This window comes from Pezoporus flaviventris, unplaced genomic scaffold, assembly GCF_033815535.1.
Source record: "Pezoporus flaviventris isolate CSIRO_AGI_PZ_B2104156 unplaced genomic scaffold, CSIRO_AGI_Pfla_v1 ptg000002l, whole genome shotgun sequence".
Taxonomy (NCBI): domain Eukaryota; kingdom Metazoa; phylum Chordata; class Aves; order Psittaciformes; family Psittacidae; genus Pezoporus; species Pezoporus flaviventris.
Window position 1 is genome coordinate 38,939,478 of NW_026892550.1, and position 72,089 is coordinate 39,011,566.

The window sequence follows — 72,089 nt, forward strand, 5'->3', positions numbered from 1 at the left end:
TAACTGGGATAACAAGAACCTGATGAAGTTCAACAAGGACTAATGTCTTGCACCTGGGTAAACATAGTCCAAGAGTGCAGCACAGACTGGGATCTACTTGTCTAGGGAACAGTTCTATGGAAAGTGGCCTGGGGATTCTGGTGGACAAGCAGCTCCATGTGAGTGAATAGTGTGCAGCTGTGGCAAAGAAAGCCAACAGGATGCTGTTAGCATCAACATGAACAAGGGCATCACCCGCAGAGTGCTGCTCTGTGCTTGTCAGGCCATACTTGAAACACTGTGTTCAGTTTTGGTCCCCACTATTCAAAAAAGATGTGGACAGGCTGGAAAGGGTGCAGAGGGAGCCATAAAAATGATAAAAGGACTGGGAAGCCTGTAGTATGAGGAGAGGCCAAGACAGCCAAGTTTGTTCAGCCTTAAGAGAAGAAGCCTCAGGGGAGATCATGTTGCATCATTTAAAGGGTGGCTGCACAGAAGATGGGGACTTCCTTTTTACAAGGAATCACATGGAAAAGACAGGGGTAATGGGCACAAGTTACTCTGTGGGAGATTCCAACTGGATACAAGAGGAAAATTTTTCACCACGAGAACAATCAGCCATTGTAATCATCTCTCCAGGGAAATGGTGGATTCCTCAACACTGGGCACTTTTAAAATTCAGCTGGACAGAGGCCTGGGACATCTAGTCTAGGTCATGCTTTGCCTGAAAGGTTGGACCAGATGATCTTTGAGGCCTCCTTCGAACCTGCTATTCTATGAAAAATTTCTGTTGTTTGAAGGGACAACCAGACACATTCATGCAAAAGACATCAACTGGAAATAATTGCTTAGACTCCCTCCCTTCCTCAAGAAGTCCCTGCAAGACAGTTGGAGATGGGAAAATACTCTGCACAGCAAGCAGAATGCAACACTACGCTGCCTTTATACCCACAGTTTTGACTGGCATCTGCGGCTATTCTCCTTTCCCCTCCCTGCGATGCACCTTGAGCCACCTGACCTGCAAGGACACCAGCCCTGCGCCTGCGGTAACTATTTCTCTTTTTAAATTCAGTCCTGGGCTGCCCAGTCAACCTGACCGAGCACCGCCAAGGGAGAACGCGGCACCGGGAGGGGCCCTGGCTGCTGCCTTACACAGCCCGAGCCCGGCCCCCTGCTCAGCGACGTGTCAAGCCGTCAGCTCCAGGGTAAGAATCGCGGCCCGAGGCAGGCCGGACCCGAAAGCGAGGGGACAGCACGGGACTCCACCTCAGCCACTACCCCCGGGCGAGGACCCTCCCCGCTACGGCCCCTCCGCCCGCCGTCTGCGGCCCCGCCCCGGGGCTGGCGCTGCGGCGCAGCTTGGGCCCAATAGCGGCTGGGACGCTAACAGCGTGGGCGGGGTGGTGGGGTCTGCGCCTGCCCCTGCCCGCCGGTGGCTGCTCCCGGCTCGGGGTGCTGATTAAATACAGCCGGGGCGGTGGAGTAGGGGATCGAGATGGCGCTGGCGGCGGGGAGGCGGCGGCAGCAGGACTTGGAGAACGTGAGTGCGGGCCTGTGTGGTGGGCGGGAGCGGGGCCGGGCGGTGGTTCCGCCTGGGTGACCGGCCAGGCTGCTGTTAGTGGTGGGCGCTGATATGAGGGCGCCTCGCTTTACGCTTCGTCTCTTCCTTCACGTCTTTCCGCTGTTGTCTGTGTCAGGCTTTGTCGTCCTCTTCCGGTCGAGGCGTCTCGTAGATGGCCGCTTCGGAAGTCAGGAGGTGCCGGGGACCCTCCCTGGCTGGGCCGAGCTGCACTCACCCGTCCGAACCTGTAGTACCCCAGTAACTTGGGTGTGCGGCTGTTCTTAATGGTGGTTATTAATTTAATCAAGGCCGTTCCTGTGGATTTAGTTCTTCTGGGTTACCTTCTTCAGCTGACAAGTCCTGTAAGCGTTATCTTTGGTTTATGTGCTGTGAGCACCGCGTGTCAATGATTGTCTACGGCGCCACCAACAAACTGACGAGCAATGTTTCTCTGTAGTCCCACCCCGTGCGGGAAGCCGGGGCGGGCAGGGTTTGCTGCCCCTGGCTCTGCCTGTGCCTGCTTCCTGCCCTTCTGGTGCTGGTGGTCACATGCTGGGAGTGGACCAGGGAGCCAAGAGACTGAAGCCTTAACCCATGCCTGTGGTGACATCATTGCCTAATAGAAAGGCCTGTTCGGTTTTGGGTTTTGTGGTTTAGGTTTTGTTGGTGGAGGTTTGTTTGTTTGGTTTGTTTGTTTTGGGTTTTTTTGCTGTTTGTTTTTTTTAAGGTGTTTTGATGCATCTTAACAATGAAACCTCTGTTTTTCCCAATTAGGACACTTACTAAATTTGTCTTAATGCCAGATTACCTGTGTGGAATCATCATTTGCTTTAGTTCCCTTCCTCCCCACATTGCCTGTAATACCTACTTAGAGAAATTATGTCATATGTCAGAGCTTCTGAATGCTGGTTGTATTTCAGGATGCAAAGATGGACTATAGCTGGTCTAGCAGTAAGTAACATCATCAAACATGTTCTAATAATGCTCTATCTGTGAGGGAGTGTGGTGATCTGGCATAGTATTGCAGAAATGCTGAGCTCACCTGTTCCCCTGAGACAAAGGATACTGGCCTACTGTCATTGTCTTTGGGAGGTGTTAGCTGTTAACTGTGCAATTAATCCTGTGATAGGAAAGAATGAGGCAAGATGTCGCGACTGCTGGAGTGCTTGTCCCGCACTCTTGCTTTTGAAGCTTAAAATTATCCCTGACCCCTGAAAATGGGAGATGAGGAATAGAGGGCATCTATGTGCTCTTTATTTTGGATTTTATGTCGGTGACATAAGAGAAATGCCTTTCGTAAACATTAGTCCTGCAGTAAGAGGTCCTCTTAGCATGCAGGTATTTCAGCAAGGGTTGTTTGCACTTAAAGACCAGGCTAATTAAAAGGCATCAGATGGATGAGGGAGGCCTGTTTACGCTCCTCTATGATTGGGCAAGTGTGGCATTCACAGTACTAAAATAAAAATTATTGCTGACTGAAATTAGCCTTGATGTTCCTTCACTGTAGCTAGCTGTCTGTAGGTGAAATAATATTGGGGAGCCAATCTACAATTGTCCTAGTTAATATGAAGTATAAACCTAGGTCTAATCCTAGAACTTCTTATTGTGTTAGTGCTTAGAAGAATGATATGCCTCATGTCCCTTGAGGCTTATGCTGCTTTCTGCTATGGCAAGGACAAGTTCTCAGTTTAAAACCAGTAAATAACCCAGTGAATCTGGCATGTCTCTCTGAACAGTAAGGACTCTGGAGTGGGATGGAGTCTGCCCTTTTTTATTTCTTTCTGGGCTATGGTTGGGCATCACTCAGGAGAAGAGCAGTCAAAACTTGATTGGGAATCATAGAGTCTTGAATTTATCTTGAAGCAAGCAAATGGTAGCATAGGGCATGACAAGATGCTAAGAGGGGAACTTGTTTCCCTTACTATGTCACTGAATGGGGTTTGAGCATTCATAGTGACTGTGTATTTTCAGCTTAAGGTGGATTGAATGACTTTGCCCTGGACCGGAAGGAGCAGATGTGTAGCAGTGGGGCAAGTTCCTTATCCACAAGGAAAGGGTTTTCCTTCCACCCATACTTAGTTATACTTTTTTTTTAATGAAAGTTACTTCTGGAAACTTACACAGCCACAACATCTTGCTGATTTGTGAAATCAAAGCCCCAGTGCATGGCACTAACATGACAAGTAAGGGCTGCACATGCTTTCTAGTGAAAGCAGAGAATGTCTTGCTTAGCACTTGGTAACATCACCTTCCCTCTGAACTGCTGCTGCTTTCTTTCCTCAGTTCAGTTTCAGCTACTGCTGTGCAGGCATTTTGACATGCCAGTAGTGTCAGTGGCTGAATCACTTGAAACTATACTGGTACACTGCAGCTTTGTTACTGCTTCTAACTGTAGTTGGACAGAAGTAAGAATAACAAGGATTTTTGTAGTACCTGTATAAAGCATATGAGAGTCTTATGATTGTCACTTTTCCCATCTTTTCACATAAACTTACTTCTACTTAAGGCATATCTCAGGAGTGATGCTGAAATGCTTTTAATATACTTTAAAGACTAAGGTTCCTGAAGGCCCAGAGTAATGTTGGGGAGTAAATTAATGTCAGGTTCCTCAGGGACTGAGCTAGCACATAAAGTTATGATGAGCCTAGAATTTAAGAGCTTGTCTGAAGATACTAACCTAGGTAAGTTTTGGGCTGGTTTTTTTTTTTGGTGAGTTGTTTTTTTTTTTTGTGGGATTTCCCCCACCCCTGAAAGCTTGATTTGTTAACAGGAAATTGCTAAAATTTTGTACTTTTAGAGCTTACCTGTTGCTATTACTCATTGCCCTTCCTTTATGTTCCAGGGCTCCCTGGAAATAACACAGAGTTTGGAAGATGATCCACTACTGGATGCACCACTTATATCATCTCATACATTGCATTCCCAACTAAGGCCAAGATTTCATGCTATCCCAGCAGTTCTGCTTGCCAATTTTCTGTTGCTAATACATGTAAGTCTTAAGCATGGTTTCCTTATGAAAACTTGGTGTCACTATTCCGAATTCTTACCATTCATATAGACGGAGTTCTCCTGAGATTTGCATATGTTGTTCTTCCAAACCAGTGAAGCCCTATTTGCCAATGAATTTTGTTAGTGTATGTGTTTATATGCTACATACTGTGTTCTTATTCTGATTGCTTGTCAACACTATGTGCTATGATGCATCTTGTTAGGAAGAAAAGACTTTTAAGTAGCATGCTGTTGGAAATCTACTTGCAGTATTACTGCTGTAGAAGTGCTTAGACTAGTTATAGAGGGCTAAGAATTTTGGTGCCATGCCTCCTTGAGGCTGAGCTTGATTCGGGGGGAAGGTGTAAGATGTTTCTTATGATAACTAAACAAGTAATGTTGGATTTATTACAGGGGTTTTGCAGAGTAGTGAATGGAGAGAGAAAGGAATCCAAATGTTACTTCCTGATCTGACTTCTGGGGATTCTGGGTAAAAGGCACAGATAAAGTAGAAATCTTGTACCTCACAGTAGGAAGGCCTTCTTGAAGCTGATGGGCAGAAGCAGATTCCTGCTTAGTGTGTTTATCCTTGGTAAACTGAGAAGGCTTATTGCTGGCTTTGTATGTGGAAACCAAGCATGAAAGAAGGTTGAAGAGATCTGATGATAGGATCTAACTGAAATGGTACTTGCATGGCACTTACGAACATGATTTATTGGTGGACTTGGCAGTGTTAGATAAACAGTTTCTTATCTTAAGGGTGTTTTCCAACCTAAATGATTCTGTAATGCTGCTAACACTAAAGGTAGTATATGTATAAAGCCAGAGTGCACAAGACATGTATATATGTATTGCTAGCTGTTTCAGAGATTCATTTGCTCTCAAGCAAAAAAAGCCATGCCCAGTGCTCTGCAAGACATGCTCTGCAAGACGTACTCTGCCAGAGCTTTAAAAGCACATAGCAACCTCTAAGGTCTCTTTTTGACCAGCTGCATTAAACTGTTCAAACAATATACCATAGCTTTCTAATTTTTGAAGTAAATGTTTTGTTTGCATCTCAGAGGATCTTAATATTACTACTGTCAAGTAGGCTTAGGAAAGACTTCTGCTGTTCTGCTGAATAAACTTCCAAAATTCCCAGTGGAAACTCTGTATCCAGTCTCACTGCTTTCCCATTCCTCTAGGAGGTGCCATTAGGATGGCACTTGGTCTGCATTAGAAGGTAGATTCTGCTATGGTAGTAAGACGTTTTTCCACCTAGCCTTAGGTCCTTATTATCTACTAACATCATGGATGTAGCCAAATGTCAGTCACCCAGATCCCTGGAAACTGCTGTTTCTTCTGTCCTCACCACTTCCTCTCCTCTCCAAATGGAGAGAAGTGAGGGGAGGTGAAGAGAGAGAAAATTGCTGAGGCCTCTGTCAACACATACTTCTCCAGGTGAAGTGTTGTTGCAGTCGCTGAACATGCTGCAATGGCCAGTTGGTCCTTGGAGCAAAATGGGGAAGTAACATTTTCTGTTGGTGAAATATAACATTATAATTGCCACATAAAATAGTACCATTTGTTGATGGAAAGATGGATGGGGGAAAAATAAGCTTATAGAATTTCTTACCTGGCTGCTTCTGTGAACATCCACAAGCCTTGTGGGATGTGGAGACACCAGGTTAGCTTCTGATTGACAGTCTACCAAAGGGATGAGTATCCTGGAGAAGTTAAACCACCATAGTGTTATGTGGTACTGTTGTAATTAATCTCTAAAGTAATTTATATATAAACTTGGAGCATTTCTTCTCCACCCTACTGTACCAAGAAATGGAATTAGTTGGCAATGTAGCTGGTTTGGTGCAGCTGCCTGGTTACATACAATTCTGAGCTATGTATAGGATATGCTGGAGTGTGATAGGGTGGGGGTTTTGAGTGGCTTTTCTTTTGCCAAGCCTTGCTTATCTGCAGGCTTCTAGCTCCTATCAGGAGAGTCTGGAGAGCAATATGAAGTGTATGGGTTAGAAAATTCCTTTATATTAACCCTGCCTTTCCTTAATCTTCTCTGTGTATGCACATACACAAAACTGAATTTAAATGTGACTTTTTATCTAAATACTTTTTTTATATTGAAATCCTTTATACTGGAGTAAAGCGCATGCTGTTGGACTTTTCCAAAATGTAAGCAAAATCATATTTTTAACAAATGCCACTCTTAATCCCAGCTACGTGTTTCCTCTGTACACATATGCTGCTGTAGCAGATTAGCAGAGCTACAGTGCTAGGCCATTCCTGCTTGCATTGACTTAATGTAGCCATTTTCTGTCTTTAAATAGATTCCAAACAGCTGGAGGGAGTAGAACTGGATGTGTTAACTGTTCTAAAATAGCAAACCAAATAGTAAATGGACTAAAAATGTGGGTTAGCTGGATTATTTTTAGCTTTGTAAGAAAAGGAGGTGGTAAAATAATAGATTAAATAAATGCTTTGAGAAACCACCCTTTTATTTGACTTAATCTAGCAATTTAACCAATCTCAATTTGGGATTTAATTTGTATTTGAAGTAATGGTCTTATCGATAATATAGGACACTTTTTTTTTTTAATTCCCTTCATGCCTTCTGTGTCTGTCCTCTATAGTGCTTCCCTTGGGTATTGGTGATTCTGTGAGTTATTCCCCCTTCTTTCTTCCCTTCCCAGTTGCACGACTCTGTTCACAACCACAGCAAGCTAAGGGCAGTTTGTATTGAGAGTTATTAAGGGTTCTGAAAGGTTAATTTATGTGAATAAAGTTGCTTGAGAAGTAACAAAAAAATGAAAAATGAGTTCAAGAGGGTGGTGGGCTCTTTGTTTCCTTACTTAATTCTGTGGATACATAAGATAGCAAATGAAAATTGGATGCCTTCCTCCATCTTTAGTCTTGATGTGTTTGGTGCTTTTTTTTAAGCTAAGTATACTATAAGTATTAGACTTTTGCAGGCTTGAGGCAAATTGATTTTGTTGTATTTAGAAGTTCTTGATTTACTTCTGTTTTAGTAAGAGTTGTTTTTGTTCTCGGTTCTGTTTTTAAAATATTTCAATTCTGTAGAATGAAGCAGGATGAGAAAGTATCATTCTTATTTACTGAAATGAAAACAGTACTTTGTATGATAAAGTTCTATAAAGACTAAACAAACCCTGTGTTTATACATATATCCCAGATAACATGCACCCAGGACTCTTCCAGTTGGCCAAAAAATTGCTGATGCTGAAAATTTAGAGCAAAGTTTAGAAAACAGAACAAGTTATGGCATAATGACACTAGTCTGAAGCGATAAGTGTATATACGCAATTTGACTATAATCCTTCTAACAAATTCTGAGCAAAATGGGGGGGGGGGAGGTAGTAAATACACTAAAGAGATTGCCAACTGGCAAAGATGCCTACCCAGTATTAATAATTAGCTTTAAATTGCTATAATGTTTCACTTTTTTCTAATGTCAGAATGTAGTGATTATCTTCAATGGGTCCAGTTAAGTGTTGACATTCACTTATGTCAATTTAAAGAAACCTAGACTAAACCAAGAAAATGAGGCTGACTTGCAAAGCAATAAGAAGTGTAACTGAGTCTAAAAAGATGTGGGTTTTTTTTTGGTTTCTTGGGGTTTTTTGTTTTTTTTTGGTTTTTTTTTTTTGAGGAAGTATTCCCCTCAAAGTGAAACAGCATAGAAAAGACGATCTAGAAATATAAGTTCACTGTGAATGGGAGACTTGAGGAACAGTAAAATTGCTTTAGAGGAAATTCTGGGAAGAGTGGTAATTCTCAGCTCTCTTTTGCGGGAAACTGGTTACCATCCTGGAAGGCAATCTTGCTACTTGGCAGTTTCGGTCACCAGTATGTTCCCAGAACGACTTGTAGTGGTTGTAGTAATTGTCTAATGTTTTGTATATTATTTCAACTCTAATAAAATTAATTTAGTAATGTATGATGAATAAATTACATAAGCCTGTCTTTATGTATATATTTTTTATGTATATGTAGTCAAATGTTGACTTTCAGTGGTTTTTCTCTCTTCCAGGTTGCTTTTGTTGTTCTAGCATTTTTAGCAGCCATGTTTTGTTCTTACCCCAATCCAAATCAGGATAAATGCCCTGGAAACTATACTCACCCACTTAAAGTGCAGACTGTCATCATCATTGCAAAAGTAATTCTGTGGACTCTGCATGTTTTTTTTGAACGATACATCCAGCACCATCACAGTAAAGTCAGAAGCAGAGGTTACTTCTCAATATACCGATCCACAAGATGCCTAAAAAGGCTTCCACTGCTGATACACTCCACAGGTAAAGTGAATTTGTTTTCCTGTTTTATTGTTTTGTTTTTTTTTTTATTCTAAGCTTTAAACTATGATACAAGAAAAGACTGAACAGTTTGTTTATAAATCCTCATAGGCAGGTTTTTAAAAGCTCATAATATATAATATGCATTTATATAGGGTATTTTAATCAGGTGGACTTCTTGGCTAGCCTTTCTGGCCTGCCAGATGCATGTTGTAAAGAGCTCTTCTAGTGGAAAAATGAAGTTGAGTAAAACAGCTCGGCATTTGCATCTAGTCTTCAGGCATAAAATGTTCAGCCAGCCAGGTCTGTGTTTGGCTGCCAGTGATCTCAATTTGTGTACTCATATTTGTGTACTCAATTTGTGTACACATATCTAGCTGGATATGTGGGAAGAGTGCTAGTCCTTCCAGGAAGTGTGCTACTTGCTTCAAGCTCATCAGTTCATGTAGAAACAGATGAATTGCCTGTTGTTCAACAGCTGTCTGAAATCAGCAAAATAAGCAATTTGCTGATCTTCAGTGGGGCTGTGTGTAATATTCATCTCTACTTCTGACTGCTTTTTTTTTTTTCCCTCCAACTTTCTATGGAGAAAGGATGGTGTATAAGAGTGGTTTAGCACTGTATATTGTATATTGCGAGTGAAGCCAGAATAAGTGGTGGTACAAGTAACTGGTTGTAGGTTTTCTAACAAACTACCTCAGCAAATATAACTTGAAGGGATTTTTTTTCACATATAAATAGCGGTGGAAAAGGGAACAGTGGTGGCTTTTACAACATTTTTGCCTCTTATAACCCCACCTCTCTCCTGTGGATTTTCTGAATAACTGGAGTAGAAATTTTCTCACGAGAATTGATAAGTTACCTAGTCCTGCTTTATATAAACCTTAGCTTGCTTTCTGCCCAGTCACTAAAAGAGCTACTCAAATGTGCAAAACTTCAGGCTCTGGCCACTAGATAGAGCTCTGAAGATAAAGATGTGTTTGGAGTGCAGTAACAAAGTCAGGCTACAGCTGGCGCTTAAGCTTGTTTCAAAAGGGTAAAAGGGCTACTTCAGTCTAATGCTATTTAGTCTGGAATACTTAGCCCTGTTTGCAGTCTTGGGTGGAGCCCACTGCTCCCCTATCAGACAAATTCTGGGCATGTGTCAACAGTTTAGGTGCAATCAGTTGTGTGCTGTAGACTTTTGATGTAGATCATCTGTAGTTCAGAAGGTGCCTGCCACGCTAATTGCAGCTGATGACACTTCCATCCTGGCAGTTCAGTTATATAATGCAGCATGAAACAGGGCTGTGCAGTTCCCTGGCTACATCAGTGGTCTTAATACAAGTGTCTGGATAAAGCACCAAGTGTATTAACAGAAAAGAAGAGAACCTGTCACACTTGGTATCAAGATAAGAGATTGTGTAAAGAATTAAAAACGTTTTAGGTCTGTAACTCAACACTCTGTGTTCCTTGACCAATTGTTCTCATTTCAGCTAAACTTTCAGTAACTTGTAAGTATTAAAATAGCTAGGCAACTAGAAACCTATGTAAGTATCTCCCTGTGAAATGAAAGTGTTTGCATTTTCGCTCTGCTACCCTCACTTAAATACACTCGAGCCTCCCCCACCTGAAGGAAAACATGCTCTGATTTTGAACTGACTGATCTAAGCTATTAGGAATTGAAAGAAACAAATAGTTTCCAAGCAGTTTTGGGAATGGGTAGCAGAAAGGTTAGAAACTCTTTAAGCCCATACATGTGTATGAGGTATTTTGAGTGCATTTTTTCCACTTGTTTTTTAAGTCAGGAAACCTATAGGAAAACTTGTAATTCTCTACCACTACAAACAAATTCTGAAACAAAACCTCATTTTGCTGCCAGCAGTTGTAAGCTTGCATCACCTATGTTAGGAAACTTCCCAAAGAGGCAGGTATGATATGAAATGAAAAGCATTATGGAGATGTTGCAGGCTAATTCAGACACTGGGAATGAGAGAGCACTAAGTTACTTTCAACAGCTAATGACATTGTTACAACTGTAAAATATTACATTTGTTTTCTAGGTAATACAGCCCTGCTTTTGATTCTGTCAATGCAGCATTCCTTTCCTGACCACAGTAAAGTGTACCTGTATCTTATCCTGGGAGTCCTGGGCCTGGAACTGATTAGCTCACTGACATGCTTAGTGATTTACACAGGTGAGAGAGGCAATTTTTGCCTTCTTGAATGAGACTTACTGTAGCTGCTACTCCACTGTTCTGTTTGCCCTCACAGTAGCTCACTTGGGATACCCCAGGGCATTTTACTGCAACTACAAATGCAGAATGATTCTGTGCTTGTAGAAGGAAAAGTAAGGTAAATCCAAAACAAATGGGAAGGTTTTCAGTCTTGATTTGATTTCCAAGTGCTCCTAAGTAAAGGTTCCATGTTACCTTGAAGCTGTTGATCCAGTGAAGTGGCTATAAAAGTATAATTTTTGCAAAAGCGTTCTGTAAACAGGCTTATCTGTTTAGCAGTGTGTTCTCAAATGCATTCAGCACAAGCTCTGATACATTAAGAGCTATCTGGCTTAATCAGAACTGCTTCTTGGATTTACATGTGGGACTTGCATAGTTGATAATGTGATTGTGCTTTACTCTCCAGTGTTTTCTTCCTTCCCTGATCCCACACAATTCCTCATTGTCACTAAAATGGAATTTCCCTCTACTGAATATTTAAGAAAAAACTGAAAATTAAAAATTGTGGCTTTTGGAATCTGTGCTAATACTGAAATAAGGTACTGCTTCATGAAACTGGGGCATCGCTTTGTACTTCACTGTTGGCTTGTAAGGTTATCTGTTCTTAGATTTGGTGTGAACTTGCCAAGAGTTGGTAAACCTCTTTCCATTAAACTACTGAAGAACTATCTGAAGTTCATTAATAAATGTTTGAACCAGGTAGCTTCCTCTGATCCTATCTTAATGCAAGCCGTAAACCCAAATAATTTTCAACTCTAATGCAAATACCTAGGTTGGGAAAAAAAAGCTAAACACTGGAAAGGTACAAGACACTAAAAAATTCAATATTTTTGGTTACCTGAAGAAAAACGGAGATGTTTACTGTGCAGTCCATGTCTATTTAAGTTATACGCAGTTTCTGCTCTTGAGTTAGTTTATAGTGCTGCTTCCTGATTTACAGGCGCAAACAGGGAGATGATGCCTTAGCTAAGTGGCCTTGGTATCGGTGGTTTCTCTGAGGTAGGGTAGGGAGAGCAAAACTAATGGGCAAAACTTATAGCTTGCTCCTGACTTTTATTCAAATAGTAGGATGGAGAGTGGAAATGCCTCCTTCAGGACTGCATGAAGCTTAAAAAGTAAAAGCCATTTCTGTGATGATGAGATATTTGTCTTAACCTGATTCTTGTGATTTCATAATTGGTAATCTAGGATGCAGTTTTCTTTTGGCGAAGGAAACTTTGCTATCTTCTTAGTAATCTAATGATGCACAAAGAAATGCTGATAAGTAGCTTCGTCATCTAGGGAAAAAAATCTAATAACTCTTCTGCAACAGTAATTGAAATCAAAATGCAACAAGAAATAAGGTCTGGGCTCTAAACTACATCTTCCTCTTACAACTGTGCAGAAGTCTGAATGCTGTAGGCTTTTCTGACTTTCCTTTGAATGGACCAGCGTGGCTCAAGTAGACTGTCCTCTAGAGGAATAAAGGCAATGATGAGGGATCACAAGCATGGCAGTCCTAGAGAACTATTCCAAGAATGCTGGAGATCATCTCTTCTTTGCATAAGCATACTTACTTTCCTGGGAAACTCAGGAAATAAGAGATAAACTGCAGAACTTTAATAGAACCTCAGGAATTCCAGTGAAATGCATTTTTTTTTATTCTTTTTTTCTTCTTCACCCCTGAGGGCTCTTGGAGCTCAAAGAGCTACACTATGTACCTGTTATGCTGGCAGGAAAGGTTAGGTTAAGGTTTGAGCCTTGAATTCCTTAAGAGCTCTCTGTCTTTCTGGTTACTTGTCACCAGAAGGGTCTTGTTTCCTAGCTTGTACTGTGCCAGTTCCTGTGACCATCAGATTCTTTAACCAGCTTATACTAGGAAGTGGTGCAATGTAATGCTTTATTTTCCAGTTTGAGGCTTGGAGGATCTAATGAGCCCTGGAGTTAAGGGGAAGAAGGGGTAGAGCTGCATTAATAGGAAGGAGTAAGGCAGTTCCTTTTTGAAAACAGCTGCCTTATTCCTCATCAGCCTCAAAAGAACAGTGTGAAGCTTCATTCTCTAAATTCTATTGTGCAAAACTAGGGTGAACTCTTACCCTCAATATGAGGCCTTCCAGTCATGCTAGGCTGCCCTTTCCAGTAGGTAGTGTAACTTGTTTTCCATCCATTGCTTACCATGCTGAGTTAAGCTCAGAGACTGCATTTGTGTCTTCTGTGTGCAGTGGTAGGTTGTCTTAGGTTTTTAAGTTTTTAAGCATCAAGCTAAAGCTATACCAAAGAAAACAAATTTATTTGGCCAGTTTTGAAAATAGCTGGAGAATTTGTAGTGGTGACACGGGTGCTCTTTTCTCTGAGCTGAGTATGTGCCTGGATGGAAAAGCATGAAGCTTCTTCAGTAGGATAGTTTTCAGAGCAGTCCTCTGCCCAGGGTTGGTGTGCCCCAATCCAAGGCAAGCACTTAGATACCATTGTTAAGATAGTATCAGCTAATGTTGCTTAACAACAATGGGCAGAGTAAGGTCACTTTGCACTAGGAATTCTTTCTTGTGTTAGTATGTTACTCCTCAGTTTTGGAGGGAAGGTAGCACCAGTTCATAGACTCCTCCCCCCCCCAGTGGAATTATTAGTTAACTAACAGCATGAGGTGTAAATTCTTACCTGTAGAAGGTTGATGTATCTTATGAATTGTATGCTGCCTAATGTCCTGTGAAGTACTACTGCCTTTTAAAAAAAATATTTCCGTTCAGCAGTGTGTGTATATATAGCTGTAGGATGCAGAGGCAGGGATTCAGAAATATACAGGGAGTTGCTATGATTGACTTATAACAGGCTTGACATATATAAATTGCTCAAGTGAGGTAAATGTGCATGGAATGAAGTATGATACAGACAGCTCTAAATGTCAGCTTACTATTCTAAGTTTGTTATTGATAGGACAGGGAGTCAGGCTTTAAAAGGTTTACTAAATATATGTATTTAATGACTTTCTTACATACTTCTAATATCACTTGAATAAAAGACTAACATTCCCACAAACAACTCATGTTGGGAATTCCACATCCATTCCTTCATGGCTTTATTTGTCGAGGAATACTATCATAGAAATAACTAACCTTTGAGCCTAACTTGTAGTTAACCTCTGGAGGGTCTTAGCATTGTTTTAGCAGGGTGGCCTGTAGTAAACCCCATCATATTATTGACTTGTAAGGACAGTCTTACTCTGCTGCAATAGTGTGGATTTCTCATGGAGCTGGACTGTAATTAGATGTATTTCTTCACAAGCAGCCTGACCTGCAGAGTCCTGAAATACGTACTCCAGATCTTTCAGTACATTTCCTGAATCAGAATCTTATGTTGGATGGTTTCAAATGTTTTCAGCTTCCTTCCAGAAATAATGCAAAGGGTATCTACAGCTTCTCTTGCCCCTACCCATTCACATTCCACATCAGTTTAAATTGAGTCTTAAACTTCTGATAGCCAGCACTGCAAGGTTCACAGTGTGAAGCTGAACTGAGCCCCTCCAGCTTTCTGTAACAAGTCTGCCCTAGTTTTAGCGCCGGCAGACAAGCTGTGCTTCATTAGAGGCACTCTGGTTAAAATGGTATTTATCAAAGAGTTTAACTTAAATTCTGACCTAGATATTGGTATCTATGGCAGGTTGCTTAATTTGTGGCCTGAATTTGGAGACTCAAATCTCAGTACCCTCTCAAAGGCAACTGAGTTTTCACTCTCTCTTAGGCGATAGATTAAATTTTACAGTACACTCAAGCTTCCCCCCATTTATGCTTTCTCTGTGGTCATTTAAGCACCAGGACTAAGGAGAAGGAGGGAAAAAAAAACAAAACAGTACAAACAAAAAAAAAAACCCAACTACACACCCCTCCAGCCCTCCAAGAAAAAAAAAAATATCCCACCCCTAACTTGTATTCAAAGCCATTCCAGAAATGGAGCAGATAGAGATTCTGCTTTTTTCTTTCCTTCCTCCCCACTCCCTTGATTCCCTTATCGTCTTTCCATCTCCTATCCTAAGGCAATCTTATAACCATCTCCTTTAGATTTTTTTTGTATTTAAAATTTTGGAGCCTGGGGTAAAGCTTTTCTTGTTTGGGGTTTTGGGAATTTTTTTTTTGGTTGCTTTCCAACTAATTTATGAAACTTTGTTGCAGTGAAGATAAGCAACTTCAATCGTGCCAAGCCAAGACCTGACATAATTGAAGAAGAAAAGATGTATGCCTACCCAAGTCACATTACCTCAGAAATTGGTTTCAGGTGAGATTTTCTATGTTAATCTTGTGCTGTGTTCAGCCGTAGCATATAAGTAATGCTGGCTGCTGTAATTGCATTACATTCTGTAGTCTTGTATAATCTTAAATATGGCAACCAAAGAAGAGGTGGGACTAATAGGTCTGGAGTAAACTATACACTTAGGACTGCTATTTTATGGGCATAAATGAGAAGCAGCACAACCCTGTACTTTCTACATAGTAACTGTAGTTTGTTATGATACAGAAATCTTCAAACATGAGGGCAGAAGTTACTCTACCATTTATGGCTGTTTGCATAAATCTTTAACAGAAATAACTGTGCTTAATCTGGTTAGCTGACTTTATATGGGAGTTTGAGGAAAGTTACTGGTGTCCTATACTGTTACTTAAAGTATGCCTACAGAAGCCTAGCTTCTTCAGCCAGTTCTTTCAGGGAAGGAAATATATTATGGGCAGTTGATACATGAAGAAAGCTTTGCAGCTTTGTTCTGTGCCAGCAGTTGGACATTAGATTCTAGCAAGGAATTTGGAATATATTTACAGTTTGGGAAGGAACTTTTAAGGTGGGTAGGGTAAGAGGAGGTAAGGAAACACAGTGAGACAAGCTATTCAACAGGAAGCTCTCAAGCACTGAGACTGATTGCTTGTTGGGCCTTTGTACCTTCTCACTGCTTGAACATCTTCCAGTTACTGACATGAGTCTAATGTGACTTAAAAAACAAAAATGAATATGGATTTCCATATAGGAATTTACTTAGGAGTTTTCTAATCCAGCATGACTTGCTTTTTGCTGCCTTGGTAAAAAGTGGAAGTGCAGTGATGACTTATACTCGGCACTTCCCTTGGTGTGACAAATGCAACACACATATGCTTTTATGGAACTTGGAAGTAGATGTCCAGGATACAGGAAGGATTTACAGTTGTCTTGATTTTTGATACAATGTCTGACTTCCATCTTGATATAAGCACCATAGTGAATGCACGGTGGATCTCATTCCTTTCTCAGTCAGCTTCTCCCCTGAGAAATCCGTGAATGCCCAGGGAATGAGTCTGCAACAATGACCATTTGAGGAAAAGACTGATTATTTTTGATTAAAGAGTGCAAACTTCCTCTAAGAACTGATTGCAAAACAGTTACTTTAATTCAGCTCTATACAACTCTGCCTCTCCATCCCTTGAGAGTTAAGGTCTATTGAAAAGTGAATCCTGTCAGCCCTTCAGTTGACCCTGGTTATAGAATGTTTTTTTTAATATGACCTCTACGACCTATGCTGTTGACCAGGACCTCTTCTGGTGCTTTAAGTTGATACTGCACATTACTGGTTACTGTTGCAAGGTTTTTGTCTAGAAAACATGTTTTCTTCAGTTTTTCCAGTTTAGCTGGAAGGAAGTTTTTAATTGGATCAAAGCTTTTTTCCACTCCAGCTGTCATCAGCATTTTTGAAGAACTGATGCTGTTATTGTGAAAGATATCGCTGTATGTAGTAGTATCATGTATACTGCTGCAGGTTAGTCAAGAAAGCTATTGTGCACAGCTTATGATCCCTGCTGCTGAATAAAAATACTGTGCCTGCTTAAAATAAACTTCTTAATGCTTGTGTAAAAGGTGCCATGGGTTTCTTTGTTAGTACAATTCTAGCATGTCTTGCTCAAGAACTTTAAGTTTGTTAAACAGTAAGAACCCTCATACTAGTTAAGCTTTTCTGTAGCTGTCTACCTGGAAATGCATAACCTTATTGTGTATCTATGGCATGACGTTTAGCCAAACTTTTTCTGCCTTCTCATGCAAAATGGAAGTTAAACGTAAAGATGTAGGTTTCCCTCCTCCCTCAAAAGTTGGTCGAGATCAAGAAAAGTAAAACTGAAGAAAGTAACTTCTTTAAGTATTAATTAGTTGACACTTCATCTATTGGAAAGTTGCTGTTATTGAAATCTGTATTTTTATTTCAAGGGAAAATTCAAGTTTAGAAGAGATAGTTGAAAAGCAAGGAGACGTAATAGAGTATCTTCAGCGACACAACGCACTGCTCAGCAAGAGACTGTTGGCGCTAACATCTCAGCAGATTAAAACTTAACAGAATTTCCTGCTGGAGCTCTAGAGGGAACATGAGGTAATGTAATATCCAGACAGATTTGTACAGATGACTCTGCTTCAATCATATTTCACGTTTTGAACTAGAAATGGAAAGATGAGCTCTGCGTACACTATATACCTGTTACAACTGGACACTCTGGCTCTCCTCAAATCATCAGTGCTGAGAAAAAGTTCCGGAGCTTCATGGAATTTTTAATTCCTAACAGGTTAAAGTTGGACTGGGAGTAAGGGTTTAATGTTGTTCAATTGTTGCTATTATTTTGTACTGCTGTAACCTTTAAGCTTCAAACTACCAAGTATTTTTATATTTTTAGAATACAGATTTGTTATCTAGAAAAATCTGATGTTGCAAAGGATGTCCTTTCAGTTCCTAGTGCTGAAGCTGAGGCTAGATGTGGTCTGTCACAGAGTCTCATTACTTCTAATGTTAGAGGTGGTGCACTTCAGTAATCCTATACAAGGTAGATTCTTTCTAGATCAGACTCCTTTTCCCTTTTTGTCAAGGAGAGGAATGAAACTGTTACTTGTGCCAGTGGGGAAATTTGGCATCTGATTTAGGAGTTAAAAAATAGTGGTAGGTGTCCTAGAATAGCAGATTTCACAAGTGTGTGGTACAAAATAATGCCATGATAAGCAATATGAGCAGTTGGTCAGAATTCTGACTTGAAAACCTGTAAGAGGGATCTTCAGGGATGATGACTTTCCCATTACTAGGAGTCTGTGTTCAGCTAATGATCAACAAGATTCCTGCCAACTGAACTAACTTAATACAAAAATACTTGAGTAAGATGTTTTGATGTTGTAACTAACTTGTGTTGAATGTATTTAAAGATCCTGTTAAAGATGCATCAGGTACATCTTTCCTCCTTCTTTTGACTCTTCAAAAAAAAATATCAGCATCTTGATTTAAAGTTAAATGTATGTGGGGAGGTGAAAAGCAGCAGAAGACAGGTCTTTCAGAAGTTGAAGAAACAAGAATTTTTGGTTCTATTCATGGGCTTACTGTGAATGCAGGTGGAAGAACAGTTCTGTTCTGGGTATTACTTTTGTCTACCAGTGTAGACCAAGAACTATTTTAGAAGCCAATGCCTCTGTGGGGACAGGGTAATTGCTAGTCAAAACTGAGAAGGCAGCTTTCATGAGTGGCCTTGTGCTTGAATGTAAGAAAAACAAAAGAAAATGAATCCATCCTACTGTGTCCTAGAGCACAACTTTAGAAATAACCAAATGTTTAATTAGCAACAAACATGGGGATTGTCCCCATGGAATACAATAAATATTGGAGGGTTTGCTGCTATCCAACACTAGACTGTTCTCTTTAACTGTTTTTTCTAGAAAATGCAGCCAAGATTTTATAGTGTATCCGTAAGGAATACAAATGTGTTTTGTTTTTAGAACTCAAATTTTGATGTGATTGTATGTATCAATTTGTATGATTTCTATGAAAAGCAGTAAAATGTGACTGTGAAGCTCACGCACAATAAATGCAACTAAGGAAGAATGTGAATCCTGTCATTTCTAGGCTCATGTACAGCTGGTGAAGACTTCCAGACTGTGCTGATTTTGCTATGCTGGAGTTCTAGCAGCACAATTCTGCTGCTTAAACTAGCCAAAACCTGTTATGACAAGGCTAGCTGAGTTCTTGTTCTGAAGCTTAGGTTCAGTTTTTTTTTTTTCCTGGGTATTGTTTTGCCATCACACTTCAGGCTTTCTCTGCTACTCTTATTTTTCTCAGAGAAATTCCTCTTTTTCATAGAGGAATAGCTTCATAGTGTAGCAGAACAACTTCACTGTATTTTGAGGGCATTGCTGATACTGTCCTTCTCTCCTTCATGACTGCTTAAGGAGAAACTTGGATTAACCAGCAGTACTGCTTTCTATGGAGCATGCCCGCTGAAAAGTGGAGTGCAGGTTGCTGTTATGTGAACATGTTGCCTTTTGTAGTTCATAGCTCTTAAGTACACAAATTATCAACAACTTGCAACAATGAACCCCCATTTTTATATCAGCTATTACACTGCCACTGTGTCTTGTTTTGTTAGTATCTTTAAGCTTAAAAATAAAGGGGGGTTTCACGCCTGTGCAGGGCACAGATCACATCAGCTCACCCTGAACACTTTCTACCAGCTGGCCATGGTAGGACTATGAAGAGTTGAGTGGGAGCTACCAGAGCATGGCAAGGACAGCGCACACTGAGAAGTGTGTGTCAGCTCTCAGGCCCTTGCTGGCATCTTTGCACCAGATGGTGCAAAAACAGCCCCTGCTGCACTCTAGGGGCAGGTAACCACCAGCAGCTCCCTGCCTGGGCACAAGGTGCATGGTCATGCTACTTGCTTTGTATGATGTCAAGGCAAAACAGTGTGGTGTGGCATGCTGGATGTTGTAGACTTGCTCAGTGGTGGACACCCACTTCTTCCTGCCAGTGTGGACTGGCCTGTGGCTAAGCTTATCAGTCTACAGTGGGTGGTGGTGGCAAAGCTGATAAGGGAGACTCAAGTGTGCCTGTTGGTGCTCAAAATGCAACATTTAAGGGACAAATATCATGTTCTGATAAACAGCATGTTCTGTAAGCAAGAGAAAGCTCAGTTGCAGCCTTGCAGCATCTGATGTACCACAGCTCTGAAACTGGATGCAGAGTCCTAATTTTTCAGGTTATGTTGCATATTGCTTACTGGAAACTTCTCTGCTGGTACAAGCTTAGGTGCTGAGTGTAGCAGGGGCCAGTGCTGTCTGACCAGCTCCAAAGCAATCCATGGCTCATCAGTGTTGCACCTGGGGTGACTGTCCCTGCAGCATCAGTACCTGATCACAGATTGGATCTTACTGCCTGAAGTAAAATCCAGTGTGCTGCATGCTCAGAAGGCAGTAAAGCATTAGGTTCAAATTTTGGGTGGGAGAAGGGGCAAGGGGAGAGAAGTACCACCTTGTGAACTCAGTGTTCTGCTGCAAATCAGCATTTTGCTAACTACCAATGCAGCCTCTCAGGCATGGCACACCTGCACATATGAGAATATAACTGAAGTTAAACAGCTGAAGAAATTGGTGATGCTCTTTATGTAACTATAGCTGCTGAAATGCCATAAATGTTTGCAGGTCTGTGATCTTAAGTTGGTTGAAATCCACTAGACCATGCCATGGTAGAAAACATAATGAAGAAGGAATGTTCCCCAATATATGTTGCAACTGTATCTTAAAGTATAAAAATGTATTCCTTTGGGTTTTATTATTTTTCAGTTGGTACCCTCCAGCAGCTTTTAATTCCTGTAGGAAAAACAATGTAGACGTGTTTCAGGTTAGAGAAAACTAGTATTTCACACCACCTAAGAAACAAAAGACTCGGGGTTGCCACCTAAATGTTCACATTAGGTTTTTTTAATGATTTCTAGATGAAATGCTAAAACAAAAGAAAAAAAAATTATAATCTTTTGTGAATGCTCATGATGTATAAGGCGGGGGAGGGGGAAGTCAGTATTTGTGGGCTTTTATTCTGAATAACTCATAGGGGAAATTCTATACAAGCACTTCAGTGTTTCACCTCAAAGGAAATCATTGATTGTAACAGGATTTTCACGCTTTAAGGTTCTGCTACAATATGCAGTTAAGGTCATTCTTAATCTAAAAAGGAAAGTTGTATCAAGGACTGAAGGTACTTGGCATTACAGCATTCTAACCCTGAGTTAACTCCAGATGCATGAAAAAGCGTCCTCAGCTGTTGGAATGAGTTGGGCTTTTAGGTGTTATTGCTAACTGAGGATACAGGTTGTGCTTTTGGAATGTTTCCCATTTTGCACAAATATTTTGCAGCTGACCACCAGCAAGAAAGATAAAGGTCATCACAGTAATAAGAGATCAATATGCTAATTGTACTGTCTGATTGTAGTCAAATGTTTGAAACTTATTTACCACGCTAATGCTTCTTCTGAGTGATGTTGATATACATCTTATGTAACCCTTAGCAAAACTTGGCTTTGTGTGTAGGGACACAAAGATATTTATAGCATACGTATGTGGCGTAAGGGAAATATTTCCAGTCTTTATTCTTCTATAATTTCCTTTTTTTTCTATACTGGAAAGGGAAGAGGTGAATTGTTTATTATCCTTTGGGAACGCACTAATCGGCTGTTTCTCACCACAGCCTTACATTTGCTTCTCTTTCCTGTTGACCTGCTGTTACATCATTTTGTATTTCACTCTAAGCCAGCTAATATAATTTAAAAAAGTCTTAAACTGACTTTCAAATAAATTTACACACACACACACTTAAAAACTGTAAGACAGAATACTTCTTATTTTCACAAACTGACATTTTGCCCTTTGGAGTTCGAGGTCTGAATCTACTGGAATTGAGTCTTGATTGTTTTGATTGCACCCATGTAAGCATCAATTCTGGTTTTCAACATACAGCAATTTGTATTTGTACAAACATTCTTTTAATTGTACACTCGTGCACACAAAATGTTCAGTCAGTTCAGCTGTTGTAGCGCTGTGTCCATGTGCTTCATGTTTATGTAAGTATCACAGTATCACAGTATGTTAGAGATTGGAAGGGACCTCGAAAGATCATCTAGTCCAATCCCCCTGCCGGAGCAGGAACACCTAGATAATGTTACACAGGAATGCGTCCAGGCGGGTTTTGAATGTCTCCAGGGAAGGAGACTCCACAACCTCCCTGGGCAGCCTGTTCCAGTGTTCCGTCACCCTCACTGAGAAGAAGTTTCTTCTCAAGTTTAAGTGGAACCTCTTGTGTTCCAGTTTGTACCCATTACCCCTTGTCCTATCATTGTTTGCCACTGAGTAGAGCCTGGCTCCATCCTCGTGACACTCCCCCTTTATATATTTATAGACACTGATAAGGTCACCCCTCAGTCTCCTCCAAACTATAGAGACCCAGCTCCCTCAGTCTTTCCTCATAAGGGAGATGTTCCACTCCCTTAATCATCTTAGTTGCCCTGCGCTGGACTCTCTCCAGCAGCTCCCTGTCCTTCTTGAACTGAGGGGCCCAGAACTGGACACAATATTCCAGATGCGGTCTCACCAGGGCAGAGTAGAGGGGAAGGAGGACCTCTCTCGACCTACTAACCACCGCCCTTCTAATACACCCCAGGATGCCATTGGCCTTCTTAGCCACAAGGGCACAGTGTTGGCTCATGGTCATCCTGTTGTCCACTAGGACCCCCAGGTCCCTCTCCCCTACACTGCTCTCTAACAGGTCGTTCCCCAACCTATACTGGAACCTGGGGTTGTTCCTGCCCAGATGCAGGACTCTACACTTTCCCTTGTTATATTTCATCAAGTTACTCCCTGCCCAACTCTCCAGCCTGTCCAGGTCTCGCTGGATGGCAGCACAGCCTTCTGGCGTATCAGCCACTCCTCCCAGCTTAGTGTCATCAGCAAACTTGCTGATAGTACACTCAATTCCCTCATCTAAATCATTGATGAATATATTAAATAATACCGGTCCCAGTACTGACCCTTGAGGCACTCCACTAGTTACAGGCCTCCAACTAGACTCAGCCCCATAGACTACAACTCTCTGGCTTCTCTCCTTCAGCCAGTTCGCAGTCCACCTCACTACCTGATCATCCAGTCCACACTTCCTCATTTTAGCCGTGAGGATGCTGTGGGAGACTGTGTCAAATGCTTTGCTGAGGTCAAGGTAGACCACATCCACCGCTCTGCCATCATCCATCCACCGTGTTATTTCCTCATAAAAGGCTAAGAGATTGGTCAAGCATGATTTCCCCCTGGTGAAGCCATGTTGACTGCCCCTCATAACCTTCTTATCCTTGATATGCCTTAAGATGGTACCAAGGATAAGGTGTTCCATCACTTTCCCAGGGATGGAGGTGAGGCTGACCGGTCTGTAGTTACCCGGGTCCTCCTTCTTGCCCTTTTTGAAGACTGGAGTGACATTTGCTTTCCTCCAGTCCTCAGGCACCTCTCCCGTTTCCCAAGACTTGGTAAAGATGATGGAGAGTGGTCTAGCAATGACTTCCGCCAGTTCCCTCAGCACCCGCGGGTGCATCCCATCTGGACCCATGGATTTATGGATGTCCAGATTGCTCAACTGGTCTCTAACCCATTCCTCATCGACTAAGGCAAACCGCTCCGTCGACCTGACTTATCATACTGTTCTCATAGAAAATTGCTTTTACCAAATGAATTAAATGAAAAGGGCTAGTTTGGCAACAAAGTCAAAAGCAAGTCCAGTTCAGCTGAAAACAAGCTCTAACTCTGTGGGAGCAGGACTTCAGTACCAGTGTTGTGGTGTGCTGTAATGGCAACTTAGCACTTAAATTTATTGACAGTGTCCAACAACCAAACTACTGCATATTTTAGCTTCTGCTACCCTTCAGACTACTATAGTTTTTTCTCCTTGAATTTGTACGAACATCCAGATTTCAAGATTTAACATAGAGGCAATTCAAAATCTTGGTTATTCAAGGCATGAAGACAAAATATAGTCTGGGTTCTGCTGTAATACCGTGGGCTCATGATGCTGTCTTACAGCATGCTGTGATTACACCAACCAATAGTTTTAAACCAAGTTCTTTCTATATAGTTTTCACTAGAATTTCTTATTTTTAATAAGATAAAAAAGTCAGGAAAAAATTTCCATGAAAACTACTGTTTATTGGTGTCAGAAATTGAGTAAGAAAAATGCTTACACAGCAATTCCATGTGAATCTACAGGGAAACTAGACAAACCCTACATTTTTCTCTTGCTGCATTGACTTTGACAGCCAAAGAATATAAATTTTGCAAAGTATAAAAAGTTTATTTAAAATAGGATGTTATTTGAACTGCATACCATCTTTTTACAAAATATACAATCAACCAGCTCATTGATACTTATCTATCAAAAATCACAATCAGTGCCTTTTTCAAAGATTTTATGATATGAGCATGTCTAGAAAGAACAAACATTTAAAATAATTTTGTAGACTGACAATGGGCTTCCTAGGGCACTTTGGTACTCGTTTTGTTTTACATCTGTAAAGGAATGCACATATATAGCTCTTCACTAAGATACATTATGCTTTTCATATGATTTTATCAAAGTTAACTGAACTATGGTTATATAAAATATCCAGTGCCACACTAAATCCATATACCCATTTATAACTGTTAAAAAAAAAAAGTTACTCTTTGCCATTCTCGCTTTCTCATACTCTTTATCTGTACTTCTAAACAGAGATAGTGATGGATATATATGAAAAGCCAAGTTAAATAATAATAATAAAAAAATAGTGGTAGTTGCGTCTGATTTTGGAAAACTTGCTTTATTTTTTTTTTATTTGTTTGTTTGTTTTGGGTTTGTTTTTTTTCCTCAAAATTCCAAAGGTTTATCTGCAGGACTGTTGGTATACATAAGTTTGACCATCTTCTCATGATTTTCTAGAACTCTAGAATAAGGTGTGATGGGGATTTTATGTGTGGGTTTTTTGTTTTGTTTTTGTTTTTTTTTTTTCTCTCCCTATGCAGAGACATTTGAGACTTCTGTGAAGCTCTTCCAGGGTGAATCTGATTCAGGTTTCAAATTCTTAGAGATGATCAGAAAGTTTCAGCTGCCTGCTTTTCTTGATTACTGTTCTTATTAGAAACCATGTTGCAAGACAAAAATCTGATACTGGATTTAAACCATGTCACTGCTGATCTTCACTCATCTTTAAACAACTTATAAAAAATGTGGACATTGCAACGCTAGTATTATGACTTAAAAATCTGGGTATGACTTATTTCAGATTTGGTTTAGTTTTGCTAATGAAAGGGCTACCGTGTTTTCCTTTATATGCAGGTTCAGAATTTCTGGTGATATAAAAACATGCAAAATGTATATTTTTGAAAACAAACCGTAAAATAAAAGCTCACTGTATTTTTGACCTCCAGGACTGAAAAGAACAGCCTGTTTTCTGTTTGAAGTTCTCATTCATTGTAGTGCTGTGTTTCAGATATCCCATTCATTTAAATTACAGGAATAGAGTACTACGCAACACTGGGGTTCACCAAACAAAGGTTTCTTTTCAAAGGTCTATTTTTATGCTCTATGTATAATACTGTAGTGGGTATTTTAGGAAAACTATTATTAAGCAAATAGTTCTATAGTTCTGAATTTTCAAGTACGCTTCAGCTGTCTGGTTTGGCAGCCCAGTTTAAGAAAACAAATGATAGGCTTTGCAGTAACAGCTCATTAGACAGGAAGATGGGCTTGACCTTAAGGCCTGAGTTCAGGGATACAAGTTATCAAAGTTTTGCATGACCCTTGGCTAATCTCTTATCTCCATGTGCTTCAATTCTCTATCTATAGAATGAGGGATAATACTTTCTTCGCTTTCTTACATTGTAAACTCCTACTGTGCTTACTATACATGAAGCCAGTAGGACCAGTACTGTAGTGATGACTTTGGTACTATTACAGTAATACATTCTACGTTATTGTTAAGGCAATTCCATAAAGATGTAACGTTAGCTGTAAAAATATAGCTGTATATATTATTAATATATAAAAGTATTAACAAAAAACTGGACTTTGCAGTTCTGTGCTGGAGTCTAATATTTCACCTTAAATGCTGCTTTATACACAGACTGAATTAAGTAGTCAACAGCACATCCAGTTTCAGTCTGAACAGGATAGACCATTAAGAGTCCCTTTGTACAGATCCTTCTTAAGGCCACTGAAAATCCATCTCAGGTACCTGATGTTTGATTTGTTCTTCAACTTTCAGTAGTCCTTATGAGAGCCAAGGAATTTATATGGAATATTTCAGCCAGGTAAGTTTCATGTACATCCTCCCATCACCACCCTCCATTTCTACCTCCCCCCTACTTTCTAAGGTGTGAGCCAGGGCCTTCCAGGTCTTGCAGAATGTGGCAGACAGGACTGCTGAAGACAGGACTACTGAAGACAGGACTGCTGAAGACAGGACTGCAGTGGCTCTCTCAGGTCAGCTGTTGTTGATCTGTACTGCTAACTTCATCAATAACTGTTGCTCCTTTAAAACACTGAAAGCCCATTATGCAATTGCTGGGGAAAAAATAAAATGAAAGAAATAGCCATCAGTGAGAGATTTAGTAGTCTAATGTCTCATGCAAAATAGAAAATATTACTTGTGAAATACAGATGAAATTTGGGTAATGTTTATTATTTGGGAACTTCAGCTGAAAAAGTTAAGAGAAAAGAAAGAAAAAGCCGAAAGCAAGAAGGTTTCTAATGTAAGATTGTCTTCCATTTCTTTTTTTTGTCCCACGTTTTGCGTATGTAACTGATGAAAAATCAGCTTTGGTCCTCTCATTATTTCAGATGCTGTTGTGAGAAAAAGAGCTATGCTCATCCCAGTTTCCAACCACCTGTTGAAATTCAGGCTTAAGGGCCCATCCTGTTTGCATCTGCAAATAGCTTTATCCATATGTACAACTCCATTGAGATCAATAAGATTACTCATGTGAGTCAAGTTACCCAGGCATGTAAATATTTGCTGAATTAGGACTAAAACTGGAAGGGAATGTAAACGTAGGTGGTAAATCTTACTTAAGATAAAGGAGCTGAGCACCCACAATGACAACTGGAGTTAAGAGAGTTAGTTCAGGTGCCTGTCAGCCCTTACTCCCCAGTCAAGCTTTATGGGTTTCTAAACAGCTTTATAAAGCAGAATTATCTTTAACTACGTGTCCACAACATGCATTATAAGCTAGTAAGTACACTGTTTTGCCTTGCCATTGACTTTCCTTACAAGAATTTGGCTCCCTGTGGAAAAGGAGGTAACACTGAAAATATATTTTGTCTTGATACATGATGGGAAACATAATTCAAGTATAAGTGCACATGTACTGTGCAGCTACTGCAGTCACAGGCCAAATGCATTATATGCAGTTGCAAAGCACACTAGAGAAAATGTAGATGATTTCTTCAGCCAGTCTCCGCATGACGGATGCTGAACTGGAGGAATGGGGGTTAAATCTACTTTTCTTAGGAACTGAAACAAGCCATTCAGAATCAGTTCAAGAAGTCTCTGGGCCTAAATTCCACCATCCCTGTCATTCAGTCTCTGCATGCTGAATAAATTGATCTGATTGCTTATCTTTTTAGGTTTATGCTTAAACTGATGAGGGAATCTCATTTAATCTCTTTCCAAATTGACTGCAGTGAGGAGACTTGGCATTCAGCATTAAAACATCCTTGTTATGTCCCGCTTTCTACTTGCAGCTCCATTCTGCCACTCACTATGCAGCCCATCTGAGATTAAATTTAAGATATGGTAATCTTTTTTCAGCCTTGCCAGTTTACCATCCCGTATGCATATTCCATGTGTTTAACAGGCCAGCACTATGGGGTGGAATGGTATCTCTTTGAATGGCTGTTTTGGGAGTGGTGTGGGCTTTTTTCACCAGGGCAGTTTATGCATTGACAAGATTCTTGGTATAGGGTTGTTAAAAGCTTTAGTCTCCTTTTCACTATTAACTGCTTCATAAATCAAAACATCTGGGTTCACAGAGAGCAGGTTCTGCCATCGTGTATTTATGATGCTGTCGTGCCTGGGGCTACAACATTATTTTAATACATAATGAGTTTAGAAGATGCAAAACTACCAACTGCATGTTTTATTCATTTTCAAATTGCAAGAGCGCCTAGGTTTCCTTTTGATGCCTGCTCTATTTGCATATGCTACCTGCGTTCTTCTGCAGCCACTTAGTATTTGAATGTATATGCCCTCATCAGCCATAAAGCATTAATGTTTTGCACTTGTATAGCCTTTCATCTAAGGAGCTCAAAGTCTTGCTGACAATGAAGAAGAATTACAGTCCCCTTTGAAGTGGGTAAATGCTACTACCTTCATGTTACTGACGGGCAGAGTGAGGTGACTTCACCGTGCATCCAACACAAGAGCCGGAGCATCTTCTCTAGCTACTGCTTTGTGCAGTCTTTAGGCTCATCGCCAGCTTTGCTGGCTATCTTAAGCACTCGTAGGGCAGTGATTCGTCCTATTTAGCAGATCCGTCTGGTTTGTACCAGAAAGGGGAGGCGTTAGCGCGGCGAGAGGTGGCCAGAGAGGGGAATAACGGGGCTCTGAGCGGAGCGACAGCCCCGCGCTCCACCGTGCGCCCGTCGGAAGCCCTGTGCTCAAAGCAAACGGAGGCCGGATGAAATCACGGCCCTGGCTCTGCTTGCTTCGCCAAGTGCCTCTTAAACCGCTCCGAAGCGCAGGTGTGAATTAGGACACGTGCTCGTTGCTGGGAGAGGGACGCCTCACAAGACGCGGGGCCCCGACACGCGTGCGTTACCTGGGCCAGGCCCCGGCAGGGCTCAGGGGAAGGGCACCCTGGAGTGGAGCGGCACGCAGCGCCGGTGGGAGCAGCCGTGCCGGTGGAGCTTCCTGCGCAGGGCCAGGTTGGCTGCGGAGACAGGCAGGGAGGGGAGGAAGGAAAGCCGAGCGTGAGGGGGTGGGGGGTCGCCGGCAACCTGCCCCGGTGGTCGCGATGCCGGGGGCAGCGGCCTTACACTTGTCGGAGCAGTGCCCACCCCGCTCCGCTGGTGCCGACACTGTTTCGAGGCAGCAGGTTTGCAACAGTTGCCTGCCTTCAGTCCCAGTTCATCCCAGCCAACCCCAAAGTTTCCAGACTCCCCACGTACTCAGATACTTCTCTCCATCGCCTCACTGTGAGTAGAGTGATGCCTGGCACAGACCGAGGCAGCAAAAAGCGCGTGAAATGCGTGGCAGCGGAAGCCAGGAGGATGCAAACTCTCCCCGGAGGGCAGGAACCGCGTGTTGGATGCGGTTAGAGACACGCCGGAGGTGCCCACGGCAGGCATGAACGCTACTATGCCCTGCTCCCCCCAGCCCGTACGGCTCCGCTGGTGCCTCTTACCTGTCCTCTGTCCGTCGGCAGGCAGGAGGCTCGCCAGGAGGCAAAACACGACACACAGGAGCAGCCGGAGTCTCATGCCTGCGGAGACGCGCTCGGAGGCTCTGTGTGTGTATATGTGTACAGGCGGAGACGCGTGAGCGGCAAAGGGGCAGCCCTTTCCTCGGCTGACCACACAGGTTGTGGCGGGCTAGGAACCGCGCGGCAGCGGCTCTTCCAGCGACGTTAGTGGTCGGGCCAGAGTAAGGCTTCTGCGCTGCACCGCTGCTAGTGCCTCCTTCTCTGCCCTTCTTCCTTTCCTCTCTTTTCTTTGTCACTCCCCCTTATTTTCCATAAGCAAACAGCGCAGGAATGAACAGTCCGCGTAAACAGTAGCTGCTGTCAATGCACCGGGGGCACGGAGCCTCCTGAACAATGCACTGACTCCGCTTTAAATTCCACACAAGCGAGGGGAATAAAACCCGAAACAATATGTAAAACAAGCCCCGACGTTCCCTCCCCCATTTGCAACTGTTTAAACTCTGCATTGCCCATATTGGTCCCACATGCAGAAAGCAACGGCAGCGGCAGGAAGTCCCCCTGTGCCCCCCCTCGGTGTGTCCCCCGGCGGGGACTGGCAGGCCCCCAAGCTCGGCACTCCCCGCAGCCCCAAGGCTCTCTCTCTTCTCTAAACTAGCTGCGAAGCGGTGGCTATTCAAAGTGAAACTGGTAGCAGTTAAGGCTAATGGGTGCCTTTGTACCGTCAAGCATTTTTGAAGGATCAGAATATTCTGGAATTAATTCGCGAGCTTGTTTTCTTTTTTCTTTTCTCTTTACCAAGTCAGGTGAAATACAAGTATTACGCGATCTGTCACGGCAGTGCCATTCCAGGGAGAGCAGTTTTGGAGAGGACATTACGTTTTCATAACTCACCTGTACATTGCGTTATGTTAGTACCAGCTCACGGCGAGAGCTGGCTTTAATAAACCGCGCTGGAAACAGCTGGCGGGGTAACAGTGCAGATGTGCAAGACTGAAGAGGAGACAGACAAGCCCCGCGGAATGTGTTAGCAGCAGGGATGGGTTTGAAATCCAGTGAATTACGGGCATTAGCTAAACATCGAATGGTCCTTTTCTTATTTTCAACCTGCTGATTTCTTGGGATGGAATAGCACCTAGTGGTTTGGAAAGTGAAAATTTGTCCCTTTCTGAAAAAAAAAAGTGTTTTAAAATACGCAGGAAAGAGGTCATTTCTATATAGATTAAATACTACTATTATTAATAGAAAAATATCATCAAAAGTCGTCTAAAGTTCGTTGCCAAATTCCTTAAAAAGTAGAATATATGTGATTTTTTAAATTCAATAGCCTTTGCATTATTTTTTTTTCCCTGTTGTGGGTTTTCCCATTTTCTTTAAAATCCTATTTAAGTCAATAGTCACGCTAGTCCCTCCTCATAGAGTTATATGTCATTACTGGGTTACTTGGTTAGTCTAGGTAAAGTACGCCTGTATGAATTGAGACAACATGCATCTTGAATGCATGGTGTGGAAATCGTTATTAAATGTTACTTTAAAATGATGTCAAGACTGCTGAGGAAGATGTCTCAGGCAAAACAGTAACAAAGGATTTACTCCAGTGGTTGATCACATTGGTCTGTCATAGGCAGCAAACGCTTCCCAGTGCTCATCTTTACAGCATGATTGTCATTGTGTTTTCCGTGTGTGATCTCTGGGTTTTGGTCTAGACTTTAGTTTAATATTGATGCTGCTAGCACAGTTGAAATCAGGGTCCCAAGGTGCCAGTCACAGAATTATCCCGAAGAGGGTATCATTTCAGATAGAAAAGTGATGAAGACAAATAGTGTGGCCAGGTCCCATAGCGAGTTCGTGACAGAATCAGGGTTATGTTCTCAGTGTCCTAAATCTTGCTCCAGTTCCACTGGGACACCTTTAGCAATGTGTTTGTTGTTCATCATGGATGAGAATGTGCTAGTGACCTTGTTCATATAGCCCTGAAAATGTTGTTGACTTCCTTTCAGCAGTGAGCTATATTTGAATTCGGACTTTAAGGTGAACCGTAGTATAGACTTCAAAGTGATAGGGACTCTGTAAATACCTAAAAGGGCAGAAAGAATGCCTAGACTATTACTAGTCCCTCAGGCTATCTAGGCCTCTTTTGCATTGTATGTGGTGAAGTTTACAGACATTCTGAGGAGAAATGAAATTCTAAGGGAATTGAGCAAGATGCAGTACTTAAGTGTATTTTTTTCTTACTTTAGCTTACTATGAACTCTTCATTCCAGTTACTCTGTGCAGAAGTTTACAAAGCTTTGGGTTTTTTACTAGTGAAATCCAAGTCACTGTAAAATGATTTCTTGTAATTTTCATGTATGCTACAGTAATGAGCTGATGCTTACTCACTGAGGAAATCTCAGAAATGTTTTACAGTCCCACTGAAATACATTCAGAATTTGAAGTTCTTCAGCAAGCAGCTTTCCTTCAGGTACTTGCTTTCATGTGGCATACCACATACTTGAAGTTAGGCAAAGAGCAACTAGGCAGAATGTAGTGGTGTAATGGTTCTGCCCTTTCTACAGTGTGTGCTGGTGTTTTCTGTATTGTTTTGGGTTGGTTTTTTTTTTTTGTTGTTTTTTTTTTTTAAATTAGCTTAAGAGGAAAGGGAATATAAAGTACATAGGAAAGCTGGAGGTCTGCAGATAATGCTTTATGAGCTAGAAGAATTAGTTCTTTGAATCAAAGGCTTCCCTTCTCTCTTATAATCTGAAAGGAACACGATAAACGGATGATGATTTCAGCATTTACCACCTATATCACTGCTATTTTTCCCACAGACACTCTGTTCTCTATGTCTCCCCTTGATAGGATCAGAATAGTCAAATTATCAGTTTACTTCCAGAAAGTGAAAAAAAAAAAGAAAAGAAAAGAAAAGAAAAATATTTAGCACATTGCAGAAATCAAACCAAAAGTTACAAGGAAAATTTAGGAATGTCTTTCCAAGATATCAAACATTACTGTAACACACATGGCACTGCTGTTGGCTTGACACATTTGAGTAATTCATATTCATTGCTTTATCACTTCACTGGATATGAATTGTTCTGCATGACAGTTTCAGTACAGAGTGACTGTTACAGTCCATTTATTTTGTGCAGAAAAAATTTGAAATCATTGTGCCATTTCAAATGATAAGATTGGGAGAAATAAGGAAAAAGTGATCAAGGGGATATAAAATTATTTTGTCACATACATACAAAAAATGTAAAATCTTTTGATAAATGAGAGAACAAGTGATTGGAAGCACAAAAGATAAAATAATGGGTAGGAGCAGTAAAATTCATAGCAATAACAAGAATAAGCAGGGCTGGATGATAACAACAGGAGAGAAAGATAATTGGGCACTTTCTAGTAAGGAGTAAGGGATTAATTAGCATTCCCTGTTGGGCTGCTAGTCAGAAATGGAATCCTACCTTTCCTTTGAAGGCCGACACGTAACGATAAACTCTGGTGTTTATCACTAATCTTTGAGAAGAGCTTTCAAATGCTATCAGTATAAAATGTTAAGAGAAGTTTCTCAAGTACAGGAATTGTTACATATAGCTATACTGATTTAAACCTCTCTATCTCAGATACCTCCTTGGCTAATATCTCGTCCCCTCCTAGAGATCCATAAAAATGCATTAATCATGGTGGATCTCTGCTGTGCTATGAGAAGACGTGGCAAATGCTCAGCAGAGTGATAGTGAAAATTCTCGTTTATTTTGACTTAGAAGTGTCAGATAAGGTATAACTCAGTTTCTAATCAGATTTTCTCACTTTGTGTTCCCCAAATTCATCCGTCCTGCTGATCCAGAGGAATTATTTCACTAACCAGACAAGATTAGAGGTAAAAATGAATTTGGTGAAGCAAATAATCAAGCCCAATGGCAAATGGCATTAGGAAAAGATCCATGCTTTTCCTAGCTCCTTTCTATTACACTGCAAGATGATATGTGAGCTGTGCAACAAATGGAAGAAGAAAAGCAAAAAGATTATGAGTCACTGGTTAAGGGGCAAAAGTTGGCAAAGAAATGCTCAAAGGGATAAACTTTGAAATGTTGTTTAGGCATCTGTGATGTATTTTTTTCACCACAAATCTCTCTGTGATTGTTATCTCATGGTTTTATGTGGTCTCTGTGCCAGCCACAGATACAAAAGATGTTTTTTCTTCAGCCCTGGGTGAAGCATCATAAGACAAATACAATGTTTGCCTTCTTCATTGACTATAATTGTGAAGGCTACTTTTTCTAGACAAAACTCACTAACTCAAAAATTATATTTGAGGAAGAAATGACGGACTTTCTGCCCTGATTTTAATCTATGCTTGGGAATGAAAGCCTACTTGGAAACTCAGACCGGTTCCTTGTCTTTTGCAGTTTATGCTTTTTTCTGGAGAGGGGAAAAAAAAAAAAGCTCTAAATACCAGTTCCCTGCCTGTTTGTGCTCAGCTGCCTTTCCTGCCTGGGGGGTGACAGTGGTCCGGAAGAAAATGGTGGTCCTTAAGCAGAAGGAATGTGCACCAGTAACCTGACACTGGAGACAGATGTGCTCAAGGGAAGGAAATAGGGGTGGCTCAGGCTGGGATAAACCTTGGATAATTTTGACTTCCCCCCGCCCAGTTTGAGAGGTTTTCCATGTGCTTTGCAGAGATGCACAACCTAGAAAGTACATTTAATTCAATTTTAAACCTGGAAAAAAGGTTGCTGTGTCAATGGCAGCATCTCCATGGTCTTACTGCAGTGCAAGTGGTGATTATTCAAATAATAATAAAAAAGGAAAACCAGTCTCTTGTAGACTTCAGTCTGTCTTACTTCTGTAATCCTATAATCTGTAGGTTTGATTTTATTTAATACAATGATAATAGCAGTCACACACATGAATCATAAAGTCTTTCCTTAACAAATGATTTCTTCAGTTACCTGGAGAACCGTATTTATGGATTTTCCTTTTTACTTATGGAAAAGACATTTACATGGGCTTGAAGGTGCACTTGCTTTTCAGTTGTTTTCCATGCCTAACAAGTAAATTTGATTCTAAGGTTCATCTAGAAAACATGCATATTTATTAATATTATTATTTTTATATGAAAATAAAGAGGCAAACTCCAGAGCAGCAGTGCCTGTGATCCCCACCAGCGTGACCACATGTTCCATTTCAGGCAACCCATTCAGGGTCAGATTCTTCTCTGGCACTGGTCATAATTTCAGAGCTTTTTTAATTTGAAGAGACATTTATGTTGTCTTGAATTGATGGTGTTCAAGAAAAAAAACTGCAATGCTTGCAAAGCACAGGATTCTATAATTAATTTTTATTTGCTGGTTAACTTTCAAATATGTAACCCCCTCACAAAGCTAGACCCTTCGTGCCCTCGTTTTCAGCAAGGAAAGTCTTGAAAAAGTATATTTTTCATGTTATAATGAAAACTGTCAGAAGTGATCATGTGAATAAGGCGAACAAGGTTACCTTTCTGCTATAGCTTCTAACATAACACATTTAGGAAAGAGAGGTGCTTCCTGCTGTATTTAACGTGCTGTTTATATTTGCAAGGGAAAGTTCAGTAAAGAAACACAGATGTATTTTTGTCCTAAACACTAAGTTTTAGAGCTTCATGTGCTGTTGGAAAACTATATTTTTTTTCTTTTTCTTTTTCTTTTTTTTTTTTTTTTTAAATCTATCCATTTAGCTGTGCAAATTTTTGAATGGAAAGTTTTAATTTCCTGGAGATCATTTTCTACATAACTGATCTTCTGTTTCGGATCTCGGCAGCCATTAGCCACAGCGAAATTTAAATGCAGGAAGTGCTAGGACGTGCTTGGCAAATTTCTGTAGAGATTGGATGAGTGGTTGCTTGAAAGAGAATTTCGAATGACCCTCCAACTCTTTGCATATTTATAATTCTGACTTTGGTTAGTAAATACAGTTTGCAGTTTCCGTAGGTCTTTTCCTGTGTTGCTTGCAGTCTATCATTAAGAATATGGAGGGCATGGAGCAGCTCTGTAGGACAAGTGAGCTCAAGTTCCCATAAGGGAGTCTAGTGTGATGTTTTAGTATTCCAAATAGTTATCACCATTAATATTAACCCTTTGCAAGTTTGGTCACTAATTTGCAACAAGGTGAAATGTGTGTTTTATGTATGGGTTTTCTCATGAAGGTTTGGACCTTTCTAACACTCTTTTGAACTTTACCTCCTGACTAAAGGAGCTCTGCCTTGCTCTTCATCCATGGCTAGGCTGTGGTACTGCCTTTTCATATTTTTGCTATCTGAATTATTTGTTTATCTGCTGTGGTCAGTAAGGTCAGCCTTTCTGTTGCCGACACAGCTGGTGAGAGGTGCAAAAGCGGAGAAGGTATGTATGATTTCTTTTTTTTCTCTTTTCTGACCTTCAGGCAAGCTGAAAAGCAGGAATTGAAAGCTTACATTCAAATAAAAGTTATCAACACATGGAAAAGAATGCAGGCACGAAAGTCAACCTTTTATTTAGGAAAATGGTGAATTTCTTAATTGAATTCCTACACCGTTTGTCCCTTGACTGCTGTGTGGGAAAGGCCAATGTTGCATATTATCTAGTTTTGTTTATTGAAAAGTTTTGCGGCACTTACTCTTAATTACTTGTTAGCCTTTACAGCACTGACATGATAACTAGCCTCTGGTATTTTGTTTGCTGTTCTAGGTAGTGTGTACTTCTAACTAATACCAGATTTTCCAAGGGACAAGATTTACATTGCAGACATGTGAGACCTGTCTATGCCAGTGTCTTTTTTTAATTACATACCCTGGATAATTCAGTTACTGTGTGGTGGTAACAAAGTCTGCCCCACTGTAAAGATTGCTCTGAAGAAGCTGTCAATGCTTTAACTGCTGCACTTGCTAGATGACTACTCTGATCAGTGTTTCCATGGACCACATATGCTAATGATCTTACCATTTCTCCCGCTGATAGGTAAAGGCAGGAAATTTTGGGGAAAAGGCCTACTACAAGACAGAGCACTGTAACCTGTCAGCCCCTTCTAATCTCATAAAGTGATTATTGGCTGTACAACATCTACAGCTATACCAAATAAGGTCCAGACATTCTTATTTTTAATGTAAAATCATTATCTCTATCAATGGAAAGACCAAAGACTAAATTAGCAGGGATGATGTAGTGGAAATTTTGCCTAACATTAGGTACAGGGTACAGTAAAAGAATATCTTGTAGAAGCTGAAGTAACTATGCAGCAGTTCAGCAATATTTTGGGGGTTTATTTTGCTAGTTTTGAAAGGTGAGGATGATTTACACTGGTTTTGCTTCTTCAATATATGTGTGTATTAAATAATATTAGCCTCTAATATTAATAAAAGGCACAAAACAAAAGCCAAAGTAAACTGAGTTGATCTCAGCATTCACCACAAGGATCCTTGCATTAAGCTCTCAAAGAAGGTCTTAAGACTCCATGCTCATCAAGGTTTTTTAATGGATACTGTACTCACTCAAAAATAGGAAACAAAACAGAAGCCAAAACCACCAACCCTCAGACAAAATACATGCTTCATGGAAGAGAGGTTACATTAGGTTGCATGCATAACCTAACCTAATGTGAGGAAGTGCAGTTCATGAGGTATGTTGCATCACAGCTTTAGAAATGCTCATTTGAATTTGGCAGTGGTTTTATTTGCTTTTGAGGCTAGTAAATATTTTCAGCTTGCAAACTGCTACAAAATGGTAATAAAATCTCTGTTACCAGGGACCCCGAGGAATTTCCTTTAGATGTGTGCTACTTTATAAACTGTTTTGCAAAAGGAGATGTGGTCCTTGCTCCTTTCAAGTTATTCCTGATTACAGTGTTTGAATCCTTTACAAAAACAAAGACAATGTTATTACTGAAGCAGAACTGAAGATGTTAATGTATCAGATATGCAAAGTTTTATTCATTTTGAAGAGTTTTTTTTAGGTAATAGTTGATTCTATGTGGTTGTGTGTCCCAGCCATAAACTGGCATACTTTTTTAATACTAGAAGCATACTTCCTACAGGGTGAGAAATCCTATTTTCTAACAGCTTGGTTTTTATTAATGTGAGAAATTTCTGTGCAGTTACTTGCAATAATGCAGTCTAATATAATTTATTCCAAAATCATAACCTAATATTGCAAAAATTTACACACTGGCTGAACTTTCATGCATCAAATTTAGAATAAAACTTTCCAAAACTGAGACAAAAAGTCCTCATTTTTTGGACTGGATACTAATATGGATACTTCATACTTTACTGATGGTATAGTTAGTACTACTTGCATTACATTTCAAACTGGATTTAATGAGATGTAAGTGTATAAGTGAGATGAATATATCTTATAAACGATGTTAGTCAACCAATTTACTCTTTTGTCCTTTATGCTGATGCAAATAAATGTGTACAGGGTCAAGGAGTAATTAGCAATTTTCTTGATTTTCTTAACTATGTAAGTTTAAAAAGTCTTTAATTTAGTTTAGCTTTTTGACTGGTGCTGTGCAGCTTGAATTCAAGCTCTGTTACTCAGTTGTGATAGGATGTGTAGTACAATCATCTCATTTGTCTTCTGTAATTATACACGTAATGTTTTCTCACAGAAAAATAAACCTTAATTGAAATGCTGTCTCTAATGCTCATGAAAACAGCTATGTATTTTTTAAATGTTCTCAAGAAGAGCTCTATGTTGAAAACATGTTGAAATTGAAAAGAATTGTAGAAGTACATCCCAGTGTGGATTCACTTTTGGTGTGCCTTTGAAAGCTGGCCTTCACATTTGGGTGCTGTTGTGCATGTGTATGCATACTGAAGCTAGTATGCCTGGTATGCTGGTATGCTATACCTTTTATTCTGTTTTCCCCTCTGATTCTAATGAACCACTAAGGTGAGCAGTGGATAGCTAGCAGTGCACTCATAGGATATACTTGGAGACAAAGTGATCAGAAAGCTTCCTTGGACCAGTCCATAACCCTTCTGAGCGCAGTGGGTGTGAGTTAACTGTGCAGTGTCCTGACTGCCAGAGCTGCCTGGGGATGCTTTAGCCCCTGTGTTACTTAGTTTTAAGTTTTACTGCCTTTAAAACCCTCCAGGGAGCTGTTGTGACAACAGGCAGGGATTAATGGGATGCAGGAGTCCGAGCTTGTTTCTGTCAAGGAGGCTGAGTAGGCAGTGAAGTGGCAGAAGCAGCTCCCAGTAGTTCTGCCATTTCTGTGCTGTCCAAGTCTCCAGATATCTCACAGGAGCTTAGTAACCCTTTCCCTCTTCCCCTTGCCCCCTTTGCGCTGTCCCATTTATACAAGGGCACCAAAGCAAAGGTCCACTGAATATGAAATCACACAACACCATCACTGCAAAATTGTCTTTTCAGGAGCTTCGATTGTGGATTTAATGTGGCTTCAATTATTTGCAGCATTTTTGTTTCCCCTTTATAGATTTTACACTGAACGAAAGAAACCTGAAGTGTTTACACATCTATCTCGTATTTTGTATACAGATGGCACTTACATACGTTCCTTATCTACAGTAGATTTTGGTGATGTTCAAAGTTGAAAACCTGGGGAGGTCTCAACAGACCACTGTTGTGTCTGAGGAAAATATCCTGTGGACTGTAGCTTGGATAACATGTGGATGGTATTCAACCGGAAATCCCAATTAAGAATGAATTTTAGAATGAGCTTCAGAAGCATTCCTCACAAGACTGCTGTCACTGCAGTGATTTACTCAAATCAGGTTTAGATGTGCTAGTTCAGGTAACCATAGTGGTGTAATAGTGAAATAGCCATGCTCCCGAGTATTTGCTCACATCCTCTGATGTGTTTACAGCCCATTCTAAGGGCCATGCTGCCATGGTGACAAGGGTAGTCTTCCTGAGTTAACTGATTTAAGGTCATCATTGAATTGGTACTAATTAAATCCTGATTAATCAACATTAAATCATGTGTACCTAGAGAGTTAAATAAATTATATGAGTGGTATCTGTAATAATGTGTTAATATAAATGCATTCTACTTGAAGGTCAGCAGCCACAGCTGTTACTCTCTTCATCTACTGTCCTCACTGGCATGTAGCAGAATAAATAGAGCATGATCTGTTGTATAACTCATATGTTTCTCTATACCAACAGCAGGGTTTCATGACTTTAAATACTTACAATACTAGGCATATGAAAACGTTTCAGATTCAAAGAGAAATTGACTGCAGTCATCTTTGGAAGGCACCAACAAACTTTCTATTCCTTATTCCAGTTTTCAAAGGTTTAATGTGTATTTATTAGGACCTTTGCCATGGTTTAACCCCCAGCTGGCAACTAAGCCCCACTCAGCTGCTTGCCTCCAAGTAGAGAGAATCAGAAGGGTAAAAGTGAGAAAACTCATAAGCTGAGATAAAGACAGTCTGAAAGCAAAAATGATAAATGCAAACAAAGCAACCAAAGAATTCATTCACGACTTCCCACTGGCAGGCAGGTGTTCAGCCGTCTCCAGGAAAGCAGGGCTCCGACACATGTAACGATTACCTGGAAAGAGAAATGCTGTCACTCCAAACATCCCCTCTTTCTTCCTCCCTTCTTTCCCCAGTTTTATATAGTAAGCTAGATGCCCTATGTTATGGAATCTCTCTCTCTCTGGTCAACTGCAGTCAGTTGTCCCAGCTGTTCCCTCCCAGCTTCCTGTGCATCCCCAGCCTCCTCACTGGTGGTGTGAGAAGCACAAAAGGCCTTGACTCTGTGTGAGCACTGCTCAGCAATAACTAAAACATCCCTGTGTTATCAACTCTGTGTCCAGCACAAATCCAAAACATAGCCCATACTAGTTACTATGAGAAAAATTAACTCTACCCCAGCCAAAACCAGCACAACCTTGTATTTGAATTTCAACAGCACAAACTCTGCTTACAGTTTTTTTGATAAAGAGAATACTATATAATTTTCTTCATGTATCACTAATAACTGAATTGTTAAAACTAGGTTTTATACTGCAAATATGTTTGTTTCTCTTTGGTTTGTCTAAGAAGACTTGAGAAGAATCTGAATAGAAATTTGAGGCTTATTGCACTCTAAATTAAGCTTAAATGACTTATGATGTCATATTTATAGAACGGTGATTACACTTTTTATATAGAATTTTTATAGACATTGCAAATAGAACTCAGTGATTTACAGCTAGCTGGTTGAAATACATTATTTTCTGGGTTTGTTGCAGTTGTTAAACATTAACTAACAGTGTGCTAACAGCTAAGTAAATGTTTGGCAACTGATCAGAAGCTCTAAATGAGGTCATAACTTACGGAGAGGTCCTGAGAACTTATAATTCCTGTGTGTCTCAACGATATTGTAGCTACTGAGCATCTTTTGCAGCTTTTAGGCTCTGATCCAGTGGTGTGCTGGAGTGTATTCATGTATTTAAGCCCGTAAGTAGATCCATCAGCTTCATTAAGGCTGCTCATCTGTTTAAAATTATATACAGGAATGAATACTTTGCTGGGCCAAGGTGTTGTGGAATGAATAAGTATCTGTTGGGAAAGTTTCAGTATGACAAGGTGAAAGATTTGGAAAAACATCTTTGTCCAGCATGCTAAGTTGCTGCTCACTAATGGATATGAAGGATTGGCTGCATTGCAGTGTCCACTAACGGGAATGGTATGGCAAGTAGAAAAGCATGAAAAACTATGCCTTCTTTAATGAGATTATATATAGGAAAAATACCCTCTGAAGTATTTCATCATAAGAAGGGGAGAAGATCTCAAAGTCTTTGCAGTTTGCACTGGAAAACTTGATATTAATTATATTAATTCTTAACATAGAGCAGACATAACAGAAATGAAAATGTGCGTTATTTGGGCAGTAGTATGTGGTGTGTGGTAAAGACCACTAAGAAATAACTGGTACAAAAGACAGAAGAGTATTTTCTTGATTTTTTTTTGGTAATACTATCAGTTTATCCAGTTCCACTATCTTTTCTGTTATCAGACAGGAAATCCTGTCTTTGCTTTACTGCCACTGAAAGGTGGTCTTATCAACCAACCATTCTTCGCATCTGGCTCCCCAGTTTCTTCCACTTCTAGTATCTCTCAGTGATTAGCTCTGAAAGAAGCAGGTGGAGCCAGCCTGTGTTTAGCACTTGTACACACCATGGGATATTTTATTTGTGTGAAGACAGTAAAGATTAATCTTGACTCATTGAGGCTGATAAACAAAGTGGTCTGGTTTTCAGTTTGTTCAGGATTCCATTTACAGAATTTATAGTTGCTACTCAGAAAGGACCTTGCCTTCAGTGTTGTTAGAACACTGAAATTGTTAGTGTTTAGCAATACTATCAGCTTTATCATAATGATACACTAATGGTATTATTTGGTATACAAAACCTAGTTAACTGAAGTTAAACATTTTGAAATAGGATGACTTTGAGCATGTTTAGATTGCATTAGAGTATGTTGGGTTTAGAGTTTGGTTTTTTGTTGTTTTGGTTTGGGTTTGGTTTGTGTTGGTTTTTTTGTGGTTTTTTTTTTTTGTGGTTTTGTTTTGTTTGTTTGCTTGTTTGGCTTAGTGTTGGATTTTTTTTCTTCTTTTGTAAAGAAAAAAATAGTTGTCTTCAATGTAGGGTTCATTTTAATAGATTTTGTCAAAACTGAGATTTTATCTTTTGATAAAGATCCAGAAGGTGTTTTGGGTTTCTTTTTGTTGTTTGTATGTTTGTTTTTAAACCAATTAGATACGAGATAGATCATATACATCGCATACTCTTTGGCTGCAGCTAGACTGCCCTTTCTCTTGAAGGAATGTGTAGAAACATTTGTGATTTTGAACAATGAACGCATATTAATTTTACACTCGTACATTGAGAAAAATCTATTTCTGTAAGATGATACAGTTGTTTACCTGTTAAGTTGACATCTAAGATCCAGCTTGTTACAGATTTTATATTCTCACAGCTCTAATTCTTTTCTTGATATTTCCCCTCAGGCCCTGGTGTTCTTGTCTAACCATTAGCCCAATGGACATATTCAGATACTGTAATAACTTTTTTACTGCTTTCAGTTTATTCTGTAGACATTTCCAAGTGATGAAAGACCTTTTGAAAATTGCTGCTCCTAAAGCACACCCCACTGCTGACAGACACTGTCTTTGTCTCACTGACATGTAAGCATAATGTATACAGCCTTATAAATCTTGGCTTTTTGGGACCATGTGTCTTATAAATGAGATGAAGAGTGTCCCTTTCAGAATGGATTTGTTAAGGCTGAGAGAAAGTGGTATCCTCTTCCTGCAACCTCCTGAACAGCCGTTGGTAAAATAGCATGGTCTAGAATTAATGGATTAATTGTATATATAGCAAACATCTTCATTTTCAAAGTCAATGCAAGCTGACACTTGTATTGTCCTGTATTAAACATAAGACAAGTGCTTCAGAGAAAAGAAATAAGGAAGAAAAGCTTGGTAGGGTAACTTATGAAGAAAAGTCTGTTGTGTTTAACAGAGTAAACTCTCAAAGGCTTTGGCTCTGTTTACAGCTGGTAAAGTAGTTATAGATAATTATCAATATAGTAGATATCAGGCAATTATATCCCTTCTAAAATCATTTAAGAGCTTTTTATAAACATTTTAATTTCTTTGTGTATTTTTAGTCTTGTGTGTAAAGGGTAGTTTCAATCCCTACTGCTTTGGAACTATTCTTCTCAACACTGGCTATAGTCTCTGAATTTTTATTTTACTCAGATCAATTTAACCATCAACCTGTGTGGAGACAAAAGCTATCCAAAGAAAAATGCATTTTTTCCTCTCTTTTTGTGAAGAACGGAAAGAACTAGGGTGTCTACTTGTTTTAGCATTACACAGTCAATTCTTTATCTAGAATTATCTTTTGCTGAATAAAGTAGGGGATCCCAGCATTGCATGCTGAGGAGAGTATCCCAGTTAATCAAACACGAGTATTTTCAATTAAAAATGTGTCAATTTATTTTTTGTTATTTTGTAAATTTATTTGTTGTGTTTTTGTGATTTACCGTTATGTATTAAATTGTCCTCTGAACATTTACCCACTAACAAATATATTAAAAGATCTTTCCAGTATTCTTCACTCTATAATCAAAAAGCTGCCAGAAGTGAGCTATCCCAGAAAAAGTAAACTTAAGTGAATATTTGATATTCTTGTGTAAATGGAAATTTAGGAAGAAATAAAAGCATTAAACCGGATCTTCTAACAAACCATGTACAAGCAGCAAACCTATTACTATGAAAAGACTCAAGCAAAAGAAATTAAGTCTTCAAATTCTAATTTTCACTGAGATTTATTGAAGAGACGTTTTATTTCTTTTTCTGAATCACTTTTTAAAGAATATGTTTACTACAGTACTACTTCAGTTTGTTTTTATTGCACACTACAACTGGAGGATGTGCTAATTTGCTGTGATCCTTGTTTATACACAGCAGTTGTGCTGACTTAATTGATTAAAATTCTTCTGTAAATTGGCACTGTTCCTCTTTATAACAATAAGGGATGATTTAATGTTTCCTCATAACATCTTAATGCTAATTGGCTGCTCATTTATGCAATTCTATGTATTTTGCATTTGAGTAGGCTTTGACTTTGTCATAGTTGCTGATCCAAAGCTATGTAAAATCAGAAATTTTCTTTTTTTAGACAATGTAACAGATTTTGTAACAACTGTACCTCATAATAGCATTGGTCTAGTCCCGAATTCATCAGAAGTTTCTTCTAGATATGGAAGCCTAGCAAGAGGTAGGAGAGAACTAATCAGTCAGTATTAGTCCTATCAGCACCACAGCATACAGGCAGCAAGGGAATGGGTCACTGCTGATTGCTCTAGGCACTGTACAAAAACAAAGCTGAAGCTCACCAAAGCCCCACCGTATCATCATAGCGTTATTGTGGCCGTGGGCGATCAAAGGCAAAATTTATAGGGAAGAGATCAACCCATTCTCTGAGAAAATCTGAATATTTCTCAACATACAAACCCTACTTCGGGTCTGAGATAGAAACCAAAATGTACATTAGGAACTCACTAAAGGTATTGTTTTATAGCACATTGTAGTTCCGCCTTATGTTTTACCCTCACCTAACAGTTTTGCATTTGTCTCTGTCCCACAAGAACTAAGGATCTTAAACTCTTTCCACTTACTAATAGCCTTTTTTGTACATCTATTCTGTTTTATTCCTTTTGAATCTAATTTATTAACATAATAAATATAAGCTTGAAGAAAATTGTTCTGAACCTGTGGCTTCTGTTTCAAACCCATCCTGAAGTTCATCTGTTTCTCCTACTTAGAACTATCAGCCTGAGAAGATTTATCATCCTTTCTGGAATACTGATCCTTTTATAAGTGTAAGAAACAGTAGAGGGAAGAGATAGACAACAAAATAATATCAGTAAGTTTTAAAGACAGTGACCAGCAGGCTATTTATTCTGATGATTTTCTACCTCCTCAATCAGTTTCGGACGAAAAAATGCAGCAAAACTAGGTTTTTATGTTTTGCAAATGTTTCATGTTTTAAACATGAAACTGAAAGTTATAACTTCCCAAGCTCAAACTCTTTTTTTGACATTTTCTAAAACAAACAGAAGCAAAAGGGTAGAAAGTGGTTATCATTAGTTTCGTGTATATTTAAAAAAATACAGTGCCTGAATGCATTCAATGACCATCAGGGACATGTTTGCTCTGGTGTCGTAATTGTGCAAGCCTTTGCAAAGAGAGGTTAGGAGATCTTTATATTATGATAAAAACTCATTCAGAATAAGAGCTCATGGGAAGGTAAAAATTCCTGATATTAGCAGCCTAGTACCTCGTCAGCGTAATTTTTTATTACTGAGTATTGAAGCACTGCTTGTCTATAAGTAAATGAGATGACACGGGAAGCTGTGAGGACTAGTGTGGCTGGATGCAGACAAGGAGCACATGCCTGGCTACCCAGGTCCATCCTTTATGAAGTTCATCAGGGGCTACTTATTCCTTGAGCTACCAGTCTAGAAGTGCCCTCAGGAGAAAAGGTAAGAAGTTCAAGCTTCCCTGGCTCCCAGACCATTGAATCATCTCTTGAATAGATAAGGTCTCTTAATCTGCCCTCACTATTTCTAATTCCTGTCTCTCACTTCAATGTGGTTTTTTGATTGTTTGTTTTCACAAGGCTTTCTCTGCTGCCTCCTTCACTTTACTCAGCAGTTGTCTTTTTTGCTTGCTCTTTCCAAACAACTCCCTAACAGTGCTATTATAGCCAGCTCTGCTTTTTCCTCTGCATAATGTAGGGCAGCACTCTGTGGCCTGTATCCTGAAAGGAGTATACCTTTCTGCTTTCAGGCTCTGCTTTAAAGCTAATAAACCCTGCCACACCACTGTGTCAATGTGACCTCACTTCTTGTAGTTCAGGAAAGAGCTTGCTTGATCAGACCTGGGTTGATATTTCTGCATAGTGTTCCACGGTGCAGGACAAAACCACTTTTAGCGGGAGAGATCATATTCTACCCTTTAACCTTTTCTCAGCTGCTGTCACTTAGACATCTCTACTCCAGAACATCATATAAAGAGCATTGCTAACCTTCTAAAGTGGCTGCAGTTTTATCAGTAGTTGAGTATTTTGTATTGACATTGCTGTTTCTTTGTTCTGTAGTTAAGATATTCTGACGAAAAGTTATATTGTCAATCAAAATAAAATACAGCATTAAAATTTAGGCATTGATAAGTTTTAGCTGCTGAACAGTTTTCTACTTTCTAAGTACTTGAGCTATTCAAAATTACAGGAAAAATTACTACGTAAATCAGCCCTGTAATCACTGCCCATGCCAATATGTGAAATGCTTTCCTCCAAACTATTTTTCAAGTGGGGTAGTAACTTGTGGCTGTATCATGAACTGGTCTATGTGTGATTGGTTGGGTATTTTAAATTTTAGATTTTAAGTCTAAGCATTTTGTTTGATGGTGGCTGGAAGATGAGAATGAACCGTCTTTACAGTTGTCTGGACTTTAAGTTTACCTGGATTAAAATACATATTGTTCTGCATTCTGTCTCTTCTGTATTTTATGTGACTGGAGATGTGTTTGAAATGTTCTGGATGCTTTTATTGCTACTCCACACAGCTAATATATGTTGAAGAATACATATTATATTAAGATATTAATTATGCTAATATAGTGATATTAATACAGAGATATGTTGGTCAGTACAAAAGTGGGATCAAAGCTTGCCATCATAGGAATGGGTATAAAATCTGAATTTCTCAAATCAAGTAGTTTAGAACTTTTTCATGCTGCTTGAGGAGTTGAAGAAGTACGTATCAGTGACACATGAAAGCAGAGCATTTAAAGTGTCAGTCTGAAATACATTATACATAAGTAAAATGATTGGAGTATTTTAAAAGACATGAAAAATGTTGAACCACACAGCTTTAGGTTACTTCAAAGCTTCAGTGTGCTGCAAGCTAAGTGATGCTGCAATGTCTTCTGGAGCCTATTAGCATCTTGAAATGCTGTTTCAGAGCCCTCTTAACACCTTAGGTTAAGCCTAAGCTTTGGAACTTCCCTGAAGGGCAGAGCAGAAGTAGAGGTGGCATTTCAGAACAAGCTGTGGTGGTGTGTTCAGGAATAACTGGGCATAAGAATTACACTTCATCAGTAATGGTCTTTAATACAGAAAGCTCTTTTTTTCTTTTTTTTTCCTCAGCTTTCAGAGAGAAAAAAAAAAACCAGAAAATATGTTAGGAATGCTGAAAAAAAAAAAGAAGACAGGAACAGTAGATGAACTATGAAGATCCATTGGGAAGGGGAAGGACTTTGGTAGGATTTAGCTGTAAGGACCCAGTTATGCTGGAGACAACTGATAACAACTGACTATCTTGGTGGAGGTAAGGTGAGCAGAACCACGGTGGGTTATCAAAGGTGTTGTAAAGGCTGGTTTACTACAGTTACTTCGTGGTCTGCAGCCATGTAAAATGAAAGACTTAAGTGAGCTGCAGAGGAGTATTACTAATGAGAAAATATAGTCACCTTAATCGGTGAAACTACAGTTTCAAGGCTATGCACACCAGACTAAGCTACAGAACCAAGGGCAGAATTCTAATTTGTCACTGCTTGGTCAGGAGTTATTACATTCTTACCACTGAAGTCACAGAAGACACTTGAGGGAAAACATTACATGCTATTTTTTTTTCTGTTTGTTTTCTTTTTTTATGGAACACTGTGATTTTGTTTTAGATTCTTCTTTATTATGTTGTTAAGAATTCCCACGAGCAAGGCATATATATACACTTTGAGAATGTGTGTGCAGACAATATCTTGATCCTGAAGTTCTTGAACTGCTAAAATTAGTAGCTGCAGTTCAACACACTCAGATATTTGGTTTGATGTCTTAAAAACAACCCTTAAAATCTCATTATGTTCACAAATCAATGCCTATTTGAACAGAATGGTTAGAACTGGAGGTAATTTAAAACAACCTTCTGTTTTTAGCAAAGGGAAGTCAGAACTTGGCTAAAGTTAATATATTTCAAAAGGTATTTATCTCAGCATCACTCAGGCACTGAACATTTTTTGACACTGTTGGCAACCTACGAAGCATCAGTGTCTGGTGACCTCTATTATATTACATTTTTTTTTATATAATTGCATTTTCTCTATTTTGCATCTCACTAAATTATTTTTTTAATGTAATGTTCAAGATAGTCAACCAATTCAGACCAAAGGACAGTAGCAGATGAAAAAAAAGAACACTTCAAAAAGAGTCTAAATATAGGAAGCCATTTAAAACACAGAAGTTAACCACTTTAAATCTAAGACTGCTGGAAACCACCACGATTTCAATACAGAGGTGCAACATTGGTACTGGGGAACTCTCCAGCTTGACTGGAGCCATGGCTCTCTCATGCCTCATTTCAATGAGCCATCATTGCTCAATAACGCTGTTAAGGCGTATATTCAAGGGCTGTTTGCCGAAGAGATGTAATTTTGGGCACCTACTTAACAGCTTTGCTATATGAGAACTTTCAGTCTGAATTTGCAAGTGTTGATCTGGCTTCTTGTGCAAGGCTTTGACCAGTCTTAATTCCCTTCAGTGCAAAGGTAAGGAGGCACTGTTTGAACTTGTCATATGATATATCATATATCTTGTACTTTCTCAGTTTCTCTTTCTTTTCATAGTGATTTTTTTTTTCTCTGCTAAAATTTTCTCCTTCCATGTATTTTATTGTTGCTGAGTTTGTGTTCCTGGACTTGCTGAGCTTTGTTTTATTCATATGACAAAAAGAGAAGACATTTTGCTTGCCAGGTGTGGTTCCTTCAGTGCTGCTGGTGGCAATAATAATGGCACCGCTATCAAACTATACCTGAAACTTATGAAAAGCAAACAGAGGAAGCATAACATTTTCCTTCTGAATGTGTTTATGAGCAACCGTTTGGCCAAGGTTAGTACAAAAACTTCAATTGAAGATATTAAATAAAAGTCTGAGGACCTAGAGAGACAAAGAGCCAAGTTGGAAAGAAAAAGGAGTCTTAAACATCTAAGAATCATTTAAGTGATGCAACGAAGAGAGGTAGTTCTTGAGTAATTACTGATAAAAGGGATAGACAGTTAAGTAAAAAACACTACGTCCAAAATCTGTTTCTTTCACTTGATTGTCTTTTTTTCCTTCATCCTGTTTTTGATTCCTTCCCTAATCCTTCTACCCATAGCTGATTCTGTATTTGTCTTTTAGTTTTACCTTCTTCTCTTTCCCCAGTTTTATGTATCCAACACTCATCTTCCTTCCAGACTGTGTTCTTTTGGTCATGCCCTTGATTTTTTACCATTTTTTATAACTCAGTTTGAATATGCCAAGGCCACCTCAACTACAGTGATAATAGCTTATGCCATCCCCAGTAACTCAGCTTCAGGGTCTTGGAAGAAGTTATAACAAATCTCCAAGTTTGCCAGCTTTGGCATGCGGCTTTGCAGATATTTTTACTTCCTTTGGAATTCACTCTTTAAGCTCATGTTATCATTCAAAGATGAGCAGTGTTATTACTGTCAAGTAGGAGGGTGTTTAAACAATGTTCAGGAAGAGACAACTTTTGGAATTTTTGTTTTGAAGTTAGGTCAGTCCTTGACTTTTTGCTTTTAAATCTACAACCAAAAAGTGTTCAAACTGCAAAATGAGTTTAAATCAAAAGCTGGCTGAAAGCCAGTTACTTAAATTTCAACAACTTTTCCTCTAAATCATAAATGAAACATATGTAACATAACAATCAGAAACATCTTAATAAATACAGTAGTTATAGTACCTCCACAACTTATTATATTTTTCTCATATAAAAATACATTAGTTTACACTCTGTCACTATCAGTTTGGATTTTAAAAGAGAGAGACAGCGTTACCCTATACTATCATTCAAGCTATACAACTAGTGTAAACTCAAGGATGCAAAAGGATCTGAATGCTTTTATGAGGCAGGGGTAGCAAACAGAGAAAAAGATGCTGTTAAAATAGGGGAATATTAGTTATCGTATGGAATTTATTCCTGCACAGTTAGTGATTCATACATGCTGATGGGTGCTACTGGGTTTGAGAGCGTGAAAACTGTGGCTACAAATGTATCTGACTGCAGACTTCAGGTTTGAAAAGGAATTTCTGCACATGCATGCATAATGTTCATAGCAGCATTCTGAAACAAGCAGTGATTGGTAATTTTAAGGGGTGCTTGATGTTCCAGTGTGATAAAAATGTGTAGCATGAAAAAGCATGTGATTATACACTGTAGAGAAAGCTTTGTTTCAACTTCCATGTTTAAGCAGAAAAAAGTGGAGGAGGAAGGGGAAGAGGAGGAAGGAAGTGAAAAAGAGGAGAAGGAAGAAGAAGATGGGAAGGAAGGAAGAGGAGGAATACAGGAAGGAAGAGGAAGAGGAAAAGGAGGAGAATTACTGGGTTCCCAAAGGCACCTTTCCACATCATAGTCCTTTACTACCTTTTTAAATATGTTTTACTTACCTTCCTGTTCCTTGCTATAACTTGGAAGCAGACACCAAAACACTCTGCCATTAGCACTGGACTTTCATCCTTTTAGGCCTGGAGCAATAACATCATAAAATTTATATCTGTATTATTTTCTTTCAGTTCTGCTAATCTTCCTTAACAGGGCTGTAAATAACACCACTCAGATTCCCTTTAAAATAACAAACTAAATGAAAAAGAGAGAGGGAAAATCTGCAAGTGACTCCTCCCAAGGCCATGACCTCCTCCATCTATCACAACCAAAGCAGGTAGATAAGGAGGTTTCATATGAAAGCAACCATTCTGAGTGGCCACGTTAAATCAACTTGTAGATCAAGCTTTGACAGTACTGATACAAAGGACTGGCAGAAGACACATGGGGACTGTTTGCCACATATCCATTATTTTCAGGCTTCCCCGGGATATCTGGAGAAAGCAGAAAAGATGAAAATGTTCCATCTCTATAAGTGGTTCTTCACTCTTTTCTCACTAACAGATGTGCAGCTCTTCCAGAGCATGAAAGTGTTCTCAAGCCATAAGGTTTCACTTTCACAATCTTTTGTTTGAGCAAAAATATGCTGAAGCATAGAGCCAACAGTTGAAGCACTATGTTTTCATCAATTATAATTTCAGTTATTACTTTGGGCTTGCATCCAAGTGTAAACTGCTAACCTTTTATGTAATTTCCACAGTAAGGGATAGTAAAATGGTACATCCAAAGATAATTAAAATGGTGAGGACATTTCTTTGACGTACAGTTCAAAACTTTCTTCACTTTTTTTGTTGTGCTATATTAGAACAGAATGACTTTTACTGCAGTCATCATCCCATTATAGAAATAAGCAAACATGGGCAGAAATAAAGACAATATCTTACCATCAAACCCCGCCACCCTGAAAAATATATCAGGTTTCACATGCCTTTCTTTTCAAGTTCATCTCTTTCACCTAGTTGAAGAGGTCATAACTTTGAGTCTGATAAATTACTTCTTCATAGAAAACTCTTATGAAGAAGATAATAGGTAGATAAAAAAAAATAAAATTAGAGAATACACCTCAAAGAGTAATCTCAAAGTCTAAATCCCCAGTAGTAACCCAAAAGGAATGCGCAGACAAACTTTTAATCTTTAAGCATGACTGTTTCCAGACCTAATTTGAGTTCAACTCTTTAGAAGCAAAGTATGAGAAACAGAGTGAAATATCAAAATTTAGGGCTGAGTACTTTGCCTGAATTCTAAAAAAAATAGGTAAGCATATTAAACTTTGAGGTTTTGTGCACCTATATTAACTATGTAAGTTCATGACATCATACACTGTCCAGCTCCCTGTTGAACTTAAATCAATAAATCTTATCCTTCTCATTTACTGTGATTTACTTCATGTCATGAAGCAGTATCAGAAACTGTAAACTGGATTCTTTCTGTACTACTTATGAATTGAAGACGAGTACAACAGATGATGTCCAATTGTTAATGGGCATTTGGTCCACAGAAGCTGTTATCTACTAGTCTGAGTAAACACACCTGAAGTGCATGCAGTATGGATATTGCATCCTTGGCACCAACTTTGCTCTACAAGCCTTCTCCCATGGGGCTGCACTATTTGCTTATGCAGGTGTAATCTCAGTCCTCTGAGTTAGAAGTTTGTCTTTTTGCTGTCACTCTGGTTCTAAGGATTTAAGGATAGAAGTGGGAATATTTGCTTGTAATCCAGGTCACCTCAAGAGTGAGCCTCAGAGAAAATTAGAAAATAATAAGGAGCCTTGGTACATTATAGACAAGAATAAGAAAAGCCCAGAAAGGGTAGATTTATTTATTGTGCTATTTTTAGCACTTCAATATGACCTTTCTTTAGAATATGTAAACATATAGTCCCATGAATTTACATCTGTTAAATACAATTTCATAAAAACAACATTTACATGTATCATGTAAAAGAAAGGAAAAGGCTAACTCCTCCAAATAATTCACTCAGACTAACACACAGAGTTTGGTTCTTAGCTGAATTAGATACTATTTATGTCTAACTTCTTTCTTTTTTTTTTTTTCTTCTTGGTGGCTTTTTCTTCTGTGTTCTATTGCAACGCCATCTTTGAAGACGTTATCGCTGGAATTAATTACTTCTCCGTATACCAGAGCACTGGCAGCCTGAATTTGTTACATCAAAGGATATTGACTGAGAAGACAAATAATTAAATGACCCGTAACGCAGGTAAATGATAGTCTTGGGATCAAAGAGATCCCCTATGAACACTGTGTGCTGCTCTGTTCTGCCAGTCATAGAAAGTGTTATTTGGTTGCTGTAGCTGTAGTGAGGTAGCTTTTGTCAGTCCTTCAAAGTGAGTGGTTTCCAAACAGGATCTTCCTGTTTGTTTTCCTTGTTTGCTAATTGTTCAGAAAATACTAAGATGAATGTAAGACTTGGTCAAATATCAATTCATACGACATGACTACATTAGTGATTGAGGGCTAGATATCGGAACTGTTTTCAAGTGAAGGAGTAGACAGTCACCGGTAGCCTGATTTGGAAATGGATGGAGACGCCTGACTAAGAATTTTCTGGTGCAAGAAAATAGTATGCAAAAAGTATTAACTTTAAATCTTATCTTGAACCAAGAGCATTGTTATTAGTCTTCTTTGAAAGTGAGTTAAGCTTAAGATGTAAAAATCACCTCTCTTCTAGTACAAGAGTGCCCATGTAGAAAGCTAATGTAGAAAAGCGAGTGTAGCTGTGGCTCAGACTGTAAGAACTTGTTTGCATAGAAATGCTGTGATGTGCCTTCTTTAAGTATGTCATCCTTGGAATCATGGATGTGTCTGTCAGTGCCTCTCTCCTCCCTTCATTTACTTATTCCTCACTTTTTTTGAATATAAATATCTTATTCAGCCACCAAGTTTAACATGTTACACATCATTAGCTTTGAATTAGGTTGGATACTTTGCTGTGGTGCAAATAAGTCAGGAAACTAAAAATCTACATGAGTATTAGAAAGCAGAAATAATATCTGTGCTGTGAAGCAGGCATTCTTCATGTTATGGCTTCTTTGATTATGATGGATAAGAGCTGTTCTCCTGCAGCAAAATAATTTGGAATATATATGTGTGTGTGTGTGTGTGTGTGTGTGTGTGTGTGTGTGTGTGCGATACAATATTTAGAAGAAGAATATTTTAAATTATTGTGTTTATCTATAAATTGATGACTGGATCACTAGCTAGTACAAATTTACATACTGCTTATTGACAGAGATATTACTAAATGACAGTACTAAGAATAAAAACTTGATTATGTGGCTTGATAATATAAACATATTTCCATTCAAAATGAAAGGTCTATAGCTGCAAGGATTCTTGGAAGATTTATTAAATACTCTCTGGTATAGTAAACATTTATTCAGTGTATGTGTAAATAATAATCTCATATGGCTTTCAGCTGTTAGTTTACTATATAAGAATTCTATACTGCTGCAATGGTAATCTGGTATGATTAATTCTTTAGGTAATTTCATGTAAAATATTTGTCCGTACATCTGTTTTTTTCTTACAGTTTTTTATTACCTCATTAAAGTTCATAGCTTATATCCACATTTTTGGTGAAGTACTTTCCATCAGTTCTTAAAATTAACCTTCTCAACTAATAGTCCTCTTTCATTTCTGCTTCTTAGTGTTATTATCATACTAAAGCTTAATAAGGAGAGCAAGAGTCAGTGCAGAAATAAAACCCTTTATGAGTGGAACTAAGGACCAAGAGCCGCTAAATCTCAGAATAAGAAAATAATTACTTCACCTAGTCAGTATCCTGAACAGAATTCAACTGCAAAATCTTCATGACTTTGATAGGACCAGATTTACATTGTAAGAAAGACTTGTCTAATGCCAGGATCTTTACCTGGATTCTTTACAGCTGGAAAACTTTATGTGATAGAAGTGAGAATATTAGTATGACAAGAGAAGGAAGATACTCAAGAAATGCAGAAATTACCTGCAGGAAGGTTTACAACTCTTCAAGGTAGAAGGAGATGTGTTGTCCTCTGACAGAACATAATAACCCATGAGTAGAACAATTAGGTAAAGCGTATGTCGAATGTCCCTAGTAAAAGGTCTCTTTACTGTGCATGTATGGTTGCTTCCTGTCTCTTAATGATTAAGCAATGGTTATGTATGATGCCTTTAATGTTCCAGTGGCTTTTATAACTACAGATCATTAAAATTAGTTTTGTTGTGACAGGACAATCATGTAAGAAGTGATTTTACCTCTGTACAGTGGTATCTGCCAACACATCTGTGAAAGACTGTCCTTGCCTGTACAAAAAGGTTAAGTAGATTTTCTGTGAAACCTTTTTAAAGTAATACAACTTCCGTGTGGATATTCTTAGTTTCTTCACAGTTCAGCTTAAACTGATCTGCAATCAGATTCTTAACTCAGAAAGATCCAGAGTTTACAGTGATCTGTTCAGAGGGTCTTTGCATGTGGAGAGAAATTTCTTTGAAGTATTTAACGTCAGTTTTTATGTTAAGAGAGCCTTTATGTTGAAGTTGAAATTCATCTATACCTAATGACAGCTTCTGTTTGCAGTAGCAACTTCATGGAAGAACACAGGACTTTTCCACATTTATACCTCTTTTCATTGTAGGGCAACATTTTACTGTCTGTATCAGAGTTACTTGATATCCAGCCCTGGTATGTTCTGCCATTTGAAAGTAGGATGATAACTCTTCTTAAAACTATGTCTCTCTCATCATGCAAAGTGGGACATAGGCCACTGAAAACATGGATTGAGAATGTGCACATAGATTGGTTTTGTTTTGGTTTTTTTTTTTTCTATTTCTGTAATTTAATTAATACACATGACATTTTTAAATACACTTACTGCACTTGAAGGATGGTTCCATGTATCTACTACTAGTTAAAAGATCAGAAAGTTCATTTCAATTCTGTTTAGAATGTATGCAAAAACTTGGACTGTAACTCACAAGGATTGAACATGTATGCTTGATCTGGATTTTCCAAACCACAGTTCTGAGCTCTCTTACCTTTATGTCAACAATGGTATGTATTTCCCCCCCAGCCATGAGTTGCTTTGGATGAAAACACTGGATGAGAAACAGTGGTTTCTTTTTAATAAAAATAACTGCTTTGCAGATTAAATGTCTTCATAACAATAAGAAATTAAATTAATTAAAGACCAAAGAAAATAAATTTACAAAGAAATTGAATTTATTGTTGCTTTTAAATCAAAATTGCTAGAACATGGATCCTTGTTAGGTTCATTCATCCTTGGATAAATGAATGACTTGGAAACAGCTTGTGAAACCATAAATGCTTAGGAGACTCAAGAGAGTCTTTTCTCTTAGAAAAATTATTTACAGAGAGATCTTTCACTAAATATGTTTATATGACACCTGAAGGTAAAAAGAATGATTTCTTCTGTTATTTCCTTACTGAAGTACTGTTGGGTTGAAGGAAATTATTGAAATAGTGAGCCTTTAAAACATCATTCACCTGGGCTGTGGGTGGTTTGTTCACTGCTATGTGTGTTCTCCAAACACATGTTTAAAAAAAATTGGGTTTCATGTTTAAGCAAGGCAGAAGGTATTTGCAGCAAACACTATATTTTGATAATATTAAAATATTGCTAATTTTTAAACTTCTCGTTTTCACTACTTTGACCATGTTTTGAATGTCAGTAGCATTTAGTGAGCTTTTGGAAGGTTAAAACAAAACAAGATAAACCCAAACTTGTCTTAACGATAGCGTAGATACTGGGACAGACAGTTTACAGGCACTTTTGCTGCCAAGTAATTTATAAAATGTGGGACACTGCATTGATAACACTTACTAGAATAAACTGAAGTGTTTTATTATTTAATTTGTTAATTAAGATATGGAAAGATTTTATAATGCAAAGCTCTGCAAGCCACTTCCCTTGAGGTGCCAAAACTCCCGGTGAAGTCCTGCGCATACTACAGACATTTCCATGTGCAAGACCAAACTGGACTCTTATTTCTGAATGATGTATTTTTCCAGTTCAGAGTTAAAGAGGTACCAACTGCTGAGATGCCTTTGTCTTCCCTAGAAGCAGGATGTGACCAATCACTTCGTAACTTGGTGAGAAGAGGGAATTGGGATGCAGCTGGCCATCAGATGCTGTCTCCAAGCTCTTTGCAAGCTTCCTGCTCTGCACAGAGTATCTTGCCTTTGCGGGTTCCTGAACCAGACTGTGGGAACTCGTTGGAAGATCTGCATTAGGGACCAGCTCTCACTGAGCTCCTGCAAGAAGAGCAGAATGTTGCCTAAAGTGCGGATTTTTTCTGCTTCTTATGAAAAAAAGAAGAATAGTACATCTTTCTGTAGGAGGCTTTGTCAAGGCATAAACTGGAAATGTGTTCCTGGAATTGCTTACTATCAATAAAAAGCATTTGAAACTTAGATATAAGTTTTCATAATGAATTGTTTGGGAAAAGCATTTTTGTGCTAGTACTGTATACACATCAGACCTTTGGGCTGACAAATAATGTCAATAAAATATGGTATTACCCTTCCAGCAAATGTCTCTAGCATTGATTGGGTCATGGATTGATATGCAGCTTAATTAATTTGTAAATTAATGACTAATATCAACTCGGGGGAGAGGGGTTAACAGTTTTGTCTAAAAATATCTACTAGAAGAAGAGAATGAACTTAATTTCTTAAAGATTAAATAGATTGGGATTCCTGGGGATCTGCTTTTTTGACCATGCTATTTCATGATCCCTACTGTCGGGAGGGCAAGTAGGGGAGTCAGGAAACATCAAGAAATGTAGCTAGGACTGTACAGAAACTGTTGTGGCACTGGAAAAGATACGCAAGTTAGCATGCAGTGAGGCTTGGACCTCAGTGAGGTAGGGAAGAACATCGCAAACTGATGTAACTGGAAGAACATCTTAGGAGGAGGGTGGGGGAAGATATGCCTGATATAGAAAATCAAGAATTATCTATCCTGTATCAATTCTCCATTATGTATAACAGCAGAAGACAAAATGCAGGCATTATGGTGTCCTGGGGAAACTGTTGAGAGGCTCTGAAAGCAACCTGCCTTGTCCCCCTTTTCTAGAGAGAAATAAACCAGGATTTTGGGTCAGTGTTAGCTATCTTACAAAATAAGACATTCTACTTTCCTGAAAAACACTGACAATCTGAAAACAATGGGTTGTAATTAGGCTGCTCAACAACTACCACCTGAAACTTTGTGATACAACAAGGTCAATTTCTTGGTATTTTTACTCAACACTGTTGTGAGAAACAAAATTACTTCTTCTTCCCTCTATATGTTATACCTTGTAGCCCAGTCCAGAGCCCTTCCAGACATCTAATATGCAAAAGGGAATCTTATAACAATTAGCCTATGGGCTACTTTTCCTTCTCCTTGCTTCTTTTCACTTGTGGACAGAAGAAATGGTGCAGTTGTAATACTGGTTTTTGACATTTAAGGAAAAAGATAGGATTCCAAAACGGAAAAACAGCAGAAATACTTTGCCCATGAGGCAAGGAGGATCTATTCCAGCCTGGGACTTAGAAGTTCAGGAGATCTTCTGGGCTCTGGGGAGAAAGAGGTATTGCTTCATTAGCCATACCTGCTCTGTAAAGAAATGGAGGACTTCAAGTATCAAGACTGAGTGAGGCATATTTCAAAAGCAGCAAATTAACCTAATATTTGTAAAGCATACTATAAATTTTGCAAATACCTGAAATAAAGAAATACTTGAATATAAATGCCTTTATACTGGCGAAATTTATACTGGAGAAAATATTTGCCTGCTGCTTTTCAGACAGCTTCAACAGCTTATTAATGTTAATGTAAATTGAATAACTAGTATAACAGCGCAATCTCATTGTAAAAAATTATCTTCCAGTGCTTATATTCTGTTGACCGAACAGATAAAAAAGTAAATATGCTGTTGTTAAATACCTTATACATGAACGAAGAGTGGGGAAGAAACCAAACATAGCATCTGAATTTAAAGATTCTCCTTTTGGAATTTAGAGCAGATGTGGTGTGTAAAATAAGCTCTGGTACTTTTATTAAGGCCATGAAGTGTGGTTGTAAAAAGGTGCTGAAGCAGCTTCATGGGTCGTGGTTCATTAACTCTAATTGTCACGTCTGGATTCCGTCTGATGGATGATCAGGTCTTTCCTTTCTCACATCTGTTTTCTCACTGTCTTCAGGTGACCAGCTTCCAAAGCTACCTCTTTCAGAAGTATTTTCAACAACGGATCTGGGTAACATTCTAAACCACTTGAGTCATACTTGAACGTATCTTTTTCTTGTTGGGTTTGTTCCTTTTCTTGTACTCTTCCTGTGTGGACCTTTCCTCTGGAGAGAATAGAGCCATCATTAATGAAAAGCATTTTAGATTTTGAGAGATTATGTTACATAAATGTTTTCCTACTTGACAAGACTTATTTTTTGAGATCAGAAAATTCTGCATACATTAAAACCAGAAAATGTAAAAGACATATTGAACACCAAGTGACTTCTGATTTCAGGCTTGAGATGAGGGAGTGAAGCAGCAATATTTTACATACCACCCACATAAGACTACCACATAATTTATAGCATGTGGCCATCTGTGTGTTTCCCAAGTTCTTGTTTCTTTATCAGAATTAACTGTGAACCAAAAGCAGAACATTAACTATTGTCAGAGGAAAAAATATGGAATAAGAAAAGAATGTTCCTCCCTTAATTTCAAGTTGTTTGCGACTGAAAGTTTTGTCACAATTGTTTAGTGTCCTAAGAAAAGCAATAAATGCTGTCAAACTAGTGTCAAACAACACCTATCTTTTTAGTGGTAAATATATTTATATGAGCATAGAACTATCTGTTTTCCCCACTAGAACTGAAAAATAAGAAAAAATTCAGAACTTGGAATTTATTTGGCAAGTTGAATTCCAAAGCATAACTAAAACCATGGTTATGGTAACAGAGGAATTAGCTTTCATTACTATGAAAAATTACATTTTTTTTTGGTTTTCAGTGTGGTTTAAGTACTGTTAAGTACTGTTCTTTAAGCATATAAATAAAGCTGAGTTGTTAAACATTAATTTCATTAGCATGATTTGTAGTAGGGAGTTTTCTGAAATCAAGAGAAATAACAGCTGTAATTCTATAAACATATTTTCTGAGTAGATAAAATCAAAGTCTAAGATTGTATTTTCTTGGCTGTTGTATTTTCTTGGCTGTTAATGCAGTCATAATTATTCAAAAAAATCTTTAATTCTATATCCCTGATGTACTGTGCCAAAATAAAATAATCAATAAACTGTAAGCATGTGAGTGTTACAACACTTCTCATGTTACTGGTTTTAAATCTATTGAATTGTTTATACGCACCCTAAAGTTTAAAAAAAATTTCTTATAAATCCATTTTGTCATTAACAACAGACATAGCAACCTAGAAGTATTAACAACATTAAACGTCAATAAGTGTATTTATTTAACAAGTGTATTCCATTTTTATTAATGAACTTGTTTTCCTTGAGAATGCTACAGTCATGAGATATTCCTATCAGAATTGTCTGATACTAATTTCTCAAAATCCTATTGGCATTCATGTTTCTTTAAAAATATTCCCTGTAATGTAAACCAGGAAGAAATGTCACAGATACACCAAGTATCCTACTTCCCACTTCCATTAACTTGTTAAAAGGGTCACTTTACTAACTGATAAATACACTTGGATATAGCTATCTATATGACATATGAATGTTAGCACAGGATTACTCTGTTTGTTCAGGTTTATTATCTGAGCAGTGGTTTAGTTCTTTTAGTTAGAATCCTAAAAATAATGCATTTGACTGGGAGGGTAAAAGCATGTCTCCTTTACAGGTTGAGCACCTGAGAAGGAGAAAAAAGATGTGTAATTGCTAAGCACCTCCATCATATACCTCCCAAAGTATAAAGGTGGTGACCACACTGGGAACATAAGCCAGATCAGTTTCACGATCAATGATTCTATTGTATTACAAGTCATTACCATAAAGTACAATGGGACAAAAACCTTAGCCCAAGCCCCACACTTGAAAAACACTAATACAGCAAATACCGGATGGAAGTAAGATACGATATACTGAAACTGTGAGATCAAGAGGAACAACCTTAAGAGCCAATAAATCAGCATTGTGACGAGTGACTATCAATCCAGTCAGATCTGTTCTTATCTCAACCCCTCGTGCCCCACGTTGGGCGCCAAAAAGAACTGTGGTGGTCTAACAAAACTAAACCAGCTTGTCTTACCCATGTTTCAATATGCCTTGTGACTGTCATCAAGAGTCTTCCTATTCTGTAAAAAAAATCTGGTTCCACTCTATAGTATAAACTCACTGTTTTATTTATTCTAAGTCAGGATCTAACTGATCCTGATTTAGCCATGGCATGCTAAACTCATTAATGTATTATTCTGGAGTTTTCTCCATAATATCCATATGCCTAAAAGCGTAAAACAGAGATGAAAAGTGATGGATTATTCAACAGCATCTCTGGCCTTTAGTCTTACCATGTTTTTGTATTTTTATTGTCTGAAATTTGACTTTTTTTTCCTGCATTTTATCTATAGGTTACAAGTTCACTAGCCTTATTTTCACACTGCAACATCTTAATTTCAGCCTGTTGTGGGCCTTTTCAATTTTCTTCAATAACAGAAAGAAGTGAGAGGTGTTTAAATACACTCATAAATCATTTTTATGCAAAGCTCTCACTTTTTCAATCTCCAGTATTAATTTACTTCATGTTACAGTTTCAAATACATCCTAGTCCATGTTTTCAGATGTTTGACCTTTATTAGCTGCATAAAATAGAATATAATTTCTGCTTTGATAGCATCCAAACCCCAGAATTCATCATTAGGGAGTTACTCCATTTCCAGTTCTTTTCTCTGGGACCACCACTAGTTGTTTTTAATTTGCCGCCTTTACATATACTGAACATATTTAGTCTCGGATAGCTGATCTACACAATCTGACATCAAAGAAAATGAGGCCAACATATATTTGACCTGTTGCATAAATTTGCAGCTAGGAAAACTATTACATTCCCTGAGAAGAATACTGGTGCCTTTAGTTGTTGTGAAATTTAATTTGATTTTCTTTCTTCTATTTTTTTTTTTTTTTATTCCCTCATCTCCAGCTACTCCTTCATACTTTCTCCATAATTGATTGGTCCTGAAGTCCTTAGGTGCCTATGTTCCTGCCTTCATAATATGCATTTTTGTTTTTGCAGCCTTGCAAAATACAGTTATCCAAAACTTAAAATATTTGTCTAACCTGTCCTTTGATTGTCCTCTCCTGTATTTGAATTGTTACTGGACTCAGGTCTTTGCTCTTGCCTTTGTAAAATACCTTTCTTGAATTGTTCTTTCTGTTTGGGCTCATGAGTCCCATTTGGTTCATTTAGGCTCTGGCCTGTACCAAACATGGCCAATTTATGTTAGCGTAACAAGTCGCAGATGAGCCATCCTACCTCTCTGCATGGGTGTTTCCTAACTTGCCCCACATGCAAGGAAAGTGCTGTTAGTGTGCATCTCAGTGGAAGGAGTTTTCAAACCCCCTGTGTTTAAGATGTGTGAGAGTAAGATTGTACGTAGGGGAACAGGCAATGTAGACTGCTTCTAGAAGGGAGGAAGTGATACAGAGTTACAGAACTGTAGAATAGGAGGAGTGTGCTTGGTATTTTCTAATCACTATTAACTCCTAATATCTTTGTTATTAATTACCTCACCATGTTTCCATTCTTCTATTTTTTTTTTTTTTTTACCTTAACTTTGCCCTATTTTGTCTTTATACTTTTAATCCTGCCTCACTGTGTTGCTGGTATTTTCTCTTTCTCTGTGCTTCCTGACCCATTGAGCTATCTTCTATGGAAATCCCATTAACAGTGTCTGAATCATCTTTTATTTTTCAAAATGGTTTTGTTTGCTTGGGTTTGTGGTTTTGTGATTGTTTGTTTTGCTTGGGTTTGGGGTGTTCTTTATTTTTTTTTATTTTTGATATTTGTTAGCTTCCTTGAAGTTGGAAAGGCTTTTTTGAGAATGTTTCTGGAAGTCAGGAGCATCCTTACCATGGAACAGGAAATACTGAAGTCTTCAACTAGAGGTTAGTAGATTCTTTATTGTGTTTAGGTGGAAGTTGCATGAAATCCAGTGATGCTGAGGAAATATATTGATTGAAAAGACCTGGCATTTTTAAAATAGGTTTTGTAAATAATTTTTCTATTTAACCCTAAGTATCAGTCTTATTTAGTAGTGAAAATATCTACGGAAAGGGATTTTTTTTTTGTTTTCAATCAATGCACCAAAATCTTATATTCTCTGTTATACACACCAGTTTAAGTACAGATTTATGATGTTTTTACAGAAATCTACCTCTACCTTTTCTTCCCACTTCATCAGCCAGCCACAAATGAAATATGCATGGAACTCAATGCTGTACAATGAAGAATTAAAGAAACTAAAGAAAAAAATTATCTTGAGGTATGTTTCCAAGATTCCATCTAGGTCATTGTAAAAAAAAAAGCCTCCCTAAGGTAATTCATCTATACTTCTACAGCTGCCTTTTTACTTCACATGTACTGTTTAGTCCTGTCCTGATGAGAGTTACCTGAGGTCTGCGGAAGCAGAAGTAGTATGAGACTCCGGGGGAAAGAACATGAGAGCCAAGCAGAAGTGTGAACTAATTTAGACGCATTTCAAATGTTTCTAGCTACACAATGAGTCTGAGTACATGCTTATGCATATACTATCTCAGCAATTTTCTAGGGCACAAAGCCAGGAGAGATCCCTGAGATTAGTGAGCCCTTTTCTTCCTATATTCTTTCATATATGATTCTCCCACACATAGAGAACTGGGAAGCCTCTATCCTACTCATAAAACATAGTCCTCAAAAAGCCTTTTCTAAATACCACTCACACAGATGGGGTGGAAGAGTATCTTACCACTGAAAGAAAAATAGAATTAGACAGAGAACAGGAGCTCATGGAGTTGTTTTATTTATTGCCTTCTTCCAACCCAAACTGTTAGGTTTTTAATCTGAGAAGGACTCCTTAACCTCTCTGGCACTTACTCTGCTATGTATATATATCAGCAACATTTACCTCCCAGCAAGAGGAAAACTGTTGTACATTTCTGAGTTTAATAAGAAGGTCATCCAATCCACAAGTGTTACCCAACAATTCAAAAGCAATCCTATGACTCCAGTATGGATTGTGTTTAGTCCTAAAATAATATGTACCAATTCTTTAGGGATTCCTGGGAAAGTCTCAATGTTCAGTCTAACTCCCACATCATCAGTTTGAAAACTCAGGGCTGTTTTTTCTTTCATTTATATCCTCCCCTGTAGTGCTTTTTAAAGGTGGCTTATTTTCCCTTAGTTTTGCCACAAAAGGGAGTTAGTAAACTTTAAAGCTTATACGTGGGGAGGCAAAGGAGTGACAAGAAGGCACTCTGGTAATGATTTTGCATGTGGGAAGACTTGCTGTAGACGTATTAGATTTCTTCAGAAGTTTTATCAGAAAAAAAGCAAGACAAGAAAGCTAATGCTCCTAATGACCTAGACCCCTTGAATTTTGTATTTAATTTTGTTATAGCTGTCTTTGAATACCTCAGTGTATTCTGTACAAGGCATTACATGCTCTTCTCTTTGGGACTTTTTTGAGTTGAAACCCTGAATTCAATCCACACTTGACAGGGCAGTGGCAGATGATGTTTATGAATAGAAGCATCTCCATGGTGTTTACGCTGAGTGAATGGGAGGCAGGGAGGAAAACCACTTATTGCTATGGAGTTCTCCTGACAGTCAGAGGATATAAATATCCAAGCACCCATTCCGGTTCTCTCCTTTGCTGCCCTGGGAATCTTATCCTTCCTGGTGGTGTGCCTCTTTCAACGGTTTCTGCCCTGTCCTCTAGCAATTTGGCATAGGTCCTGCAGTGAAACAGGAGCACAGCCATTTCTTACACTATGGTCACTTAGTGGTTAAGACCATTCATGTAGGAAGTGGAAAATTTCATTTCAGTGCCTTCCTCAAGGGAGTCTAAACACACTAAAGAAAGTACCAACCACTAAATTATAACCTAAGCTGAAAGAACAATCCATCCAGTTGCAAATGTGCAGAAAATAATTAAAATTCAATAGGCTTCTGTTGTGGTTTGGGCACTTGCCTGGAGGAAGGTCCACAAGTGAGTCTTCTGAAGGGTTTTCCTATGTTACTCTGGCAATTTTATACTACTTGAAAGCACTGAGACCTACTTTAAGAAGGCAGATTGTCCCTCCAGCACGGCCCTGATGAGTCCTACAGACTGGCATACAGTTGGATTTGGAACTTGCTGCTATGTGCAGCATTGGATTTGACCTGATATAGGCAGATTCCTGCTCAGCGCACAGGGTATAGGACATAGGCTTGAAAGGTGTATCTTGTCTTGTATCCTCTCTGACAGTGACCATTAACAAATACTTACTAACTCTTAGAGAAAGAGTTTAAAGAAACAAACATGTAAAGAGTGACTCTTCCCCGAAGCATCCTGTTCTCCTGAATTTAGGATGTTCTCAGATGTCTAGAAACTACTTCAGTTGTCCTGTCCAACACTGTTAACAGCAAATGACATGTTCAGCTCTGGGTCCAGATGCCTAGAAGTTAGGGAAAAAACACTTTCCATAGGCATGATCCTAAAGCTTTTATAGTCTACTTTCTTTTCACCTTCATCATCTCTTCCTCTTCTGGCCTTTATACCTTTAAAGACTTTCACGCTCCCGGGAACTAAACTTGCACATAAACTGCATTCAGCCAAAGGACTCACTATTAACTATTTCAGATTAAAGACATTCTTCTGCTTAGTTATTCAACAATTACCTGCAAATTTTCACCTCTAAAGCCATATCTGTGCTGCCATACAGATGGTTGTGTTTAATCATTTCCTATAGTTCAATCCAGCATAGGCTCTACTGTTATAAATAGGTGCACCATGGGTGGTCTTATACAGCTTTTGTTTCAAAGAGAGTGTGAAAAGGTTCTATGTTACCATTATGCAGTGATAGTCTGGTTTTAGTAGTACATCTACAAATTCTGCTACAAGCTATACTCAACACCTCCAAACCTCTGTAAGTCTTACAAGAAATATATGCATGTGCAAATATACATAGCACAGAGAAGAACATTAAATATAAACCCCCTCCCATATTAGCAGGTCTAATTATCTACCATTTTTAAGGGCTTCATTTTAAATCATGAAATTAAGAACATAATTATAATACAGTCTCCTAATGTCAGTATCTTCAAAGAACTGAATACTTGTGGCACTTACATTATGAGAATGTCCTCTTCTTGCATTAATCTTCCATTAGATGTAAAGTGGCCTTAAATACACATTTTCTGTTTTGGTTTAAGGATTAAAAGTTGTTCTTTTGAGCATGAATCATAAATAGCTTTATCACTGATTTGTGGAAGGGACATTCAGGTCAGTAAAAGCTGTCTCTTAAGATATTGTGAAATGGTTATCTGGCATTTTTAAACTGTGTTAGAAAGAAAGTAATAAGGAAGTTTTCAATTATAAAGCAAGAAAAAAGGGAAGGCATTTACCTTACAGCAACTAGAGCTTTCTGAAATACTGTTTTTATCACATGAATCCAACAACACACTTTTAATGGATGCAGACAGAATCCTTGCACAGATGTCTGTGTTAGTGGCTAAGTTACGAATGTTGTACTAGTGAGGAGGGAGAAAACATTCAATACCTGTATGAAGAAAAGGCATCTCGAAGAATTGAAGTAATTTTAATTCAAGTTGCTTTAAAAATATTGGTTTAGCCTAGGCAATCCTTCCTTTTTTCTGCTGTAGGTATAGTTGGGCATTTTTTTTTCTGGAATATATATTCTTACAGATAAGGAGAATCAAATTTTATGTGGCAAGGAGTATTTCATGATAATTATCTTCCTTGTCATTTGGATTATGCCATGTAAGTGGAGCAAACCAGTAAATTTATTCCACCAAAATTAAATTAATGCATATGAAATCAAATTTCCCTGAGGCAAAAATCTGCTAGGTAAATAGAAGAACTCTCTTGCATGCACCTGTGTTTGGAACAGCTTGTCATGATATGGAGATATGAACGGCAAGACAGGCATTTTAGCTTCCAGACTTGAGATTTCAATTCCAACAGACACTGCTGAGAACCAGGCTTTCAGGAATTCTGTGTTGTTTCTGGTCTTTACAAGATAATTCCCCAAGTAGCACAGCAAGTAGCTCACAGTGACTAGACAACTCCCTCCAGTGGGAGATTTATTGCATGAACTCTGTTTGAAACTGTTCTAATGACTGTCTCTCTGGCAGCAAATGCATCACAAGCTATTAATGTCTTGCTTCCTTTTACCTTTTTACAATAAATCTGTAATCTTTTATATTTCTTAAAACAAAACTCTGTAAAGCATATTGCACTTTGCTGCAGGGAGCTGTGTTTTTGTTCTTGAGAGGGATACAGGCCAAATAGTTAAAGGAATTAAAGTCAAGGCTTACCTACTACACACAGAAAGAATTGAAAGAAACCAGAAGCCTGTTTCCTTGTTGTTAATCCTTCTATAGAAGAGCAATAGTGGCACTGGGGCATGAAAATTGTCTTCCATATAAGTTGTGACAGTGAGTTTAGCCTCTTACAAAAGGAGAGATGGAAACACATGCTGCAGCCTCCTCCAGAATGGCTCATCCACTACAAATCCCCAAGCAGTTTGCATTCTTGTAAGCTTTTTATCTAATCTGTGTCCTGTACCTCTGATTGTGCCAGATGCTAACCTATATACCTCCAACTGTAAAGAACAATATGTAGTGCCAGCAAAAAGGCTTTATAACACATGCAATGAGTATATTCTTGTTCATACATCTAGGTTCTCTGTAGGCTTCTATAGTACTTCCAGAAGCTATTGTTATGCATAGCATAATGATGCACATCTTAATTTAGGTTTAATTTTCTTAATTAAGTTTCATGTTTCTTAGGGTTATGATTTAGAAATAGAAATCTTTTGACAACAGAACAGGTGCAGAACAAGTTTTGAAGATAAAAATTTCCTTATGTCACATTTAGTGAGACACTTCAGCATTTTTCAGTAGTGTTTGTCTTTAATGCATAGACATAATTCTATCCTGTACTTGTACATCTGTCAGTTATCTCTGAATCCAGACATATGTTTCCAACGTGACACTCATTAGTGTTAGCACAAAGAGGAGATATGGCTTTCATTCTCCTGTGGCCACGGTATCTTAGACAGGAGGCTTTATTTTAGATTCTCTGCTGCCAGTTGTTCCTCTAAATGCAGAGTTTAAAAAAATATTGTAGGAGAAAGACACAAAGATGGTTGCAAGGCTCTGTTATTGCAGGACGACATTGCCTGAACTCAGGAGTTTTTTCACTAGCATAGTGAGTGTGATTCGTTCTCACAGCAGTTCTGTCCAAGGTTGTTCACACATATGCGGACACAGTCTTAACCTGGAAGATGAGAACTAGGCCTGCTGAGTACATCAAGGTCTACGAGATCTGTGAGCTCTTACATCAGGATTTTGCTCTTGTACAGTACTCAGCAGAAGATTTAGTTTTCTCTTTGCAAATTGAGAGCATGTGAGAGCATGACTGTGGTGATAAAAACAAGACAAGTGAAAAGCTCTCCTGCTGCATTTAGGAGGTGCTCTAAGAGCTACTCCCAAAACACCTCGATTGCAAGTTACTGTGGAAGCTGAGGACGAAGAGGGAGACCTAACATCGTCTTTGCACACCTGCAGGCATAAGTTTAAAAGCAATATAATTCTATAACTTCCATTTTTAATCTTGTAAGACACATCACAGTTATAGAAAGACGAAACAGTGTCCTGTTTTCATGTTTGTGCTTGTGCAAGATTTGTTTGTTGCCACGGGGGCTGCGTGCCTTGTAGCACACACACTCCCCCCTTGCTCCTTAGAGTGTGAGGAGTTGCTGTTCTTGCCGTGTTGGTACAATGGACTTCTCCCAGGAAAAACTGATCGTGTCCACGCTGCCTGAATGAGGTCAGTTCTCATGGCAACCACACTTTATCCACAGAAATGTGCATTGTTCTCTAGCTCTTTCCTCTTCTGTGCAGAAATGATGTAAGATCCAAGGGAATAGAAGAGCAAGAAAGAAACCTAATTGGCATGCAAGCGGCAAATGCTGTGGCACTTATTTACCTTTCACGCTGATAGCTATTGTTTCACAAATTATTAGGCAGCCCAAAGTTTTAAGAGATGACACATATGTTAAGAGCACTCCATTAGGGCTGCTCAGCACATACACTAGAAGGTTTCTTTTTAGACAGAAGTCAAGTTAACACAGGATTAGTTATTGTCAGATATGGCAGCAAACAACAGCTGTGTTGCTTTGTGCCTCAGGAGATTATTTCAGTCACTTCCTCCCTCCCTCCCTCCTTTCCTTCCCCCTTCTCCAGATTGATCAGGCTTGTCAGGGCTAGGGTGATTCATGGGAAGTTGGGAAGAAGAGAGGAACTGCTTTGCTGGTGGGGGTGGCCAGAGTTCCCTGCTCCCACTCCACTCCAGCTGCCCCAGTGAGGCTCCTGCCAGCAGTGGATTAAGTGGCACGATGGTGATGGTGACTGTGTCAGAGCTACACCTGTAACATGGGAACTCTCCGCTGATGGTGTAAGGTTATGTTAAATCTCCTTTGTAGAACTACCAGGGGAGCGGGTTGGTTTTTATTTTCCAGATTTCAAAACCTTTTGAACAGGAGAAAGACATCCCCTGTGCTTTTACTGGTGCTTTCACTCTTAAAAGGGAGCAAAGGCTTGGCCTCAGCCTAGTAACAGCTAACATTTACCTTGGTTGCAAGAACATCCTCAGTTTTGCCAGCCTAAGCATCTTGTAACTCCTCAGACCACAAAGCAGACCTGCTGCTGGGAGAAAAGCCTCCCCTATAAAGAACAACCACTTATTCACTGGGAGGCTGCTTATAGCGCTGCTCTCAGCTCTGAGGCATGGCTGGGTCTGGGTAGGCAGATCCAACTGTAAAATATAAAGGTTTTGCTCTCATACCTTAACGCAATTCCTATGCTTGTGACTTTTATTGATGCCTTAACTGATTGCTCTCACCCTTCATACTGTATTCACAAACCTAGTATCAGGTTCTACCAGCAAAATAGATCACAAAACCTATAATTATAATATGAGTTAGTAAAATGTATAAAGTTCTATGTTTATTTTGGATTATTACCTTCTTTGTTGTCATGGGGGTCACTGTAGATAGAAGCCAGGGTAAACAAGGAGAAAATGACAAAAGCCAGCAAGATGAAAGCTACTTCAAGGTTTGTGAAGGGCAGCTCCATCAACTGTTACTGCTTTGCCTAGGAAAAAGAGTAAAAGTTTACTCGTTTATTGGGTGTGGAAAGGAACTGCTTTCAATAGAGTGGTTAAGTCTTTAGTCAGGAGGATACTAGATCCTGGTCAAACTGGTTAAGTAACTTCAGTCTGTAACTAAACAGTAATGCTGGCTCATGCAAGAGTGCACGTTCAAGCCCTTTTTACTGAGGACGTAGTATGTACAATTGCTCTGGGATACGTTTACAGCAGTTATTAAGGTAAAGCTGCACTTAACCGGATGTCTATCTATATATGTATAATGCATTTAATAACAGGAACATATTTTGACACTGAAGGAGTAGTAAAGGGATCCTTATTAAAACAAAAAAGTATCTGTGAAAGTCTGCAAGAAAGCATAGATTTTCTTACCAGTAAAACTCCTAGTATATAAAAAGTCTTCCTTCTGTGTAGTGGAAAGTTTAAAGTGTAGGAGAGAAAACCCCAACATTACAACCAAATTATAAAGCCAATCCCAATCAATAGCGTAAGAATTCTGAAGTCAATGGAAAATTAAAGTGTTTGATTGTCCACAGGATTTAGCTCTAAAAAGCAGTGTCCCAGAAATCTCAAACCCGAAGAGTTGAATACATTTGTACAGAGAAGTGAACAATCAGAAGCATATAAAAAAAAAATGAAAACAGCTTGCATTAAATAAAGGGAAGCTGGCACTTACTGATTCCTAGGAATTTGTGAGCGTATTCCATTGGAGTTTCTTCATAATCATCCCAATTCAATAAAATGATTCAGTATCATGAACAGAGTTACTCACTAACAGCTGGAAGAATCTAATGTAACGTGGTTCCCTGATGATTTTCGCTTGCTGCCTTGCTCATGCAGGTGCAGTCCACATCACACTGGAGAGTGGTGAAAGTGGGAGGAGGAGGCACAGCTCAAGGAGTTCTTTTGGTCTTGTACCTGCCTACAGTATGCTGGCTATGTGCAAGTAAACTGAAGCAACAGAATCTGCAGCAGTGCCTTTGGGGCAGTCAAGGCTGAAGTTTGTATATTGTAAATACTGTTGAATTTTAAGCCCTAGTGAAATATTAACATAATGGTAAACAGAGGTCACTAATATAAGACCCAGCTCAGTAAAACGAATTTAAAAATTCAGATCCATACAGATATAAGCAGTAATTATTAGAATGATATGGCTGTGTCAGCAAGAACTAAACTTGTATAGACGCAACTTATATGAAAATGGTCCTTTGGAAGGATTTTTCTGAACACTTTGTGAGGATTTTGTTTGTTGAAAAGCCTTGGTCTGAAAACCAAAAATACCATTTATACAAACTAAAGCATCAGCCACCTCTGATTGTATAAGCTGCATATTAATTAAAGGGGCTTTCTAAACTATCGCTTTTAAAAAATTCTAATTATTCTATTATTTAAAAATATAAAATATTTTGACATTGCAATTTCTGATCTTTTGCAGAGTGATCTTGGCAGGAATAGTTACACAGCAGTAAAAGGAGTGATGCTTATGAAACACAGTGTCAATAATACCTGAATAGAATAGAAGCATGTGGAGATGATTTGATCTCTGTTGCATCCTGTCTATCTTCTGCTTGATCACTTTTGCAAAAAACATTTAATTAGTAGCCATTATAAATCTCTGGTTATGATTTCTAAGAGTGAAAACATAGTAACACATATCATAACTTTCCTGTCTATATGATGGATTGATTAGTCACCCCATTTTATTCAATAAACCAGAGTCAACTCTTCCAGTCAAACTTACACTTGTATATCTACTGAAAAAAATTATCTATGATTTACTGTATTTATGCATGCTTTTTCTTTGCATAATATATGATAATATTTGTATATATCTGCCTAAATTTAGGTAGAAATTAAAATCTTACAGCTTTTCCTATAAACAGAGTCAAATTCTTTCATTTTCTCCTATGTCAATAAAGCTGATCGATCTTTTATGCTACATATGAAAGTATGTTACAGCTGATGAGAATTTTTTATGTAATAGCCTGTAATTTCTTTAAGGAAAATCACTAAACAAAACTAATATATTTTGTATTGTTGTGCATATATGCATAGTGTATTCATTTGTGTAAATTATATTTATACCTATACATTATTAACTAGTTAAATATAAATCATAAAACACATTAGGCACAACAAGAAAAAAATAATCTGAAGAGCCATCAGTAAAAGAACTGATGGTTGATAATGTTTTTGAAAGCTGCCAAATCCTATGGAAAGCAGTTGAAATATAATCTCTTTAGCTGTCTTGCACATTGTATTTTTTTCTCTTCATTGTTGGCATGATCTGTTACCTGGCTGCCATACATTTAAGAATGAATATAAGAACAGGCATCTACTGGTGCTGAGGTATAAGTATCACTAAAGAGAAAGACAAGCCATAAAGAGTAAAAAACATTTTCAAAATGTTAATTCTGAATATACGGTTATATACATAAACACTGATGTCTGAATTAGGACA

The 72,089-nt window shown here is 38.8% G+C and overlaps 2 protein-coding genes and 1 long non-coding RNA gene across 3 annotated transcripts; 2 read left to right on the top strand and 1 right to left on the bottom strand.

Annotated features, from left to right (window-relative positions):
- The first annotated feature begins 1,612 nt into the window (after positions 1-1,612).
- Positions 1,613-18,888, top strand: TMEM192 (transmembrane protein 192). Its single transcript, XM_061445194.1, has 6 exons — positions 1,613-1,798; positions 4,338-4,529; positions 8,571-8,835; positions 10,875-11,009; positions 15,194-15,296; positions 17,244-18,888. Exons 1-6 carry the CDS (start codon positions 1,613-1,615, stop codon positions 17,365-17,367), a joined length of 1,005 nt encoding a protein of 334 aa, XP_061301178.1. The 3' UTR covers positions 17,368-18,888.
- A 7,420-nt stretch (positions 18,889-26,308) lies between these two features.
- On the bottom strand, positions 26,309-29,816 carry APELA (apelin receptor early endogenous ligand). The gene is made up of 3 exons (XM_061465331.1): positions 29,253-29,816; positions 28,668-28,778; positions 26,309-26,412 (listed from the first exon to the last, which is right to left on the bottom strand). The coding sequence occupies exons 1-2, from the start codon at positions 29,326-29,328 to the stop codon at positions 28,690-28,692; spliced, it is 165 nt and encodes a 54-aa protein (XP_061321315.1). The 5' UTR covers positions 29,329-29,816; the 3' UTR covers positions 26,309-26,412; positions 28,668-28,689.
- Positions 29,817-44,877: 15,061 nt separating this feature from the next.
- On the top strand, positions 44,878-56,786 carry LOC133280623 (uncharacterized). The gene is made up of 3 exons (XR_009747251.1): positions 44,878-45,276; positions 52,338-52,451; positions 56,265-56,786. It is a non-coding gene; the product is annotated as an uncharacterized LOC133280623 (long non-coding RNA).
- The last annotated feature ends 15,303 nt before the right edge of the window (positions 56,787-72,089 follow it).

Coding starts and splice junctions, on each gene's coding strand:
- TMEM192 (XM_061445194.1), top strand. CDS start 1,613: ATGAGGGCGCCTCGCTTTACGCTTCGTCTCTTCCTTCACGTCTTTCCG. Junction 1,799..4,337: donor TCCGAACCTGTAGTACCCCA/GTAACTTGGGTG, acceptor TTGTACTTTTAG/AGCTTACCTGTTGCTATTAC. Junction 4,530..8,570: donor ATTTTCTGTTGCTAATACAT/GTAAGTCTTAAG, acceptor TCTCTCTTCCAG/GTTGCTTTTGTTGTTCTAGC.
- APELA (XM_061465331.1), bottom strand. CDS start 29,328: ATGAGACTCCGGCTGCTCCTGTGTGTCGTGTTTTGCCTCCTGGCGAGC. Junction 28,779..29,252: donor TGCCGACGGACAGAGGACAG/GTAAGAGGCACC, acceptor CTGTCTCCGCAG/CCAACCTGGCCCTGCGCAGG.